Source organism: Pygocentrus nattereri, chromosome 25 (assembly GCF_015220715.1).
Source record: "Pygocentrus nattereri isolate fPygNat1 chromosome 25, fPygNat1.pri, whole genome shotgun sequence".
Lineage (NCBI taxonomy): Eukaryota > Metazoa > Chordata > Actinopteri > Characiformes > Serrasalmidae > Pygocentrus > Pygocentrus nattereri.
In genome coordinates this window covers 3088559-3152500 of record NC_051235.1, presented here as the reverse complement: position 1 = coordinate 3152500, position 63942 = coordinate 3088559, and the positions used below count along the sequence as shown (strand labels likewise).

Genomic DNA, 63942 nt, shown 5'->3' with positions numbered 1-63942 from the left:
GGAATTTCTGCCCGTTCTTCCAGAAGCTCATTTGTGAGGTCAGACACTAATGTTGGACGAGAAGGCCTGGCTCACAGTCTCCACTCTAATTCATCCCAAAGGTGTTCTATGGGGTTGAGGTCAGGACTCTGTGCAGGCCAGTCAAGTTCTTCCACACCAAACTGGCTCATCCACGTCTTTATGGACCTGCTTTGTGCACTGGTGTGCAGTCATGTTGGAACAGGAAGGGGCCGTCCCCAAACTGTTCCCACAAAGTTGGGAGCGTGAAATTGTCCAAAGTCTCTTGGTGCTGAAGTTTCCTTTCACTGGAACTAAGGGGCCGAGCCCAACTCCTGAAAAACAACCCCACACCATGATCCCCCCTCCACCAAACTTTACACTCGGCACAATGCAGTCAGACAAGTACCGTCTCCTGGCAACCACCAAACCCAGACTCGTCCATCGGATTTCCAGATGGAGCAGCGTGATCGGTCACTCCAGAGAACACGTCTCCACTGCTCTAGAGTCCAGTGGTGGCACTTTACTTTCCAGTGGTGTTTCCACATTGCTAACTTAGCATAGCTGAACAGGTCCAATCACCACAGTATGGGTTCAATTTGACTCTCTGATGCTCTGCTATCACAACTATTTTTGGTAAAAACAGCAGCGAGAGTGAAGACGACTGATTGATAATGGGGGGACAGAAATCAAACAGGTTCTGTAGCGGTTTAAGCTGTACCCTGCTAGGCTAAGCTAACGCGAGTGTGCGGTGACTACAGCCTCAGTTCTAGCATACCAATGCTTAAAAACACCCGTTTAGAGGATAAAGACTCATTTCTGAGACCACGAATCCGAATGTCTGGCGTTGAAGTGACACAATGGTAAAACAGAACGGTTCTGTGACGCTTTGAGCTGAACCCTGCCAGGCGACGCTAATGCTAATGTGGCTAGTTTTGCACATACAGGGGAACCCACCGCAGTAAAGGCTGTTTCAGAAACAGATGCTGAAACATCGTCCGTTTAGAGGACAAAGAAGACGAGGGCAGCTGAGAGACTGGAGTTGGAGTGACTGAGACAATGCATGCGTTTATATCTATGGCTAGTGTGTTAGTAGCGATTAGCCTGTTAGCAGTTAGCCACTCGTTTGTGTAGTTTTCCTCAACATTTCCTGGTTCTGATTTAGCAGCACAACATGAACAAAAAAATGTGTCCAGACCAGCGTGGAACGGCCCAGTACGGCCCAGTACAGCCCAGTACGGCCCAGTACGGCCAGGTACGGCCCTGAGAACCGTTGTGCTCATGTAAACAGCTCATGTTAAAATGAGCTATAACTGTTTTTTTGGTATACAAAAGCATGCAAATGTCATGAATGGGCCAAAAATAATTAAATAAATATAAGAATAATGTAGTATATGGGGCGGCACGGTGGCGCAGTGGGTAGCGCTGTCGCCTCAAAGCAAGAAGGGTCTGGGATTGATTCCCCGGCCGGGTGACCAGGGTCCTCTCTGGGGAGTTTGCATGTTCTCCCCATGTCTGTGTGGGTTTCCCCCGGGTTCTCCGGTTTCCTCCCTCAGTCCAAAGACATGCAGTCAGGCCAACTGGACGTGCTAAATTGCCCCTGGGTGTGAGTGACTGTCTGTGTCTGTCTGTCTGCCCTGCAATGGACTGGCGACCTGTCCAGGGTGTATCCTGCCTTCTGCCTGATGACCACTGGGATAAGGCCCCGCGACCCAGAAGGAGAAGCGGCTTAGAAGATGTGTGTAGCCCTTTAGCTAATCAGACGTCTGGAGACCTGTAGATGAGCTCAGTCGGTGGACAGACGCTAAAGAAATGCAGACACTGCATTTGCGTAAACTCTCACAGTAATTTCCTGAAACGGTCTCAGCAGGTGAGATGACTGTGGTTTAATAGGAAGGCATGAGGGTTATTACAGGAAAACGTAGCACATCCAGAGACGCTCGACCACAAAAACAGCGGTTAGGATCGCTAACTGACAGCGGCCGACGGCTGCACGTACTAACCTACATCAGTGGGAGTAGCTTTCAGACGTATGTGACGCTCTGGTCATGTTTTTGTGGTCACATGCTGAACCGCATGAACTACCAACACGACCGAAAGTCCCTGCCTGAACACGCGGCCACAGCGTTTACAAGCTACGAGCTGGCCCTGCACGTCACGACCTCGTTTCCTTAAAGGGCCCACAGCCTATATTTTTACTGGTCATTATGTTTTTCCTGCGGTCCACTGATGACGCGGTTTTATATCCCAAAATCAGTCATGATTCATTTTCTGCTGTTCATATGAATATTTTTCTCTTCACCCGTTAGACCAAAACAAACTGTGCCTTTAAGACTGATGTATGCAAATGAGCTCTGTTCTGATTGGCTCAGCTGGATTGTGCCTCGATCAAAAAGCAGTCCGGGCTGAAAGAGTCTTATCCCGAATGGGCGGGGGTAGGCTCAGTAGGTCGATGCATGCTTTTTGTGACATCACAAAAACAATGAAAATTTTTATTTTAAAGGAAAAAAAATGTAAAGAAAAAGACAAATTAAGTAAAACAGCGAACATATTATGTATAATAAAGGTTAGTAAATGTAAATTTAACAAAATCATATTAATACAAAAATATAAATTCTAAGAATAGCAGGTTAATTTTACGGAAAATATGTCAACGTTAAAGAGGAGCTCAAAACTTCTGCATCATTCAACTTATTCAGTTTAAACGTTGACCATCATCATCATTCCATATGAACTCAGAAGACTCGTGTAGGTTCTCTGGTGGTTCTGGATGGTAAGTAAAAGGTCTATATCTGTGTTGTAGTCATGGCGACGCCTGGTTCCCATCACCACCACTGTAAAGCGGTCTGCCCACATCTCACACCAAATCACTCTGTTTACATCTCAAACACCAAACTGTGCAGGAATTTTGGAAAAGTTGGTGGAATTCCCCTTTAACTCTAAGCAATAGGAAGCTTAGAGGATCAGGTTGGGGCAATAAAGAAAGCCACGCCTCCTTTGCCTCATTGCAATGTGACATTCGGATTATTAAAAACATACCCTCCACACCCAGGAGGATAAGCGGTTTATAAGTGTGAGAGAGTGAGGGACAGAGACAGGATGAGATAGAGAGAGAAAGATAGAGACAGAGAGAGAGACAGAGAGAGAGGGGGGTAGAGAGACAGAGAGAGAGAGACAGAGAGAGAGAGAGAGAGAGAGGGGGGTAGAGAGACAGAGAGAGAGAGAGACAGAGAGAGAGAGAGGGGTAGAGAGAGAGACAGAGAGAGAGAGAGAGAGAGACAGAGAGAGAGAGAGAGAGAGAGAGAGAGAGAGAGAGACAGAGAGAGACAGAGAGAGAGAGAGGGGTAGAGAGAGAGACAGAGAGAGAAAGAGACAGAGAGAGAGAGAGAGAGAGAGAGAGAGAGAGAGGGGTAGAGAGAGAGAGAGACAGAGAGAGAGACAGAGAGAGAGAGAGACAGAGAGAGAGAGAGAGAGAGAGAGAGAGAGAGAGGGCCTCTAAGATGCTTCTAATACCCTGAGCCTATCAGGGTGAGTCAGGCATCCCATCCCACGCAAACCGCCTACACCCTGTCACCTACACAGATGTGTGCTCTCTCTTTCTCTCTCGCTCTCTCTCTCTCTCTCTCTCTCGCTCTCTCTCGTCCATGTGCGTGAGCCCTGGGTGTGCTGTGTGCATATGTTTATGATGCTGTGTATGTTTCTCCATCCCTGCTGTGAGACAACCAGCGTTAAATTCTCACCGCTGGAGTTAATCTGCATTCGCAACACTGCTAATGTCACTCTGTCTGCATGCGCTGCAGAAAGACGCTGCATGCCAGGAGCCGTTTTGCAGCATGTGCTTTTTTCTCGAGCGTGTGCACGAGGGCCACTCACACAGAGTGACTCAACCGACACTACACGTCTTTAAACTCACCTCAGGACAAAGACACAGCGTCTTCAAAGGGCAGGAAATGTGATGGGCGTCAGCTATCTACTCATCTGGCTTCCTTATCTGGGCCCCGTGTGGGGGAGGTGGAGGCCAGCTCTGTTCATAAAAAATCAGAATACGCACATAGAGGAGTAGAATTTCCAGGAGTGAGCTGGAGCTAAACTCTGTTTAGGAGTAGCTGATCTCCAGAAACGAGGTCGAGCTAAATTGCACTAAAGGTTAATGAATCTCCTATAAGTCTACTGAACGCTAGAACTCTAGAAATGGCCTGGAGCTAAACTCTACTCAAGACTAGTAGATCTCTAGAAATGGGATGGAGCTAAACTCTACTCAAGGCTAGTAGATCTCTAGAAATGGGTTGGAGCTAAACTCTACTCAAGACTAGTAGATCTCTAGAAATGGGCTGGAGCTAAACTACTCAAGGTGAGTAGAACCCTAGAAATGGGTTGGAGCTAACCTTAACTCAAGACTAGTAGATCTCTAGAAATGGGATGGAGCTAAACTTTACTCAAGACTAGTATATCTCTAGAAATGGGTTGTAGCCAAGCTCTACTGGAAGCTAGTTGTTCTCCAGAAATTAGTTGGAGATAAACTCTATTGGAGTCCAGTTGATTCCCAGCAATTGGTTACAGCTTAAGCCCACTGAAGGGTAGGACATCTAGAAATAAGAAATAAGTTGGTGTTAAACACTTCAGAAGAGAAGAAGATCCCCAAAACCGGTTTTAAGCTGAAGTCCATCGAAGGGAAGTAGATCTCCAGAAATTGGTTGAAGCTAAAGTTGATTGAAGGGTAGGAGACTTCAAGGAATATGTTGGAACTGAACTCTGCTAAAGTCGACTGGCAGGAAGTAGATCCCCAGAAACAGTTTGAAACTTAAGTCCACTAAAGAGTAGTAGATCTAAAGAAATAAGCTGGAACTACATGCTATAGAAGGGAAGTAGATCCACAGAAATTGGTTAATGCTGAAGTCATTAAAGGGTACTAGATCTAGAGAAATAAGCTGGAGCTAAACAGTACAGAACGGAATAGATCTCCAGAAACTGACTGAGACCAAAGTGCATTGAAGGGTAGTAGATTTAAGGAAACAAGTTGGAGCTGACTTCTACTGAAGTTGCTGGAGTTGAACATTACTAAAGGTAGCAGATTGAAAATATACTCGCCTCAGGGGTTCTCAATATTATGTGCAAAGGGCAGGTGTGGCTACCAAGGTTAGTTGGAATAGAAACCTGCAGCACACTTGCCCTTGGTGGATAAGATTTGGCATCTTTGCTCTACTAAGTTTCAGTAGACCTTCTGAAGGGTACCAAATGTCTGCTAAAGGCTACTAGGGCTGGAAGGAACTTTAGAAAATAGTTGCCACTAAACTTCACTTGAGAGGAGCATATCTTCTGAATTCCATTAAAATGTAGTACTGCAAAAGTGGGTTAGAACTAAACTCTACTGAAGGTTGGAATATCTCCAGAAGTGGGCTGGAGCTAAACTTTACCGAAGGCTTGTAAATCTCCAAAAAATGTCTGGCGGTAAACTGTACTAAATATCCATATAAGGGTTGAAAGTAGACTCTTCTGAAGTGTGGTAGATCTTCACAAGTGAGTTGAAGCGAACCTTTACTAAAGGGTAATACATTCTTCAAAATAAGAAAGAGTTCAATTTTGGTTCCCTAAAGAACCTTTCAATGGACAGTTTTTCTTTAGAGAAGCACTTTTTAAAATGGAAGGCGTGAGCATGAAGAACCTTTTTAAAGTTTAAAGAACTTCTACATAATGTATAAGCTCTATGAAGAACCCTTAAATTGGTAAATAACCTTAATGTCAATGTACTTTCTGCCTTTAAAATGTTCTTCAAACTTATATCTCTTTTTCAACCATAGTTCTTCAGGGAACCACAGTGATTCTTCTACAGCAACCCTTTGTGGCACCAATTCTTTAAGTGTGTAGATGTTCAGAAATGGGTTGGAGGTGAATCCTCCTAAAAGGCGGTAGATCTCCAGGAGGTGGTTGCTCTACTGAAGGATGGTGGCTCTCCAAAAACAGGTTGAAGGCAAACACCACTGAAGGGAAGTAGGTTTTTGGGAGTGAGTTGGAGCTAAACTCTACTGAAGGCTAGTAGATCTCCAGAATTGGGTTGGATTTAAAGTCCACTTAAGGATATTATACTTCAAGAAATTGGTTGTCGCTGAACTCAACTCAAGGACGGTAGATCTCCAGGAATGAGTTGGAGCCAAACTCTTCAGATCAGCAGTAGATCTCCAGGTGTGGGAAGTCTGCGTTTGGATTAGTGAACTGGTTAATGTTGTTGAGAACATTCACACAGGATCTGGATTTGTGCTTTGATGTTCCACATCAGGAGGAAGCAACCTTCTTGTAGGCTTGATATGAAAGCTGTGATGGTGACTTGACTGCATCTTAGGAGATCATGCATTCATTACTGATAACTAGATCAGTAGGCAACTCGTGTGGCTCAGTGCAAGAACACAGCTGCTGACCTTCTCTGCCCCATGTGTGTGTAGGCGAGGAAACAGTGAGATAGAGAGAGAGAGGGAGAGAGAGAGAGAGAAAGAGAGAGAGAGAGAGAGAGAGAGAGAGAGAGCTTCCCACCCTTGACAATAGTCCTTCTCATATTAGCTTACACACGTTTCCACTCCCTGTTTATCTTGTAAGATACTTTTAACTGTTGCACATTTGAAAGATTCTGTAATAATAAACCTGTTAATGACCACTGTGTTTATTTAAAGCATCACAGTCCACCAGATACAGAGCTACCCGAGAGATGAAGCATGACTTTCACAAATAAAACTGTAATAACTTGCTTTGGGAGACCTTCAGTATAGTTTAGCTCCAACTGATTTCAGGACATCTGTTAGCCTGCAGTAGAGTTTAGCTCTATCCCATCTCTGGAGATCCACTAGTCTCCAGTAGAGTTTAGCTCTAACCCATATCTGGAGATCCACTAGTCTCCAGTAGAATTTAGCAACAACCCATTTCAGTAGATCTACTAGGCTCAAGTAGAGTTGATCTCCAACCAATTTCAGGATATCTATTAGCCTGCAGTAGAGTTTAGCTCTAACCCATCTCTGGAGATCCACTAGTCACCAGTAAAGTTTAGCTCCCACCTATTCCTAGATACCTAATTACCTTGAGTAGGGTTTCTCACATTCTGGAGATCTACTAGCCTCAAACAGAGTTCAGTGTCAACCCATTTCTGAAGATCTACTAGCCTTCAGTAGAGTTTAGCTCCAACCCATCTCTGGAGATCTACTAATCTCCAGTAGCATTTAGCTCCAACCCAATTCTGGAGATCTACTAATCTCCAGTAGAGTTTAGCTCCAAACCATTTGAGTAGATCTACTAATCTCCAGTAGAGTTTAGCTCCAACCCATTCCTAGATACCTAATTACCTTGAGTAGAGTTTCTTACATTCTGGAGATCTACTAGCCTCCAGAAAAAAAGAAGTTCAGTGTCAACCCATTTCTGAAGATCTACTAGCTTCCAGTAGAGTTCAGCTCCAATCCATTTATGAAGATATTGTAGCCTCAAGTAAAGTTTAGCTCCAAGTAATTTCTGGAGATCTGCTAACCTCCAGAAGAATTTGGCTCCAGTCCATTTCTGGAGATGTACTAGTCCTACTAAAGGTTTGGCTTCAATTACACTGCAACACTTCAAATTGTTGGAAAGCACTCTATGAAGAGTTATGAAGCCTGAGATTCACAAAAGACAGCCAAATTTACAGTAAGATAAAAAAAGTAATCTGGAGGTTGACGAAGCGATCAAGCAATCATAAGTTGTTTGGAGGTGGCATACGTGACCACCTTGTTTTAAAAGCTGCAATCATTTTCATACGGTAATTATTGTGCAGAGTTTTTGATGTTTTAGCTCTTCAAGACTCTGGAGAATAGGCTCCACCCACTGCCCCGCCCACTCGTCCCCACAAAACTCTGAGTCAGCAAGTCCCAGAAAAACTCTGCATCATTTACTGCCGACAAAAGCCAAATGTGCCTTTAGCTTAGAAAACTTTTCAGCAACGTCCTTCAGCATAAAAATGACTTTTATATTTGTGCACTATTTACAGCATAAACATCTGGAAGGCAGAACCAAAACGGAACCTGCTTGGGCGCCTCTGGCCCTGCTCTTCAGCCACAGCCTCCTTACTCGCTGCCTCCTGCTGTGCCCCTTCTCTTGTGAATCGACACAGCCTTCGCAGCTTGAATGTCCACTGCAGTATTCATATTCTACGCTGACTATGTGCTCTACTTTCAGAAAGAATTTGTTAACCAAGGAGAGATGAACATTAAAAGCCAGCAGTAAAAGCTGTAGGAGGTGGACCACACTATAGTTTAGGTCAGTCACGTAGCCTGTAAAACGGTTCGGGACAGGAAAATTGTGAAACTGGACTGGATACACACACAACTGAACTTGCTCATGTGGTTTCATTGAGGCAAGCGGTCAACACCACAAGCCCACCAACCCTCCAGCACCAGTGAAACCTCTCCATGACCTGGATGATGATGCTAGTTCCAACACTGTTTAGGCTGAAAACCGAAGGCCTCTGTCTGGGGAAAAAGAAAACAACACATTCTTGTACTCTTGCATTCCTTTTGAAGTTATTTTTACCCTTTAGTTTTACACAAAACAAGCACACATGGTGCTCATTCCAGGCCCAAAGTTTGTCTGAGAGCTTGACCTTCAACTGCATCAGCTACATTCTGTTAAAGGCACTGAGCAAGCTACACTGAGAAATCTACAACAACAAAAATCTTTGGAAAAAATGATTCCCAAAACATTTAGCATACGCTTCCTACTAATAGTGAGTACAGGAGCATATAGCAACACAGATAACAGTCTCGCCCAGCTAGTAGCTAAAGAAAACAGCAAATAGAGAGATTTAAGATGAACATTAATCATTTGGAGATGAATGGATTTAAACTGTCAAACACTTGTTCGATTGTCCTGTTCCACCTTAAATGGTGCCCTAGTTATAATTTGGTGCCTCAGGCACTATTTAAGGTGGAATGGAAAAATTTGTATAAAACTTTGGCGAATGAAAAACTGACTTTGGTCTTGTAAAACGTTGAAAGACATTTTACAAGAAACTCTTCTAGTTTTGAGGAAAGGTTTCCTGCCAGAGATGTGTGAAAAGCAGCTACACCTGAGCTAAAGCTTAAAGCAGAGCAAATTAAGTCTGCATTTTCATTTATATGATATTTTTTAGTTTATACTAGCACACAATAAGACATATTTATAGTCCAGATGATAAAATGGACATACAATGTTGTGGCTCCCAAGGTGGTTTGGTTTTTGTTGACAGGACAAAGTGGCCATTCTTAACATTTGGGTTGCGCCCCCCTTTTTTATCTTAAACGGGTCTTCTAGCCTACAACCACAACTTCACATTGTCATGTTATGCCGGATTCTGGAGTGCAGCATTGATTCCCTCAGTATTCCCTCATCAGTTTGACAGAATTCACATATGAAAACATATGACTGTAGTCGGAAAAACCTTGTAATTCCATTTTTGTCATTTTCCAGTTTTTGACACAATTTGAAAAAGTCTGTTGTTCTTTACTTTGTGTGTAAATTCCATGAAGATTGGACCAAAGGCAACGGCCCAAAATGACTTGGAAAGATGTCTGGTTCCATTGACTTACATTAACCGTAAAGTTTTTTCCTTCTCCTGTAGCGTTACCCTTTTGGAGATACGAGGTTTTCTTCCAACAACAGCGATATCATGTTTTTTCATTTATCAGTGATCTTTCACTATAAATACCCAGTAATCTTTACACAAATACATCAGACAACCATTAAAAATCTAGCAGAGCTCCCGAGCCACAGGCTAATAAACACAGCCAAGCTAGTATTAGTGCAAATCCTACATTGGTCGTCAAATGCAACTAAAGAGTGATTGTCTCATAATTCAGCACAAAGTGGACACCAGAGGCGCGTTTTTACCCTTAGAAAAGAGAGGCAAACTGAGGTAATGTGTCTAGATAACATGCTAACTGCCTACGTTAGCATTACTGCGTGAGCTTGAGGCTACATATCATCATGCTTTCTTTTTGGACGTAATGATGGTGAAAATGACAGAAACCCTCTTGCAATTAACTCCACCATGCTACAGCAGCCAGCAGTGCAGACTAAAATGCTAACCTACTTACAGCCCATCAACCAGTTAGAACTGGATCCCAAAGAACACGTCACAAAGATCTATATGAGGACTAAACTGAGGTATGGGGGCTAAAAAGGTAACTGTGCTGAATTTAGCACTCTTTATTTAGCCCGAGGCTACGTGTTGCGCTTCCTTATTTCCCAAAACTGCTGAAAATCTCACGTAACGGCCTCAGCCATGCTACAGCTGCTAGCAGTGTAGGCTACGATGCTAACTTTCTGCTTGTGGCCTATCAATCGGAATTGTATCCCAGAAATGCTACACACGATCCATTTGAAAAAGCGATTCTATCGTTATTCCACAATTCCGTTATTCCAAAGACACTTTTCCTTTTCAGCCAGAGAAAAGAAGTAAAACAGAGGTATGGTGTTTAGATAAGTGCTAATTAGCATTTAGCTCGTGGCTTTCCTCATCTGATGAGTCGTTTTTATAATCTGAGGAATCTAATCTCTCTATTTTAATGATTCGAAGACACTACATTGCTCAGTTTCCTAGCTGTAACGTTAGCGTTTGGCTAAAAAAATGAAAACAAAGTTTTTCAAGATTTCCTCTCACCTTCGAGATACAGTCTTTAAACTGGAAAATCGCACTCTGGAGGCTGCTTTGGCACCAATGAGGAGTGTGAACAGGTAAAACGATGGTAGATGTAGTGTTGGTTACATTTTTGATTTTGGTGAAAGTGCTATTTTAATTTTTCAGGCAAAGAAGGAATAAGCCCCACATCTGTGTGTAGACTAGAGTCTTCCGACTTCAGACTAGAGTCTTCCGACTTCAGACTAGAGTCTTCCACCTTCAGACTAGAGTCTTCCACCTTCAGACTAGAGTCTTACGACTTCAGACTAGAGTCTTCCACCTTCAGACTAGAGTCTTACGACTTCAGACTAGAGTCTTCCGACTTCAGACTCGAGTCTTACGACTTCAGACTAGAGTCTTCCGACTTCAGACTAGTCTTCCACCTTCAGACTAGAGTCTTCCACATTCAGACTAGAGTCTTCTGACTTCAGACTAGTTTTCCGTCTTCAGACTACAGTCTTCCGACTTCAGACTACAGTCTTCCGACTTCAGACTAGAGTCTTTCTGGTTTTTATACATTATAGTAAACACACTCATGCAGACATAAACACAAACCTGTATGCTTTACTTCCAGGAAGTGTAATTCACCTACTGTGGGTTTTATAACACTTTACTTTCATCAACATCAGATTTTACACATGATCCTTAGTGCTGGGCGAGAATCTGACATTTCCTATTACAATACCGCCCCCTGCTGTCTGAAACACGTCAACACAACAAGACTGTATGTGACAAGCAAGGCAACACAAAGGCCCAATCTCATTTCTTCTTTTCCCCCCTACTCCTTGTTTTCGAGTGTCAACCTAGCAATGGTTGAGATCTTCCCTCTGAAATGAGACCCTCTAATAAAGAGCTTCACTTCATTAACAGCTACTAGCGCCGCTCTGTAGGCGACCCTGCCCGTCTGCAGGGACAGCAGAGGAGGGGAAAGTTCAGCTCCTCACTGCTGGGCTTTAGTTACATTTAGGGATCATACGCCTTCAAAGAGGGGGGCAATTATTTATTATCACCCCCCCTAATTCTTCAGTGATATGAAGCTGAAGTCAGAGATTCTCCAGATTCTTGTTTGAATTTTCCCGTTCCACCTTAAATGGTGCAGCAGTGACATTCTGGCGCTTCAGTCGTCAGAACTGCTGGACTATTTAAGGTGGAACGGGAAAGTTAGATAACTAGCTACTGAAACGTTAGCATGGTATTAGTGATGTTTTATGCTTGTTATGAAGAAAAACGACCAAAATCCACTGAAACAGCATTAAACTGTAGATAAAAGATAAAATGGTGTTTATCGTAATTTTTAACAACGTTTCTTTAATCACCGTCTCATTGGTTTGGAAACTCTCTGTTTGGAGTCTCTAAAAAACCCCTGTTTGGAGGGTCATGCAGCTCTAACACTTCACCCCTCTACCTCAATCTCAACAAGAATCGGGACACCCCACCCCTAGACGTGAACGCACAAAACAGAGGGCTAAGGGCTCAGCGGTAGGGGCGAGGGGTGAAATGGGACTGGGCCGGAATCAGAGCAGCTCTCTTTAATCCTGGAGGGTCCTGGCAATTTACACTTTACTATTCCCAGATAGTCAGAGGAAAGCAGGCCACTGCTGACCCACCGGCTTGTTGGTCAGCGTTTTCCGGGCAGCCCCGTGGTGGTTAAGCCGAATATTAGACAAAATGCCACTTTTCAGCGTGGTTTTCCACTCCAGTCCAGTTCTAATTATTTTTTATTATTTTCTTTTCTTCTCTTATACTTTGTAAATTAGTTTGGGTCCTAGTTTAGGACAAAATCAGAGTACAGTTCTGTGTAAAAGTATTTGCCCCTCACCTAATTTCTTCTATTTTTGCTGATGTGTCACATTTAAATGTTTCAGGTCATCCAACAAATTTTAATTAGTCACGAAGACAACAAATAAACAGGAAATGCAGATTTTAAGTGACCATAAAAATGTATTTAAGACCTATGCCACTCATGTGAAAAAGTAATTGACCTCATAAACCTAATAACTGCAGTCCGACATGTGGGATACCTTGTGACGAATCTTTTACATCACTGTGGAGGGATTCTGGGACACTCTTGTAGTTTCAGTTAGCGGGTTTCCCAGCAAGAACTGCATATTTAAGGTTTTTGCTACAGCATATCAATGGGGTTTAAGTCAGGACTTTGACTTGGTCACTCCAAAACCTTCGTTTTGTTCCTTTGGAGATGTTTGGAGGTGGGCCTGCGTGTGTGCTTTGGATCATCGTCCTCCTGCTTAACCCAGCCCTGCTTGAGCTTTATGCTGGGCACTGATGGGTGGACATTCTCCTTCAGGGTTTTCTGACAGAGACAGAGTTCATGGTTCCATCAGTTATGACAAGTCGTCCAGGCCCTGCAGAAGAAAAGCAGCCCCGGACCATCACACTACCACCACCATGTGTCGCTGAGGGTATGATGTTTTCATGGTGGAATGTGGTGTCAGCTTTACGCCAGATGTAACGTGACGTGTAACGTGTGTGAAATTGAACCCAATCGACAACTGAATTTGGCTAACTGGTTGATTTAGTAGCTATTACTTACTATTACTGTAGGGCTGAACAGCGTTTATCCCACAATTAATACAGCCATCATTTAAAAACAGCATTTTGTGTTTATTTGGGTTACCTGTGTCCAATGTTAAATGTAGTTTGATTATCTGAAATAACAAAGTGTGACAAATAGAAGAAACTGGGAAAGGGGCAAATACTTTTTCACAGCACTGTAAGTAATTTTTTTCTCATTTGTTTGTAACATCTGTCTTAGTTAATTCTTCAAAATATGTGCATTTAAAATCTGTTTGAGGGGAGTAAAAACTGTGTAGGACAATAACCTGGGTGGTCCGAGGGTGGGCCAGCAGCGGCGGACAGTCAGCAGGGTGCGACCCAATCAAGCCAGCGGACTGATCTATGCTGGCGATCTGGGTAAGTAAGAGAAAACACTTCAACACGGAAATCATACTGTCCAGATCTGAACTGTGTAGTAGCTTATTATGTGGAATCAGCACAAATAATTCCAGTTTAAATATCCTGAGGATGTCATTCCAGTGTTTACAAAAGGTCAGTTCTGAGTGGGATTTGGTCACTGGTAGACCACCCCATCAAATGGAATTCAAATAATTATCCATGTTCTGCTCACAAACGCATTTGTTGTAGTTATTGTTGTGAGTAAACAGCTTTACAGCTTACAAAAGCCACATTCAGTCTAATGAGAAATACACACATTCATAGTGTTATTCATTTCAAATCTTTTCTCATCGCATGTGTGTGTTTCAAATATGAGGGAATAACCGACTCTAAATGTAGGTATTGTGATATAAACCGAGTCCGTTCTACAGTTTCTCATTAGACTGAATGAATAACCGGCTCTAAATGTAGGTATTGTGATATAAACCGAGTCCGTTCTACAGTTTCTCATTAGACTGAATGAATAACCGACTCTAAATGTAGGTATTGTGATATAAACCGAGTCCGTTCTACAGTTTCTCATTAGGCTGAATGAATAACCGGCTCTAAATGTAGGTATTGTGATATAAACCGAGTCCGTTCTACAGTTTCTCATTAGACTGAATGAATAACCGACTCTAAATGTAGGTATTGTGATATAAACCGAGTCCGTTCTACAGTTTCTCATTAGACTGAATGAATAACCGGCTCTAAATGTAGGTATTGTGATATAAACCGAGTCCGTTCTACAGTTTCTCATTAGACTGAATGAATAACCGGCTCTAAATGTAGGTATTGTGATATAAACCGAGTCCGTTCTACAGTTTCTCATTAGGCTGAATGAATAACCGACTCTAAATGTAGGTATTGTGATATAAACCGAGTCCGTTCTACAGTTTCTCATTAGACTGAATGAATAACCGACTCTAAATGTAGGTATTGTGATATAAACCGAGTCCGTTCTACAGTTTCTCATTAGACTGAATGAATAACCGACTCTAAATGTAGGTATTGTGATATAAACCGAGTCTGTTCTACAGTTTCTCATTAGACTGAATGAATAACCGGCTCTAAATGTAGGTATTGTGATATAAACCGAGTCTGTTCTACAGTTTCTCATTAGACTGAATGAATAACCCGCTCTAAATGTAGGTATTGTGATATAAACTGAGTCCGTTCTACAGTTTCTCATTAGACTGAATGAATAACCGGCTCTAAATGTAGGTATTGTGATATAAACCGAGTCTGTTCTACAGTTTCTCATTAGGCTGAATGAATAACCGACTCTAAATGTAGGTATTGTGATATAAACTGAGTCTGTTCTACAGTTTCTCATTAGGCTGAATGAATAACCGGCTCTAAATGTAGGTATTGTGATATAAACCAAGTCCGTTCTACAGTTTCTCATTAGGCTGAATGAATAACCGACTCTAAATGTAGGTATTGTGATATAAACTGAGTCCGTTCTACAGTTTCTCATTAGACTGAATGAATAACCGACTCTAAATGTAGGTATTGTGATATAAACCGAGTCCGTTCTACAGTTTCTCATTAGACTGAATGAATAACCGACTCTAAATGTAGGTATTGTGATATAAACAGAGTCTGTTCTACAGTTTCTCATTAGGCTGAATGGTTTTTTTGTCAGTGTTCTCTAAAGGTTGTTAACCCTCATAAAATGAACTACGATAGATGAATGCATTTGTGGGTGGAGCATGGATAGTTCAGTACACTTCAACCCAAAACTACAGAAAATAATTTAATCACACTAAAAATCAGAAAATGTCGCAAGGTGCTGTTCTACACCATGTGCTATGTTTATGATACACTAAATAGTCGATATTTTAAAATATACAATTATTAAAAAGTTCGTCTTCAACCAAACGAGTTTCAGAGTTGGATTCAAGCTCAGGTGGAAGGACAAGGTCGACTGCGGCCTGTTTGGGCTCTGACGGGGCGGCCAGCTGTGCTGCTCAGTTCTCCAGGGACCCCCTGTCCGGCAGGGAGTGCAGACTGCTGGGAGAGCCTTCCGGCTGGGCAGCACTAACGGGACTCCTGGGGGTTAAGTCCTCATCCTGGGAGTCTGGAGAAGGCTCATTTACGTCCTAGACAGAGCGATAAATAACACACATATTAAATTTGTGAGGGGATTAATGGGGCAGTGATAAATAAAAAGTACATAGTAATCTACATTGAGGGTTGGCAATAAACAGAATATGTCTAAATTCATAAATATAGCACAACAAATGTGATTTTACACTATGCTCACTCTTACCTCGTCCCTTCTGAGGAAAGCATGCAACATAAACAAATAGCACAAGATTTATCCCATTCAAATAACTGCACAGTAAACCTCTATTACACACAACTGTTTGTCCCGTATAGACTTGATTACCTGTAGGGGCTGGACTTCAGTGAGTGGCTGTGTCCTCATCATGAGGACCACCTCTTTGATCTGGACTAAGGCGAAGGCGATGGTAACCCACGGCGACACGCTGAGGGCCCACGCTGGTTTATTCACATCTTCCTGGTCCTCCTGGTGTCGCGTTTTCCGCGCTGGAAGTTTGGGCTCCTGCCAGACAGGAGGAGTCTCAGCCTCCTGGTTCTGGACAAGGTCTATGGTTGCTATTGGAACTGGACTGGATGGGACTGGGATGTTCTCTGCAAGCATCTTGTCTTCTGCATGGTAGAAGAAGTGTAGACAAAACTCTAAAATCCTAATTGTTTCTTTACAGAGATCAGACAAACACCAAAACCCATGCATATTCTTTATCGAGATTAGACCAAAACTAAAACCCTCTCCACTTCTTTACAAAGATCAGACCAAAACTAAAACCCATGCAACTTCATTACAGAGATTAGACTAAAACTAAAACCCATGCAACTTCTTTACAGAGATCAGACCAAAACTAAAACCCTTGCTACTGGATCAGGATTAGCTCTGTACACAGTGGTCCAAAAGGGTCCCATGACAGAGAGAGCTGAGACTGTTCTGAACATTTTGATACATAATATGTGGGAATTGTCTTGTATGGATTTGCCTTTAAAGGCACATTTAAGAATATATGCAAAAATCAAGGAAATGCCCTCACACTGTGTGAAAATTCTCACACTCGATGTGAAAGACACAATGGTTCTCACTCGTTTAAGTAAGTGACTGAAATCGGTCATTAATGCGATGAACTGGCCTGAACTGACCCTCATGAGCTCCTCCTACTCAGTGACATCACGTGACTGAATCACTGCATCATCAGCACAAACTAACGAGCAAAACGAGCTTCGCTGAGAAGATCATTAACTCTGATCAGCTCTCAGCTTCATTATTAGAGCCAGACGGAGGAGGAAAAGGTGAGATGAGCTGCTTTTGCACCGTTTACAGGCTTTAACGTCTGTGCGGCGCTGCTGCCAGAGTAACTCTGAATGATGACGTATGCTCAGTGGAAAAAAAACACATTAAGGTCACATGACCATGAACTGGATACGTATCCGATCTAGGAACACATCTGAAAGTGGCCAAGTCAGATTTGAAGGGATTTGTGTTCACACAGCCCTGAAAACATCAGATCAGAGTCACGTTAGGGCTAAAAATCAGATTTTTGCCACTAATGTGAACGTCTTAACCCTTAATATGGCATCAGTAGCAATCACAAAGTGTTGTTCGAGCCCTAATTTAGAGTCAGTTTTTGCCTCCTTCTGATGAACTCAGCACAAGAAAAGAACAAATTACTGACGCTGAAGAACAAGATGAGGTACAACAGCTGAAAGTACCAGCATAAAGGCCCTAAAACACCAAACAAAGTGGCCTGCAGCATCGAAGGTTCTCTGTCTTACCCGTGTCGCTCTTCTCAGTGACGTGCTGGATGAAGGCGAAGAGTAGCAGAATGACCAGAGAGGCCATTCCGATCCCTCTGAACGTCTCCGCAGGGCCTACAAACACAAAACACGTTTAACTTCTTTATTTACACAAACACTCGTATACAAAACCGTTCAATCTTTGACACAGAACTCAGACAGGAAATGATGACAAATGCGCTACAAGTGCACTGAGCTGATGTGTCACCACTATGGCAAGGAAACCCACATCCACTTCTGCGAGTTTTGTTCATTTTTCTTTCCTGTACAGTGCATTAAAAGCTGATTTGCTATTTCTTGAGTTACAAAAATCCCATTTTCCTAAGCAAAAACTGAGAACTGATTAGTGAACAATGCAGCCCAAACAGTGCAACACACGGCTGAATGAATAACCGGCTCTAAATGTAGGTATTGTGATATAAACCGAGTCTGTTCTACAGTTTCTCATTAGACTGAATGAATAACCGGCTCTAAATGTAGGTATTGTGATATAAACCGAGTCTGTTCTACAGTTTCTCATTAGGCTGAATGAATAACCGGCTCTAAATGTAGGTATTGTGATATAAACCGAGTCCGTTCTACAGTTTCTCATTAGACTGAATGAATAACCGGCTCTAAATGTAGGTATTGTGATATAAACCGAGTCTGTTCTACAGTTTCTCATTAGGCTGAATGAATAACCGAGTCTAAATGTAGGTATTGTGATATAAACCGAGTCCGTTCTACAGTTTCTCATTAGGCTGAATGAATAACCGGCTCTAAATGTAGGTATTGTGATATAAACCGAGTCCGTTCTACAGTTTCTCATTAGGCTGAATGAATAACCGAGTCTAAATGTAGGTATTGTGATATAAACCGAGTCCGTTCTACAGTTTCTCATTAGGCTGAATGAATAACCGGCTCTAAATGTAGGTATTGTGATATAAACCGAGTCCGTTCTACAGTTTCTCATTAGGCTGAATGAATAACCGACTCTAAATGTAGGTATTGTGATATAAACCGAGTCCGTTCTACAGTTTCTCATTAGACTGAATGAATAACCGGCTCTAAATGTAGGTATTGTGATATAAACCGAGTCCGTTCTACAGTTTCTCATTAGGCTGAATGAATAACCGACTCTAAATGTAGGTATTGTGATATAAACCGAGTCTGTTCTACAGTTTCTCATTAGGCTGAATGAATAACCGACTCTAAATGTAGGTATTGTGATATAAACCGAGTCCGTTCTACAGTTTCTCATTAGACTGAATGAATAACCGGCTCTAAATGTAGGTATTGTGATATAAACCGAGTCCGTTCTACAGTTTCTCATTAGGCTGAATGAATAACCGGCTCTAAATGTAGGTATTGTGATATAAACCGAGTCCGTTCTACAGTTTCTCATTAGACTGAATGAATAACCGACTCTAAATGTAGGTATTGTGATATAAACCGAGTCTGTTCTACAGTTTCTCATTAGACTGAATGAATAACCGACTCTAAATGTAGGTATTGTGATATAAACCGAGTCTGTTCTACAGTTTCTCATTAGACTGAATGAATAACCGACTCTAAATGTAGGTATTGTGATATAAACCGAGTCTGTTCTACAGTTTCTCATTAGGCTGAATGAATAACCGACTCTAAATGTAGGTATTGTGATATAAACCGAGTCCGTTCTACAGTTTCTCATTAGGCTGAATGAATAACCGACTCTAAATGTAGGTATTGTGATATAAACCGAGTCTGTTCTACAGTTTCTCATTAGGCTGAATGAATAACCGACTCTAAATGTAGGTATTGTGATATAAACCGAGTCCGTTCTACAGTTTCTCATTAGACTGAATGAATAACCGACTCTAAATGTAGGTATTGTGATATAAACCGAGTCTGTTCTACAGTTTCTCATTAGGCTGAATGAATAATCGACTCTAAATGTAGGTATTGTGATATAAACCGAGTCCGTTCTACAGTTTCTCATTAGGCTGAATGAATAACCGACTCTAAATGTAGGTATTGTGATATAAACCGAGTCCGTTCTACAGTTTCTCATTAGACTGAATGAATAACCGACTCTAAATGTAGGTATTGTGATATAAATCGAGTCTGTTCTACAGTTTCTCATTAGACTGAATGAATAACCGACTCTAAATGTAGGTATTGTGATATAAATCGAGTCTGTTCTACAGTTTCTCATTAGACTGAATGAATAACCGACTCTAAATGTAGGTATTGTGATATAAACCGAGTCCGTTCTACAGTTTCTCATTAGACTGAATGAATAACCGACTCTAAATGTAGGTATTGTGATATAAACCGAGTCCGTTCTACAGTTTCTCATTAGACTGAATGAATAACTGACTCTAAATGTAGGTATTGTGATATAAACCGAGTCTGTTCTACAGTTTCTCATTAGACTGAATGAATAACCGACTCTAAATGTAGGTATTGTGATATAAACCGAGTCTGTTCTACAGTTTCTCATTAGGCTGAATGAATAACCGACTCTAAATGTAGGTATTGTGATATAAACCGAGTCTGTTCTACAGTTTCTCATTAGGCTGAATGAATAATCGACTCTAAATGTAGGTATTGTGATATAAACCGAGTCTGTTCTACAGTTTCTCATTAGACTGAATGAATAACCGACTCTAAATGTAGGTATTGTGATATAAACCGAGTCCGTTCTACAGTTTCTCATTAGGCTGAATGAATAACCGACTCTAAATGTAGGTATTGTGATATAAACCGAGTCCGTTCTACAGTTTCTCATTAGACTGAATGAATAACCGACTCTAAATGTAGGTATTGTGATATAAACCGAGTCTGTTCTACAGTTTCTCATTAGGCTGAATGAATAACCGACTCTAAATGTAGGTATTGTGATATAAACCGAGTCCGTTCTACAGTTACTCATTAGACTGAATGAATAACCGACTCTAAATGTAGGTATTGTGATATAAACCGAGTCTGTTCTACAGTTTCTCATTAGGCTGAATGAATAACCGACTCTAAATGTAGGTATTGTGATATAAACCGAGTCCGTTCTACAGTCTTGGGATTTTTGTTAGTCGTACCGAAGTAGTTGACAAAGACTCCGCCCACCATGGCGCCGCAGCCTCTGCCCAGGCCAAGGTGGAGACCCTGTAGGATGCCCTGGGCGGAGGTGCGAAGAGCGGGAGGGACGGCAGCGCTCAGGTAGGAGATACATGCTGCCCACACAGCTGCATGGGTCACACCTGCAACACACAGATTGTCGTTGCGTGAGAACAGATACCTGCGTATTGCGCGAAGCGATGGTTCCAGAGTAAACAGACAGTGAAACGATGATCATAAATCTTTGAGCGCTGTAAGATGCCGTACAGGTCACAGAGCCAGATGTACTGAGAGACGGTGAAGTGAAAGCAGAGCTGATCTGCGCTGAATGTTATCCAACCTGATCTAAATCAACATTCCTGCCTTTCATGAAGGCACACAAAGACGGACACACCCGCACTGACAGACTCAGGGACAGGCACTCAGACTTTGGGGAGGGGAGATATTATTATTAACGTCATCATTCTTAATCAATCATTTTTGTGTTGAGATTAGGGCAGTACGAGATTACAGATGTCACAGTAATTGAGCAATAGACCCCGGGAGGGAGTGTGATATCATGAAATATCATCAGGGCTGGGATTTGGTGGTCATAGCTGTGACTGGCGATTACTCACTCCTCGAGTGCTCTACTGCTTTAATACCACAGTTAAATAAATAAAGTACAACCCCAAATCCAATGAAGTTGCGACGTTGTGTAAAACATAAATAAAAACAGAATACGATGATTTGCAAATCCTTTTCAACCTAAGCTTCTTACCAAAAAAACAAGCTTCTTACAGCCCGTTTAGTTTGGCGAATGGTGTTGGGTTCATTTCTGGCTGATTCCAGGTTGTTCAGCTGTTCTTCTGTCACAGCTGCCAACTGAAAAGCTGCTCAGTGGTGACGACAGTTTGGGAATTTAGTGTCGTCTCGTCTTCAGAGTCGGACCAAATCGGCTGTCGGTCAGATGTGATCTTAACAGCGTCCGTTTTCTGTTTGTGGCAGAGTAAGAAGTAAAAACGTTCAAATGGCTCGAGTGTCTCCTACAGCTGTCAGAGTCGTTGCTTAGCAACAGTGTCTCAGCAGTGTGATAGTGTTTGTGAAAAACCTGCTGTTATGGTGAAATAACAGCACCGTTAGAACGCCTCTCAACCAATCAGCTCGCGTGGCCGGAACTGACTGTTGTATAAAATACAGTATCGCAGCTGTCGGAGCAAAACCTTGTAGTTCTTCGGTTTTTGACATTATTTTAAAATGCCTGTTACCCTTTAGATTGTGTGTAAATTTCACGATAAATAAACCAAAAGAAACGACTCAAAATAGAAAACGACTCAAAAAACTCGGAAAAACGTCACAGATACAAGATTCAACACACAGGGTTTAATTCCGGCAACAGCGATATGCCCATTTCCTAGTGGTGACCGGTAGTCATCCAGTTCTAGGCAGCACACCAGGGAACGTTTCCTCAGTCATGCGCCTTTCAGTATATCCATGCGGGACTTACGCAAGGAAGTTGGGGTCAAACTTGGTAGTGTGATTAATTTTTTGTAAAACTAAAATTTATATTAACATGCGCCGAGGTTTCCAGAGAATGAATCGCAAACATTAACGTGTTAAAGGGCCTTGGTTTTAACACGAAATCTTAATGATGCTACAGGTGTTGTTTAGGAAAACTGATAAACCTTCGGCCTCAGTAGAGCTCCTGTTCAACCAGGAACAGAGGGAGAGATATTTATAGAGACGAAGCTCAATTTTAAGGCCGCTGACATGTCAAACGCAGCTGCACTCTGCAGATTCATACAGGTGGGTCTGAAACCGGATCATAAATCAACAAATCGAACACACATAAAGATCCTGAACGTGCTACGCAGAACCAGAGAAGGCAGTGCTGCTGAACTCCTATTAGAACAGCACAACTCTAAAGAACAGTAACATGATCTGACAGTTTATCTTTTAATTATATTTATCTTTTAATTTGGTCTCTGTCTTTTTCTCATATGATTCTAAATTATAACTTATCATTTCTTGTATTGCAGTTAGGCTTTATAAAGCACTTTGAGCTGCCACCGGCATGAAAAGTGCTGTATATATGAAAATTATTATTCAATCATTATTAATTTTTAACTATAGGGCAAATGACCATCAGCTTCTGGCAATTAGTCATCACCTTACACATTAGAACTGGCTAAAATGATTACATGTTAACATTGTTATGATGAACCATGTCATATGAAGCTTTTCTTAGTATATGATGGGTATGGTCAGTACATCTGGAGCCCTCAAGGTTCCCAACTTTTAAAGAACGCAAGCTGCAACACTGGTGTCAGAGTGGGGTGTGGGAGGCGGAGTTGGGGGGGGGGGGGGGGGGGGGGGGGTGTAGGTATTGGTGTTGATGGGAACCAGGCGTCGCCATGACTACAACACAGATATAGACACTTTATTTACCATCCACAACCACCAGAGAACCTACACAAGTCTTCTGAGCTTATATGGAATGCTGATGATGGTAAATAGTGGAAAATCTGGAATAATGAGTTTTCTTTGGGGACTATTTTGCTGCTGTATCTCTCGTTACTAGATATAATAACTGGTAATTCAAAGGCTCCAATAATTGAGCGCTATTTTACCTTGTAGCACCTCCATGGGCAGCACAGTCCAGGCATTCTGCAGGTAGGAGATGTAAAGGTAGCGGGCAGTGTTACAAGCCAGCCCAATGTACAGAACCCTGTGGAAACACACACACACACACACACACACACACACACACACACACACACACACACATACATTAGTACAGCGAACAGCAAACAACAGCACCTGAACACCATAATAAAAAAAGCACAATGCAGTGCTTGACTGGCTTCACCGTATATAAAGAAAGGCTGCACAATTTGTTTTATATATGAACACATATATAAGGATGCAAATTCATAGCATCTGGACACCTGACCATCACATCTATATGAGCATGTTGGACGTCACATTCCAAAGCCTTGTGCATTAATATGGAGTTGCCCCTCTTCGCAGCTCTTCTGGGAAACGTTCCACAAGATTTTGGACTATGTCTGAGGAAATTTCTGCCCATTCAGTTTAAAGAGAATTTGTGAGGTCAGACACTGATGTTCTGGCTCACAGTCGACATCACAGTTCATCCTAAAGGTGTCCAGCATGCTTTACACCCCTCCAGCTGAAGCTTGCCATTGCACATATATGTAGTGACCACTTTGGGCTGACATCCTTAATTCACAATAATAGCACTTACTGCTGACTGGGGCAGATCTAGCAGGGCAGATATTTCATGAACTGGTGAGAGAGAGAGAGACAGAGGGAGGGAGAGAGGGAGAGAGAAGAGAGACAGAGGGAGAGAGAATAGAGAGAGAGAGGGAGAGAGAAGAGAGAGATAATAGAGAGAGAGGGAGAGAGAAGAGAGAGAGAAGGATGGAGAGAGAAGAGAGAGAGGGAGAGAGAAGAGAGAGAGAGAGAGAGAGAGGGAGAGAGAAGATAGAGAGAAGAGAGAGAATAGAGAGAGAGAGGGAGAGAGAAGTGAGAGAGAGAGATAATAGAGAGAGAGGGAGAGAGAAGAGAGAGAGAGAGAGAGAAGAGAGAGAGAGAGGGAGAGAGAGAAAAAGAGAGAGAGAGAAAGAGAAAGAGAGAGAGAGTGCCTGCAGTACAGTGGTACACAGTAGCTGAAGTGGGGTCAGACTGAGTGACCGTAAAGAGAAAAGGCCCTTGTGCTCCTGAACAACGAGACATTTTTATCCAGCAAACAGCAGCAGCCTCACCACAACCACGCCAGTGGTCCTGTGTACTCACTACACTGGAAATACTTGTTTTTCTTTGGACAGCGACGACAGGTACTCTAACCACTGAGGTGGACTGGGAGTGATGCAGAAGGGCGGTCAAACAAATGGCTGAGACCTGATTGGATGTAAGGCGAGATTAGGCCCATTCCAATTTCAGCTGCATTACTAACATAGCTTTATTCGTTTTAGACAAATCTGACCAAATCTGACCAAATCTGACCAAAATCCAACCAGTTTTTCATGAGCCTGCCCGATCTGGCAACAGTGCCACCTTTAGACAGAGCTGGCCCTTGTTTATGGATTCAATTCAGGCCCTGCAAGACTAGCTAGCCAAATAACATTAGCCATGAACTGAATGATACGTTCCCTCCAAAATGATTTCACGTCAGAATGAGCTGCTTTGCGCTCGACCCTGTCAGGAAAGCAGCGTCGAGGAAGCCCGGCACCACCACGGCCAACGGTCAGTTCAACCACAGCATGATATCGAACTCTAACTGATCTTACCTGATGTGCCCCACCAGTTCGATGAGTTTGTGGCTGGTGAAGTAGGCGGCCAGCTCCGACACGTGGCTCAGGACGGAACACACCCCGAACAGCGTGGGGGTCCCTTTCAGGTCCTCGAGGTGCCAGTAGAGGAACGTGAAGACGAATCCGTAGCCAAAGCCCATGAACCAGGCCACGAACAGAACCGTGCTGTAGCGAACGCCACAAAGGAGCCGCAGCAGCTCCAGGTAGCGGAACTCCTGACCACCAGGGGGCTCGGTGCCCTCGGTCCTGTCTGAAGATGGCACACTGCTCTGGGATTCCTGGTTGCCGCTCCCATCGCACTCCTCCAGCCTTCGGAGGTCAAACTGGAACTGTGTGGCCACGATCAGGGCCATCGCCATCAGCACCCCGAAAACGATAAAGGCGATCTGGTAGTTTTTATAGTCGGGCAGAACGCAGCCAACTATACCATCGATGATGTACACCATGTGTGTGTGGTCGATCCAGATGCCCACGAAGAGCATGGCCAAACCCCAGCCCAGCGAACCCCACATCCTCTGCAGGCCGTAGCGGTCACGGTGCGGACCCAGATACTGCAGAGTGACCTGGGAAAACATTCAGAGATTCATCATCGCTGTACGTCCTCACACAAGCAGAGGGACTGAACGGACTTCGGACGTCAGTCGTGACCTGAATTACAAGGTCAGTATTATTATTGCTATATCCATGTTACAGCCAAGCTAACTCAGCTGCACATTCAAACGCCGTCACACGTACATGCGGTTAATAAGATTATCTGATTAAAAATGGTCGTAAAATGTTACAGAGCAAAAATATTTGAAAAAGCAACTGTCGACACGCAGCTATCCAAGACTGACAACCTACGAACCAATCAACTGAGAACCGAACAACTACCCTCCTCGTATGTAGGTCAACAAAACATCCTCAAACAGTGGAAAGCACTTACTGAATCATTTAAAGTAGGTACTGACAAATTCATCATGGTTACTAAATAATTTGTAGTGCATGTTCTAATAGATACTTAATAATTCATAATAGTTATTGACTAATTTCTAACATGTACTTAATAATTTCTAGTAAATACTGAATAATTAGTGCTAGATACTGAATATTTTCTAGTATGTACTGAATAATTCATAGTAGATACTGAATATTTTCTAGCATATACTGAATAATTCATAGTAGTTATTGAATAATTTCTAACAGGTACTTAATAATTTCTAGTAAATACTGAATAATTAGTGGTAGATACTGAATATTTTCTAGTATGTACTGAAAAATTCATAGTAGATACTGAATATTTTCTAGCATATACTGAATAATTCATAGTAGTTATTGACTAATTTCTAACAGGTACTTAATAATTTCTAGTAAATACTGAATAATTAGTGGTAGATACTGAATATTTTCTAGTATGTACTGAATAATTTATTGTAGATACTGAATATTTTCTAGCATATACCGAATAATTCATAGTAGATATGGGATATTTTCTAGTATATACTGAATAATTCATAGAAGATACTGAGTATTTTCTAGTATATAATTAATAGTAGATACTGAGTATTTTCTAGTATATAATTAATAGTAGATACTGAGTATTTTCTAGTATATACTGAATAATTCATTGCAGCTACTGAATAATTTCTAGTTACTGAATATTTCTTGTATATATTGAATAATTTGTAGCAGTTACTGAACAATTTCTAGTAAATACTGAAAAATTCATAGTAGATACTGAACATACGCTGTTACGCATCTTAGCCATTTTGGGTGGAGCATGTCCACAGAGAAGATCTACGCACCGTGTCCACGATCGTGACTGCAGGTGCACTGAAGAACTCCCCGATGATGATGACCAACAGAATGAGGAGGAAGATGGCCTCAACCTGGTCAGGGTTGAAGTCAATGACATATTCCGGCGGTTTGGTGGTGTGATGTGATGGAGCTGTGGTGGTGTTCAGGGGTGGTCGAGGTGTGGTGCTGGACTGAGGACGTGTGGTAGAGCTCAGGTTCTGGTCAGAAACCATGCTAAGGCTAACATTAATATCTCGTTTGAACCAGCGCTGAGAGCTGTAGCCCAGTTTCTGATTGGAAGACAACAGAGACAATCTGGCAGGATGTCCAATCAGATCTCGTCGCTGCCTAGTGTGATTGGATGAGGTGTTAAGTGGCTGGACTGTTCCTGTCCCAATGGTGGAAGCCACAATTGGGCCTAAAGTGCTGCTGGTGGAAGCTACAGTTGAGGCTGAAGTCCCATTGGTGGAAGCTACAGTTGAGGCTGAAGTCCCATTGGTGGAAGCTACAGTTGAGGCTGAAGTCCCATTGGTGGAAGCTATAGTTGAGGCTGAAGTCCCATTGGTGGAAGCTATAGTTGAGGCTGAAGTCCCATTGGTGGAAGCTACAGTTGAGGCTAAAGTCTCATTTCTGGTAGCTATAGCTGGAGCTAAAGTCCCATTAGTGGAAGCTAAAGTTGGGCTTAAAGTGGTGGTCATCATGGGTTTCTCCAGCCTACAGCTCATGGCCGCTGGTTTCACAAAGCCAATCCCGCAGTTAAACATCAACCAGCAGAAAACAGAAAACAACAACACAACTTTTCCCTTCCTGTAGCGGTCGGCCACCACGCCCCAAAAGGGGGCGCTGCAGAACTCGATGAAGTACCTGATCCCCACCAGCAAGCCACTGTGGCTGGGGGTCATCCCCAACTGCTTATAGTAAACAGCCAGCAGGGGGTGCAGCGAGCCGTAGGCAGCGTAGAAGAAGAAGTAGAACACTTTGGAGACGAGGAGGTGCCGGTTGATCCGGAGACACAGTCGCTCACAGCAGTTCAGCTCATGCTGTGAATCTGGGGTCAGTATTGCTGGGTCAGGGTCAGTAGGTTTGGTTTGGTCCTGGACCTCCAGCGAGAGCCGATTAAAACGCTGAGAAAGAGCATCGCTCCTTTTCTGCTCCTCATCTTCTTCGTCCGCCAGAATGGCCATGCGGTCGTCGTGCGCCATGACTACGGCGCCAGGGAATCCTACAGCACGGAGGAAAAATATGTGAATTTTCTTTTAAATTATTTTTGTTTAAAACAGCATTCACTCTCCACTCGTTATTACGAATTTATGGAAAAAAACGGAATACTTCGTTATAGATACTTAATTGCTCATAGCAGATATTGAGTCATTCATAGTGATGAACAGTAGATTCTGATTCGTTCACAGTAGTCACGGAATCATTTGTATTGCATAATGAATCATTTATAGTAGATACTGCATTATTCATAGTAGATACGGAGTAATTGATACTAGTTACAGAATCATTTCTACTAGTTACTGAATTTTTCAAAGTAGTTAGATAATAACTACATATCTCAAAGTAGGTACTGAATCATTCTTAGTAAATACTGAATGATTCATAGTAGATACTGGCTCATACATAGTAGATCATGAAAAATGTTTAGAAGTTACTGAACCAATCATAGTAGTTACTGGATAATTTGCAGTAATAACTGAATAATTAATAGCAGATGCTGAATCAATTACAGCAGTACTTCAGTATTTGTAGTAGATACTGAATCATTCATAGTAGTTACTGATTAATAAATAGTTGATACTAAATCAATTACAACAGTTACCGAATAACTCCTAATAGATACTGAATCATTCATAGTAAATAGCGAATCACTTGTAGTAAATAATGAATAATTCATAGTAGACACTGAATCACTTTTAGTAGATATTGAATCATTACGGTTGTTACTGAATAATTCACAGTAGATACTAAATAATTCATAGTAGATGCTGAATCATTCATAGTAGATGCCTGATCATTTATAGTAGATACTGAATCATTTATAGTAGATACTGAATCATTCATAGTATATGCTGAATCATTTATAGTAGATACTGAATCATTTATAGTAGATACTGAATCATTTATAGTAGATACTGAATCAATGGTTCACGGGGGTAAACGAGTGAATCAGTTGAAGGTATACAGAGAGAATTAGAAGCTGCGTGTAGAAAATGAGGAAAGCACGAGAAGAGTGAGCCGCGTGAGTGGCGCGAGCAGAGTGCCCGCAGCTCTCAGCTGATGAATGGCGGCGTCTCTCAAACCCTCCAACATTTGCGGAAGCGCAGACGCGTTTAACCGGTCAGGTACGTCCTTAAACCAGCCTGATACGTCCTTAAACCAGCGTCGGCGGCTCTTCGCCTGAGACCGGCGCCTCACTGTTCGAACGTTCCGTTCCACCTTAAATGCCTCAGACGCCAGAATGGAACTGCTGCACCATTTAAGGTGGAACGGAAAATCCGAATAAGAAGCCACCGCCGGGCTGTTAGGGAGGGGCTTCGCAATGTCATGGCAGGTAGGCAGGAAAGGGAAGAGCTGAAGCGGTTCAGGTCTGGAAGACGAGGAGAAACCCGGGCGTTTAGGCGGCAGTAATCCCTTTCTACCCACCTCTCTCCTCCTCTTTCTGCTTCTGGAGCGGGCAGGTGTGAGCTTAACCCCTCCGAGCTCCCATGTCTGATCTTCTCTGCTCGCTGTTTTCTCGCTCTTCCTCGTCTGGTTGCCAGAGATGCGCGGAGGGGGTTTACCGGAGAACCTGCTCCGTTTCTCTAACACTAAGCCCTGTTTTCTGGGCTGATCTCGGGGAATTCCTGTCCGCGGTTCGGTGGCGAAGCTCCGGCTCTGAGTTCACCTGCGCTCTCTCTGCGGAAGCGCTGACCTGCCAGCACGGTTGCCAGATTGGACAGCGGAGAAGCGCAAAGAAAAAACCCAAACACCCATTCAGCCTACAGCAGTTTAGCCACACCCATTCTAATAGTGCCTACTGAATAATTCATATTATATTTAGAATAATTCATAAGAGACAGTTCAGTTACTGAATGGCCAGTATTGATCAACACATCATTTAGAGTGAAGACTGGATAATTTAGAGTATATACTGAATGATGTATAGCAGATACTGGATAATTTAAAGTATATACTGAATGATGTATAGCAGACACTGGATCATTTAAAGTATATACTGAATGATGTATAGCAGATACTGGATAATTTAGAGTATATACTGAATGATGTATAGCAGATACTGGATAATTTAAAGAATATACTGAATGATGTATAGCAGACACTGGATCATTTAAAGTATATACTGAATGATGTATAGCAGATACTGGATAATTTAAAGTATATACTGAATGATGTGTAGCAGACACTGGATAATTTAAAGTATATACCGAATGATGTATAGCAGATACTGGATAATTTAAAGTATATACTGAATGATGTATAGCAGATACTGGATAATTTAAAGTATATACTGAATGATGTGTAGCAGATACTGGATAATTTAAAGTATATACTGAATGATGTGTAGCAGATACTGGATAATTTAAAGTATATACCGAATGATGTATAGCAGATACTGGATAATTTAAAGTATATACTGAATGATGTATAGCAGATACTGGATAATTTAAAGTATATACTGAATGATGTATAGCAGATACTGGATAATTTAAAGTATATACCGAATGATGTATAGCAGATACTGGATAATTTAAAGTATATACTGAATGATGTATAGCAGATACTGAATAATTTAAAGTATATACTGAATGATGTATAGCAGATACTGGATAATTTAAAGTATATACTGAATGATGTATAGCAGATACTGAATAATTTAAAGTATATACTGAACGATGTATAGCAGATACTGGATAATTTAAAGTATATACTGAATGATGTATAGCAGATACTGAATAATTTAAAGTATATACTGAACGATGTATAGCAGATACTGGATAATTTAAAGTATATACTGAACGATGTATAGCAGATACTGAATAATTTAAAGTATATACTGAATGATGTATAGCAGATACTGGATAATTTAAAGTATATACTGAATGATGTATAGCAGATACTGAATAATTTAAAGAATATACTGAATGATGTATAGCAGATACTGGATAATTTAAAGTATATACTGAATGATGTATGGCAGACACTGGATAATTTAAAGTATATACTGAATGATGTATAGCAGATACTGAATAATTTAAAGTATATATTGAATGATGTATAGCAGACACTGGATCATTTAAAGTATATACCGAATGATGTATGGCCTATACTGAATAATTTAAAGTATATACCGAATGATGTATAGCAGATACTGAATAATTTAAAGTATATACCGAATGATGTATAGCAGACACTGGATAATTTAAAGTATATACTGAATGATGTATAGCAGATACTGGATAATTTAAAGTATATACTGAATGATGTATAGCAGATACTGGATAATTTAAAGTATATACTGAATGATGTATAGCAGATACTGGATAATTTAAAGTATATACTGAATGATGTATAGCAGACACTGGATAATTTAAAGTATATACTGAATGATGTATAGCAGATACTGAATAATTTAAAGTATATACTGAATGGTGTATAGCAGACACTGGATAACTTAAAGTATATACTGAATAATGTATAGCAGACACTGAATACTTTCAAGTAGATAATGAATAATTTACATTACACACACACACACACATACATATATATATATATATATATATATATATATATATATATATATAATGAGTCATTTTAAAGTATATACTGAATAGTTTTATATATATATATATATATATATATATATATATATATATATATATATATATATATAATGAATAAATTAAAGTATATTCTGAATAATTCATAGTAGATATTGAATAATAGTAAAAGCATATACTTTATAAAAGTAAAAATTTATGTAGTTAAGGGGCTTTGATAGAAATCTGACAGATGCACAGATAGATTTAACCTGGATCTGTCTCATATTAGCTGGAGTCGGGTGAGTGCACACTGCTGTACACAAACACAGCTGACAACTCAGGGTTGCCAGATTGGGCATGGGGAAGCAACTTCAAATGCAAAGCAGTTAGAGAAGCAGTGGACAGATTTCACGGCGAGTGCCGTTATTTCTGACCTGTGAATGGTGTTCATGTTTCTACAAATAATAATTCACTTGTTTATGTAAGAGCTTAACTTGTTTATTTCTCTGTTTATTCATCAGCTTGAGCCTATACTGCTATATCGAAAGCTGGAAGACTTCTAACAGCAACACATATTAACAGACACGATTGCTTTTTCCATATAAGTTGGATGATACATGCTGCATCACATCAGAGCTGAGGAAATGATACGACAGGCCTGCCTTATAAATATTGTCTGAGATACTCACCTCGCACTGCAAGATGAGACGAGGAGGCCTAGACTGGTGAAATGTGCTCTTCAGCTGGACCCCTCGAGTCCAACAGACTTGGATGGTTGGCTGTGTAATGGCATAAAATTATCATACCACGAGAAGACTAACTGTAACACCATGAGACAAAGTGTAACACTATAAAACTTAAAGACCACCATTAGATAAACTGTATTGCCATATAATAAAACAGAGCACTATTACATTTTAAGACCTCTATAAGATAAAACATACTACTATAAAACAAAAGTAATATAGAGTAACACTATACAACTTTAAGACCGCTGTAAGATTAACTGTAACGCTGTAGGACCAAATATAACTATAGGAATAAATGCAACACCATGAAAACTATTAGACCACCAGGGAACCAACTGTTGTGTTATAAAACTTAAAGACCACTATAAGACTAACTGTAACACCACAAGACAAAATGTAAGTCTACAAAGCTTTAAGACCACTATAAGACTAATCGTGAAACCACAAGACAAAATGTAAGACTATAAAGCTTTAAGACCACTATAAGAATAACTGTAACACCACAAGACAAAATGTAAGTCTATAAAGCTTTAAGACCACTATAAGACTAACTGTAACACCACAAGACAAAATGTAAGTCTACAAAGCTTTAAGACCACTATAAGACTAACTGTGAGTCCACCACACAAAAAAATCTCACACTACAGAACTTAAAGACTGCTATAAATCTAACTGGAACACCATAAGAGAAAATGTAAGTCTACATGAAGCTTTAAGACCGCTATAAGACAAGTGGTAACACCACAGGACAACATGTAACACTGTAAAACTAACCTTGAGACCACAAGACAAAATGTAACGTTTATAAAACTTTAAGACCGCTATAAGACTAACTGTAAGACCATAAGATAAAATGTTACACTTCCAAGCTTTAAGACCACTCTAAGACAAGCTGTAACACCATATTCAGGCCTGCATCCAGTCCAGCTTTAGAAGAGAAGATTTCTTTCTAGTGTTCTCTCTCCTCCCTGCTGTTAGCCTATACTGCCCTCTAGTGACCAAAAGATTGGTCTGCAATGCCTGGTATCATGCAAAGGCACTCAGTGGTTCAGAGCGGTTTGGTGTGAAACGCTGTTCTAGATAAACTGCTCACAGTGGTGGTGATAGGAACCAGACATCCCCCTCTAAAAGCTCCTCACAGAAAGTTCCTACATGAACTGGTTCTGAATTCACTGCCTGACAACTGAGATGCTGTTTTATGAGAGTTTAGAGAACTTCAACTCCATTCATGGTGGAGGGAGACATGCAGGGCGCTGTGCGGCAAAATAGTCCCCAAAGAAAACTCATTATTCCAGATTTTCCACTGTTTTCCATCATCAACATTCCATATAAGCTCAGAAGACTCGTGTAGGTTCTCTGGTGGTTCTGGGTGGTAAATAAAGTGTCTATATCTGTGTTGTAGTCATGACGACGTCTGGTTCCCATCACCACCACTGTAAAGACGTCTGAACCATTTCACACCAAACCGCTCTGAATCTCTCTGTTTACATTTCAAACTGAATTGGGAAGAAGTTTAGAGACTTCTGTCCAAAAATGTCCCTCTTTAAGCAGTAAAAACCAATCCTGTTCCAACAACATCATCAGCATCCCTGCTCCAACACACCCACTGCAACTCCTTAAGGATTTGCTAATTAGCTGATTAGTTGGATGAGGTGTGCACTAAAATATGCCGAGCAGGATTATGGCATCAAAGCAATGGATTGGAGTGTTTTTCACATCATTTATTTACAATTTATTGTACGTCATACAATAGTTTATACTTTTTCATATAAATGAAAGAAATCAAAGTGATGCACTGATTGAAGGAATATGAAAACTATCCTTACACAATTTTCCATTTACCCCAAATGTAGCTGATCAGCAAAGACATTTTGCTGATTTGGTGTCCAAATTTTGCTTCTTCAGTTTAAGGCTGGAGCTACCTGGCTAACATTGCTAAGAATTAAAAAAAAAAAAACACTACGAGTCAATAGTGTCACGACTGGCCCCTCCCAGTCGTCCATGTGCTTCCTAGTTTTGTTTCTTCCCTGTTCTGCCCCCTTGTTTCTAGACTCCGCCCTTGATTATTTTCACCTGTGTCTTTAACCTGTTCCTGTATTTAAGCCCTGTGTTTCCCCCTGTTAGGTTGCTGGTCTTTATATTGTATTATATTGTTTGGTCTTGTTTCCTCTGACGTCCGTCATGTCTATTCCCCGATTTCTCCGTGTTGGCTCTCTGACTGTCTCCCTGGACTGTTTAGACCCAGACTCTGGATTTGCCCCTAGTAAATCTCGCTTCTCTCAGCGTATGCGTCCTCCTCATCATCGCTCCCACACAGTGCAAATAGTCACCCAAATCTTTTCTGTAAACACGTCCGTAAAATCTCAACCCACTCCAACCGAAGTCAGGTCGTCATTCAGGTGGTGCAGAATTATCTGTGAGGTTTAGGACACAGTATGAAGGTGGATTTTGAACTGCTTGATACCTCAGTTGCTTCTCAGGGTGAAAGGGTAAAAGAATTGTCTCTTATATCCATTTAGTGTTGAATAAACATAGAAATGCTGTGTGCTTCTTCTTTTTTCTGCCACCACCAGGGTCCACGTTACAGTAATGCTATCCATGTTGCGTCTATGAGCTTATAGATTAGTGGCTAGGCTAGCGGAGACAACTGGTTGACACCACAGGGATTCCCGTTGAATATATGATGCATCTGCTCAATGCACACTGGCTATTACAGCGAAAGAGCTTTCCTGAACATGGAAATTATAAAATTGTGAACTTTCTATCCAACCGACAAGACAATGAAATGCAGTGATAGCTACAGAATGCTGCAATAACACGACCAATAACATGTTAAACACTAATTTTAGGTCATGAAGCCAACTTAACGACCGGTTCACTGGTTATGCGAAAGGCTCAGCTGGCTGGCTAGCTTTATTTGGGGATAAACACTTACATATAGCTTGCTAACTACTATTATGGGACATTGGTGATTGACTACGTATTACACTTCTGCTTAACTAGTTTCCCTTTAACTAAAAAAAATGCTTGATCATGGTCGAAGGGCCTTTTAAGCTAGCTAAGCATCAAGGCTAGAAATAACTAGTCAGTCGTCGGCTGGAGGTTATGGAACTGGCCCTGTGACCGGAAGGTGATCCCCAGGGCCGACAGTCCATGACTGAGGTGCCCTTGAGCAAGACCCCTAACCCCCAACTGCTCCCCGGGCGCCGTGGATAGGGCTGCCCACCACTCTGGGCAAGTGTGCTCACTGCCCCCTAGTGTGTGTGCAGTAACGGTTTCAGACAAAGATTGGGGAGTTTTGGGACATAGGCTAATATGCTTACATTCGTTAACCAAACTCTAGGGTGAAGATGGAAAATAAATGAAGATGACGATTTAAGGAAGATTAAGTGGAGACTCTGGATTTCTTCTTCCCCTCCTGAAGAACAATCAGTTCTGTGAGTCGCATGACATCTCGCTCACCTCCGTCCAGTGCTTCCCCTTACTTGTTTTCTTTTGTTTCTTCTCCGCCATAACGATGGCCGCCACCACAGTGATCACCACGGTAACAGTGATGATTAGCACGGTGACCGTTTCTGCGATGCACAGCTGGGAATCCACATCCCTGAGGGCATTGCCCCGAAGCTGCTCGGGTTCGGCACAGGTCAGGTTGGCGTAGTCGTCCAGCAGCAGCCTCTGGACACTGTGCAGTTTACGGAAGACTCTCTGCAGGTCGCAGTCGCACGTCCAGGGATTCCCACCCAGCCAGATGTGGGTGCTGTGGGTGTGAAGGCTGAGGAACGCTTTGAAATCCACCGCATTCAGCTTGTTTTCAGCTAGGTCCAGCACAGTCAGGCTGGTAAGGGGAGCAAAGACCCCAACCTCTAGGTGGTCTATAGAGTTCCCTTTGAGTCTAAGCTCCTCCAAGTTTCTCAGCATGGAGAAAACCCCATTTGAGAGGTTGTAGATCTTGTTGCCATCCAGGTTGATGCGCCGCAAGGTGCTCAAGGAGCCGAAAGCCCTGATCTTGATGGAGTGGATGGCATTGTGGCTCAGGTTGAGCTTTTGCAGGGCGTCCATGTGGTAAAAGCAGCAGCCGTCCATCCTGGTCAACTGGTTCTCTGCCAGGGACAGCTCCAGGAGAGATCCCAGGCCTAGTGAGAAGCCTTCGGTCAAGGAGGAGATGCGGTTCCGGCTCAGGTCCAGCTTGATCAGAGCCTCCAGTGGAGAGAAAGCACCATCAGATATGGCACTAATCTGGTTGTCGTTTAAGAGAAGTGTACGAAGACGCCTCGTAGATCGGAAGGCCTGGTGCTGGACGAAGGCCAGATGGTTGAGGGACAGGTTCAGGTGTTCTATACTTGGAGGGATGGTGGTGGGCACATTGGTGAGGTTGTTGCTGGCACAGGTGGCAAATTTGAGCTCCAGGTGGCAGGTGCAGTGGGAGGGGCAAGGAAAGCTGGTGTTAGAGGATATGGACCACATCCCCAGCACCAGGGACACCAACAACAGCAGGAAATGCATCCTGCAGACAGACACACAGAAGTCACAGTTACTGCTGGTGATACCAAACGTATGTTGCTTTATAATATACGCAAGTTTTGGCGCCCCTGGTCAACTTGCATGTTTTTGTCGATTTTTAAAGTGAAAATAAGTTAACACAACAGGGAGCACACTTCTGCACATTTTAAGGCACAATTATTATTTATTTGCTTAATTTAATGCATGGGGGGGGGGGGGGGGGTACAACTGTGTGGCCTGTGCAAAAGTAATGGCACAGTTTCTATTCCATATTATTTTTTCTCCAATATGTTAAACTCAGCAAATAAACAGAACTGCCATATCCAAGCCTGTTCTCTGTGGAGAATGTGTTGACTTATTTTCAACAAAACATAATTTGACCCGGGGTGTTCAGATCTTTGCATATGATTGTATAAGTGTGTTTGTACTGTATGTGTGTGTACAGAGCCTTAGGGGAAGTGAGGAGAGACATTATAGTCCACAAGGCAGCTGCTGGCAGGACAGAGAAAAGACCTGAGCTCAACGTCATAAATATTTGAGAGAGGCTGGGAGGGTGATGATAGAAAGAGCGCTCCATTGGAAACAACTCCAGGCCTGATGTACTGAGCCTTTTGCACCAGTTTCAGGTGCAAACTGGATGCATTTTGCCTGCATATAGGATGATTATGTAGGGCGAAGGCCAGCACACGCTTCCTCCTATCCTCCTGCCAGTCCCACAGTGGCCATGTGCCCAAGTGTTAGCTTAATGCTAGCATAGAATTGGAAATCCTGTAGAGGAGCTAGCCAGTTGGCATCTTTGCAAAGGTGTTTTCTTCCAAGTTTCAAATTTATGGCCCAAACTGAAGGTTCACCACTGCAACTAAGACAGAGGTGTCCACTCTTATCCTAAAAGCTCATCAGCCGGTGTGACTGCAGGTTTTTGTTGTAATAAAGCAGGAGACACTTAATCAGTTGTTTAAACGAGTGGAATCAGGTGTGCATTTCTTTTTTGGCAAACAAAACCTGCGCCTACACTGGCCCTTTGTGGATAAGATTGGACACCCCTGAGCTAAGACATTCTCGTGTTGGTTAGCGTAACGCTGGGTGATGCTTACGGGTGGCTGTGGCATCACCAGGGACTGAACTCACAACCTAAAAGGGCCAAGATTTAGACGAAATTGACTAAAATGAGTAAACTCGTAGATCATAGAAAGTTGTAAGACTCTTTCATCAATCTCAAAATTTCACCAATCTATTAAAATCTCATAGTTCAATATAATAAAAGTATGTATAAGTTAAAAATTTGTTGTAATGTAACTGTACTATACATGGAGCACTAAGCTTTACATCAACCATTATGGGAAACAAAGAGACTATTATGTAAATGTAATAAATTTAGTTTGCAATCTCTTGCAAATCCTGTCAACTTTACCCATAATTGGAATGTCTCACGTTATCCTTTGTGGGTCTATTCTAATCCCACTCTACATGCAGGCAGCTCTTTCCGCTAATGCACCTCAGTGGATAATACTCCACAGAGCAGAATTCCTCTATATTCAGTGAACTGAATCCTCGATAAAGTGCTGACCCTACTGACCTCTGTCCATCTGAGAGAGAGATGGAGGGAGATTAGGCTCAAAACTGGCCAAAGCCCACCCCGCAAAACTGCTGCCAGCTGACTGGGCAAGGTTGCTGCTTTCCACCCACAGAGAATGATGACTTCAATTCAACTGTTAAGGTGCATCTACATTGGTCGATGTGTATATAGATTACCTGCATAACCTACTGTAGGTCCTCTAGCTCCACCAAAGGCATGGACTCTACAAGATCTCTGAAGATGCCATGTGGCACAAATTATCAGCAGATCCTTTTTAAAGTTCTGTACGATTCTTCGAGCAGCCGCAGATTGGACTCGTTGTTCCAGCACATCTCACAGAATGAGATCTGGAGAATTTGGAAGCCAGAACGGCACTGGCTTCTTGATCATGTTCTTTAAACTATTCCCAAACCATGTGTGTAATGTTACAAGTGCTGAAAAAGGGTATCTGCGAATGCCATTGCCATGAAGAGGTGTACCTGGTCTGCCACGATATTTAGGTAAGTGGTACATGGCGAATTAACAGCCACATGAATGCCGGACCCAGGGATTCCCAGCAGAACATCTACCCAGAGCATCACACTCCCTTCACCAGCATGTCTTCAGGACTCATTCGGGATGAGGCAACCTTCTTCCAGTGCTCCCAAGTCCAATTCCAACACTTGCATGTCTTTTACACACACTTTTGATGGGTGGCAGGGATCAGCATGGTTTGTCTGCGGCTTCACGGCTCCATACACTGCAGGGTCTCATAACCATTCTCAAAAACTTGATTAGAAAAGTAGTTTAAAAATTACTGCCACAGCAGCTCTTCTGTTGGTTCGGAAAGAAGGGAGAGCCATAGTTGCCCTAAAATAACTCCTCAGACCACTGCTTGTAGGTCCTCACCACTGCTGACCAAGAGACAAAGACAGTCATCTGGCAATAACGATTTGGCCCTTGTCAGGTTGTCACGCTGTCCTATTTCTCCAACATCCAGCATGTGAACTGCAAGAGCCGACTTCCCGTGGAGCTAAGCCTTCCCTAAAGATGCTTGTTTTGCTAAACTCCTACTGAAATGACATTTTTACAGGGGTGTCCAGGCTCTGGGATTCAAAACCCCTGCAGTAATGTGAGGAAGTCAGCGTGCTCATCATGAACGTGTCCATGGCTGGTGGGCTGGTGTCGTCTGACCCATATAGATCAGATATCTCTGGACCTTGGCACTCTGCTCTTCGACAGAAGCCACTACAGATAGGGATTCTTGGCTGAAGATGCTAACTGATTATTAGCATGTAGCTGCGGCTGATAATGATTGGTTTTTGCAAGTTTGCAAGTTTCCATGTATGAAGTGCAGTGAGAGTAAAACGGAAAAAAGGAATGGCCTCCTTCCCTACCATCACACTTTTCTTGCATGTAATGGACCTAAAATCAAAAACGATTAAGAAATAGTACACAAAATAGTGTGTGCATGGATCCTTTTGGGATATGTTGCCCACAGGCAACAGTGAGAAATAAATAGCATCAAGAAATACAATTTATAATATGGAAATATTTGGAATAAAATGAGAAACTATACTTTTTAAACACCTAAAATGCTCAAAAAAACCTGACCAATTCTATGATATTTAATAACAAAAAACACTGTTGCCTTGAAGAAACATTGTGGAAAAGTTTAGAATTTTTACACACTATAATTAAACATAACATTAAAAATGACTTTTCTTTTCTAAAAAGTACAAAACTGATGACACTAGTAAAACATACTGCATGCTGATGTCTGCATGGCAGAACTGATTAGTGTTTAAAGAGAAACAATCTGGGAAAAAAAAATCTAGATGGAAAATTAGATGCAATAAAATACATTCCACTGTGTTGCTTCTAGGCAACAAACATATTTCTCCAAATTCTTTATGTGATAGTGGATATTAAAAAATAACTTTACACTCTAACAGGGGATTCAACAAACTTATTAACATATATAAAATCACTGCTTACTGTATTAATGACATTTGTAATTATTCTACTGTTAATGGGTTTTGTTGCCCTGAGGCAACATTGCACAAAAGTGGGTTAACTTAAGAAGTACTGATTAGCCTAATGAGGTGTTGGATGACTACAGATAACTTGGGGCTTCCTCAAGGGGTCGTTTGGAAATAGTTAAGTAATCACTACTTGCTGTATTAATGATATTTGTAAGTATTCTACTCTTACTGCCCTTTTTAAAAAAAAAATGTTCTTGGGTGCCAATATTTTGCACAGCGCTGTAAGCGGACATGCATAATGAGTTTGTTTGGTGTTTGGTCAGAACATCCTACACTGGCACATCCTTACTGACACTTTGATAAAAATACTGCCTGAATATCTACATAAATAAAGTTTAGTTAAAAAATAATTAAAATATTTTGCTCCGTTTTATGAAAACACCGGTCATAACCAACAATTTAGCATTTAGAGAAGGACTTTGAGTATAAAGGTGCTCCACCTACCTGCCACTCTGGTATAATGTCTGCTATCCTTGCACAGATGGCTTGTTTTTTTAATCCCACCCACATTCCGCTGGGATTGGCTGGTGGTTCAAGCTCACATTCAGTGGAACAGCCACTCCCAGCTCAGGAGACGGGAAACAAAAGGCCAATCCTTGCGCGGGAGGGTGGGATTATGAGCCCCCTGGTGATGTAAACATCAGCCTCTGCTGGAAGCAGCAGGAGATGCAGAGATAAGAGAAGTAAACAGCAGTAACCCAACACCTGAATTAGGCAGCACTAATATAACACCTGTATTACACAGCGCTAGTGAAGTTGTTACATCGCGTGGTGTAACGTGGTTCCCAGAAACCACAGCACACCTGCTGAGTGTTTACACTGACAACGAGCGTCTTTTGGCCATTTTGCATTTGCATATATAGTTGTATATGCAAGTTGTATAGGCGCCCCTAGCCAAATGCACCATTGTGTTGATTTTCTAAGTGAGAGAAGTGAAACACATCCTCCACACTTGTGCACATTTATAATACACAATTACAGTTATGGTCTAAATTTAACATGCTGGGAAAAGAACAAACCATAAAATGTTCCCAGTGGTGCAAAAGTTAGGACACACTTTATATTTTATTGCTTTCCAATAGCAAAAACATTTTAAATTTTAAATTTTGCAGAAAACGTTATGGGTGTTCTCTGTAAAGGATGGGTTAACACATTTTTACTTAGAAAATCAACAAAACGTATAACCAGAGGTGCATACAGTTTATTTCATGCTAACTTGTTTAGATATTGTCCGGTCACCATCAAAGGATCCAAGCAAAAACTCCAATTTGTTCAGTACAACCTTGCAAAATTTCAATACTCTGCACCAATTCGTTTTTTAGTTATGAATTTTTAAAGTTTAGAGTTCACCAATATTGCGTCTTAAATATCGAGTTAAAGCTGAAGTGAGTATAAATACAGCAATAAGAATAATATTTCACTTTATATAGCTGCTTCATGGTGTCACGCATGGGAGTCTGCATTCGGACTCCAACTCCCAGAATACATCGGGGACATCGACAAATGCTCCTATCAGCACTCACAATCACCTGACTTAACTGTTTACACCTGTGTGTCATTTTAGCCTAGAGTACAAAAGCCAAAGACAACAAATCAAATGTTGAAACTGAGAAATTTTACTGTTTATTGACCCTCAAGGCTCCATCTCAGTGCCTTCACTCAGGGAACATAACTGAACAATAATCCACTGAGATGATCTGTTCTAAGCTGGACTGACTCCACACACCCCGCCTCGTCTCCAGGCTTTTACTCTACTGCTCTGTTTTAAAACATTCGGTTATGAAAAGGAACAAATACCAACTTTTCACCTGGAGGAACTGATTTAAGCTCCACAATCAGACCTTAGAACCACTGTAGAACCTTTGAGGGAACATTTACAATGTCTGTAACTTGATAAGCGAGAAATGTACCTGAACAGAACCTTCATTTCTAACAGTGTAGGCCCCATGTTCACTCTCCTTGGCTTCATGCAGTTCTTCCTTTGGCCAGCAGATAGCGACAAGACCAAATCTTTCACCCAGCATATTAGCAGTGCTGTAGGAAGCTGCCAGACCATGTTTTTCTGCTTAAAGGCCGTGTGGGAGAGTAGAGCAGCACTGTGCCAGGCACTACATGAGAGCTCGTGATTGATCAGGAAGGTATTTTGTTTATGAGGTCTGCGTACATTGAAGGACAAGCGTGTTTTTGTTTGAGAGCTTCTTGAGGTCTGATCAATGTGATTGATTGCTGATTATGCTGACTCATCGCCAGCGGATTTGTGTGTGGGTTGTTTGATTTGGACATCAAAATCTTCAACTGGAGAAGCTCTAAAAGCAAGAGAGAAATCCAATATTGAGTATGACTGACTTCTAAACCACCATCACTTGCTTCCCCATTATCCCTCACAGCTGTCGTCCAAGTAGCGCACCCTGTCCAAGAGCCTATTTTGCTCTCCAACTCTTTTAACCACAAGTAATTCAGAAACTAGCTGCGTTCCCATGCGAGCTGCACGCAAGGCAGCGCAGCCCAAGCCAGACCCCGGCTTCTATAACCAAAATACATTCTTTATCTGATAACTGTGGAGCCTCGTTTCCTTCCATTTTAAAACCCTGTGAGTTGTTTTTTTCGAGGCTTACTGCTTTCAGTGGTGTATTTTCCAGTGAAGGCGCCAACGGCTCCTACTTTAGCTGTGAATGCCATGCTCTCTGTTTTTAAACAGCATTTAAAATGGCATGGCGAGGTGCGGAGATGCTGTAACAATGGTGCAGATGGGATCCAGCTGGGTTTGGCCTTGGCTTTTATATTGGTGGTGTTACTGCGCTACTGTTGAGCTTAAACTGTGAGTAACAGCTAAATAAAACCGCTCATTGTCTTTTAATCAGATGTGCGGCCCAAGTGCGAATGAGGGTGGGAAACCAGAAATAGCAGCAGAGATCCACCCCAGTGGTCTCCAGCCCCTGCTACTGGAGAGCTTAGCGAATTCATCACACTTCAGATGTGCTTGATTGGCTGGATTAGCTGGAGAGAACGTATAAATCAAACCGTTTGTTTTAGAGTCTAACATACACTCACCGGCCACTTTATTAGGTTCAATTGCTTGTTAACACAAATAGCTAATCAGCCAATCACACGGCTGCAACTCACTGCATTTAGGCATGTAAAGGTGGTCAAGACGACTTGCTGAAGTGCAGGCCGAGCATCAGAACGGGGAAGAAAGGGGATTTAAGGGACTTTGAACGTGGCGTGGTTGTTGGTGCCAGACGGGCTGGTCTGAGTATTTCAGAAACTGCTGATCTACTGGGATTTTCACACGCAACCATCTCTAGGGTTTACAGAGAACGGTCCGAAAAAGAGGAAATATCCAGTGAGCGGTCAGTTGTGTGGACGAAAATGCCTTGTTGATGTGAGAGGTCAGAGGAGAATGGGCAGACTGGTTCCAGATGATAGAAAGACAGCAGGAACTCAAATAACCAACTAGAATCTCTGAGGAACGTTTCCAACACCTTGTTGAAAGTGTGGCATGAAGAATTAAGACAGTTCTGAAGACAAAAGGGGGTCCAACCTTTTACTAGCAAGGTGTACCTAATAAAGTGGCTGGTGAGTGTACTGTGAAAGCGTGTAATGAATGTTTATTGAAGAGCGCTGATCTCTACAGCTTCATCCTAGCTAGTTAGTTGGCTATCTAACCTAGCCAGCATTAGGCAGATTAGCTTGCTAGCCTTACATTTACCCACTAAACATGTTGTATTTAAAAGGGGAACCTAAACACAGTAGAGAGTTTATGAAGACCATTCTTCATTAAAATTCCAATATTGTCAAATCTTAATGTCTGTGTTTGGGCAGTGCCATCCCGATAATGCTGTTTTCCTGTGTTCTGCCTGCCAGGGTCACTGACCGCTGTTCTACTCAACTGGCTGCTGAACGTGTGTGACGGATCAGGACGGGTCAGTGGAGGCTATGGGAAAGTGTGAGAAGGGGAGGATAGACCCACGGCTTCGTCGCCAAACCCACATCCAGAAAAGGCTGGAGATAGAAATGAGACGAGATGGCCAAGAACTGACGGGAAGGGAGTTAGAGGGTGTGTGAATGACTGAGAAGAGACAGAGGAACGCTGCGTCCTAATTCAGGTACTCTTCACTACATTCTTACACTGCTTATGATATTAATATACTATACACTGTGCCCTGTATTTTTCCACTATGCACTACACTCACCGGCCACTTTATTAGGTACCCCTTGCTAGTAAAAGGCTGGACCCCCTTTTGCCTTCAGAACTGTCTTAATTCTTCAACACTTTCAACAAGGTTCCTCAGAGATTCTGGTTGGTTATTTGAGTTCCTGCTGCCTTTCTATCATCTGGAACCAGTCTGCCCGTTCTCCTCTGACCTCTCACATCAACAAGGCATTTTCGTCCACACAACTGACCGCTCACTGGATATTTCCTCTTTTTCGGACCGTTCTCTGTAAACCCTAGAGATGGTTCTGTGTGAAAATCCCAGTAGATCAGCAGTTTCTGAAATACTCAGACCAGCCCGTCTGGCACCAACAACCACGCCACGTTCAAAGCCCCTTAACCCCTTCCCGTTCCCGTTCTGATGCTCGGTCTGCACTTCAGCAAGTTGTCTTGACCACCTCTACACGCCTAAATGCTTTGAGTTGCGGCCGTGGGATTGGCTGATTAGCTATTTGTGTTAAGAAGCAACTGAACACAATAAAAATTGTGTTATAAAGTGGCCAGTGAGTGTATATTTCTTTGCCACATGGCCACTACAGGCTAGCTGCGAAATGGGTTCTTCTATCGTTGCAAGCTTGACATTGTATCAGTAGAAGAACCCTTTTTAAAAAAGGTTCTGCATAGGTCCATATACAGCGCATTCTCCAACAACTTTACCAAAGAACCTTTTAAAGAACCCTTTTTTAAGAGGGTTGTGCTATAGCTCTGTTTCTGATGTCATGTTCTCTCAATCACTGAACTTAAATTCACCAGAGGTTAATTTTAAGGTGAAAAAGTACAAAGTGGTCTGGTGTCCGATGCACATGTTCTCTTGCCTCCTCTTCTGTCTCTGAGCCTGGGAAAATCAGAATTAGAAAGAGAATATCTCCATTATTCCATGACTACATCTTGATCTTGATCTATAGCTTGATCTCTGGATAAACAAGTACGTTTGTGGAGAATTTTGTGGTTTATGAATGATGTATCTGGCCATGTTCATGATCAAATTTTTGCTTCGTCAAACCCCTTTTTGCAGTCGTGTTGCTTATGTTAATATGCACAGCTCACTGCATGCTAAGATTTGGAGTTTTGGGGCTGTGACAAAAGAAAGGCATGAGTTATTTTAATGTTTTGAGAGGTTACGCTAAAGGAAATGAGGTGAAGGAAAGGAGCCCATGCGTGTAATCTTTTAAGGGGGCCCAGGATTCCTACCGCTGCTTCTGTATGTGTGTATGCATGTGTAGGATCCTGTATTTATGTGTTGCCTTTCATATTTCAGCTCACTTATACACATACACACCTGCTTCTCCTCTGTTGGGTCTCTGTTATTATGACTGGGGTCAACAAATTAATCTTATCCACATTTCATCTGGCACTTGCAGCAAGTAGCTTCTATAAACACGCACATGCACACTCACATGCTTTGACATGTTATATATGCAGTAACCTGAGCAAACACACAACTACTGTAAACATGGCTCTGAAGTTACTGGTTGGTTGTGGTCTTCCTTGCTTTTCCCTTGTGCGGCTCCATCCCCCAGCGTAGGAAGAGTTGGCACTTAGACTGACCACAGAACATAACACTGTCTTTCACCCAGGTGTGTCAAACTGGGGACCTTCCAGGCCAAAGTGCTGTGATCAGCATTTACCCTCATCTAACGCTCTGAAATCAGTTCACGAAGGCCTTTCTGATTAGCCGACGAGCTGAATCATTAATTAGATTAGATTAAATGACCCTTATTAGTCACACAATCGGGACATTTCACGTCCACATTTAACCCGTCTGTGCAGTGAAACACCACATACATGCACACACACACACACACACTAGGGGGCAGTGAGCACACTTGCCTAGAGCGGTGGGCAGCCTTGTCTGCAGTGCCCGGGGTTGGGTGCCTATCTGCAGTGCCCGGGGAGCAGTTGGGGGTTGGGTGTCTTGCTAAAGGGCACTTCAGTCACGGTCGGCTCAGGGGATCAAACCGGCGACCTTCCAGTCACAGGGCTGGTTCCCTAACCTTCAGCCCTGACTGCCCCTGGTGTGTTTAACAAAGCAGTGAACTGAAGTCTGCAGTGTTTTGGTCTGAGAGGACTGGAGCCTGAGGCATGTGCTCTAACTGGTATAGCTGCTTTTACCGAAACAGAATTTGAGACTTTATTTCCCTACATTCCACTTCGGGTTTTGCCCTGGTGCAGGGGTATTCCAGCATGACCTGGTGCATGGCATCCAGAGAATTCCACCCTTTCTCTCTAGGACCACAAAAGTCCATGTTTAGTCCCTTATCATCTCAAGACCTGACTGCTGCAACTCTCTCCTAGTCAGGCTTCCTATGTGAGCCATCAGGCACTTGCAACTGATCCAGAATGCGGGCAACACGATTTGTCTTCAATCTTCCTAAGGTTACCCATCATCCCGCCACTGTGTACCATTCACTGCCTCCCTGTAGGTATTAAAACCTTATGCTGGCCTACAAACCAGCCCATCTGTAGCTGATGGCTATTGCCAAAACCTGTTCACACCAAACCACTCTGAGCGACTCTGTTTATAACAACAAGATTTTGAAAAATCGGTGGAATAAATAGGGTTGGGTGACAGACTCCCTTGATTGCAATCTTCTCTCTGTCTCTCCTGTCTGTCCACGTCCTATGTTATAGCTTCATCCTTTCAGCAGTGGGAGGGTCCACCCAGGATCTGTGTTGATGTGTAAGCAGGACACATTTCAAGGGCAGGCATAGAGAGAATGACCACTCAGTCTAGGCCTGGTGTAAAGTGGGGCTGGTGTAAAGACATGACCCAGAAAAGCACATTAAAAAACACAAAACAGCAGATGAAAGTCAGGGCAGCAGAAAAAGACTTCAGAAAGCCTCTCTGCAGCATCCAGTGATGAACACTGTCCATGTGGTTCAGTATTCCACAACAGCCTCATCAGAACACACACTTTCGGTTCACATCAGACCTGTGCAGTGAGCAAAGAAGTCTTAATCATTAACTGATAAACTCCGTGTAAACACAAAGCAGGAATAAAACTATGGAGCGGTTATTTTGGTGTTTTGCTGGCTGTCTTTGTGAGTTATGAGAATTTGTGCATTATTTATGTGATTGGCTGCTTTACCACTCTCTAGAATGACTGCATTCATTTTACTTTTAACATGCGTGTCCCACTCTCGCCTACAGTGGGCTGGTTTCCCGCACACTTCCACACACGACACTGAAAATTAGTGCTGTGCCACGATATACTGCGGCAGGTCCTATGAGAATCCCCAGGAGTGCGGACTTCTAGTACTGTGCCGTAATCCTACCGAATGAGGGCCTTTCTCACTTTTTTCTGTAAATGCAAATGTCTGCACATCCCCCTGCTTAACCCTGTTATGGCAAGTCAATCTTACAAAAATGTAATTAAGAAAATATATTAATAATATTCCAGGGCATATTCTGTTTTCCACCCAATATCCGCTGGAATTGGCTCCAGCACCTCCTGTAACCCAGAAGGATAAGTGACTTAGAAAATGTGTGTGTGTATTAATAAATATTTATTTTGATCAGATTCCATGTGCACATAAAGCATTAATGGAAATAAGCTTTGCTTTACCCCACTGCACCAAGTAAGCTCCCGCATTCTAAGCAGGCCATTAATTTCGGTTTGTACGGATTGAAGATCATGTCCTGAGGCATTGTGAATGCACGGGTTGACCTCTGACCACTTGTGGCAATGTGTTTTGGTGGCTACAAAGTCATGTAGTGGCCATTAGCTTGTCCTGTGTGACCGCACGCCACTGTAATTTGGAGCAGAAAAAGCAGCCAGTTACGACACACAGGGATGGTCAGGAAAGGTCAGCATTGGTTGACAAAGCGGCTCTGGGCTGGAATTTTTTTTGGGTGGTGGTCCACTCTTAACCTGGCGGTGACACTGTGTTGAGAATGGACCACCACCCAAATAATATCTGGGAAAGCGTTCAGGGTTTTGGGGCAGTATTCAGACATCTGAAGAACTACTGAAGCAGGATGGATGGTAAAAACTACATGCGCTGCAGCTTCATACCAGATTAAAAATTGCTCCACAGTTATCACCGTCGGACCGTAAAACTCCACGCGGTGCAGATTCGTACTGGATTAAAATCACTCCAATGACTGATCTTGTTACTAATCAGTTAAATTACAGCAAGTATTGGTAAAGCTAATCCAGTAGCACAGATGAGCTGCTGCTGATGAAGATGATGACACAGAGGATGAAGAGTGGTCATTGTTTGTTTGCATGTTTGATTCTGGTAATGTAGGCCACTGAAAACAGAAGAAACAAGGACAGCCATGTGTTTCTGTGATCTCTCTCTCTCTCTCTCTCTCTCTCTCTCTCTCTCTCTCTCTCTCTCTCTCTCTCTCTCTCTTTCTCTCTCTCTCTCTCTCTCTCTCTCTCTCTCTTTCTCTCTCTCTCTCTCTCTCTCTTTTTCTCTCTCTCTCTCTCTCTCTCTCTTTCTCTCTCTCTCTCTTTCCTTCCTAATGGAGCTGTGGAGGATGACCACACATGGCCTGGGGTAACGCTCAGCGATTGGTCCATCGCTGGAAGGAGACATAAACATGATGAACGATGGAGGGAAAGCCACTCATAATATTTTGATAGAGCTTCTGGACGTTCACACTCCACTGAACACGTTTCTCCGCTGTGTCTCGAGGACCCCGAGCGGCAAGGCTGTGTGTGCATGTAAATCTGACGTACCACACTTTGATCTTTTATACACATAAGCAGTGCAGTATCCTCTCCAAAGTCACACCAGATTAGCACAAGCTAATGTTACCACTGCTACTGGATCCTATGGGAGAATGGAAATATCTGGAGATGTTGAATAATGTTGTGGGGCTTTCAAACATTACACATCACACATTAAATTATGGGGTTATTTCAGTAAAAATGGGATGTTTTTTGATGTGTCCTCACTGTGTCCTCACAAAAGCTGCATTCACATCTTTTTTGTGTTTCTGCATTGAAAAACAGCTTTTCCGTTCATTTCTTAACAGATTACAGTGGCTTTAAAAAGGTGTCCTACTTTGTCTAATGTGTAGCTGTAATATTCTGTCCATGTCCACATGTCCATATTCTGTCCACTGCAATTTCCCTCTGGGATCAATAAAGGATTCTGATTGTGATTCTGATGTCAATACATGGAATAGGACAGAGGAACCATCGAGTAGGATTAAGCACCGACAGCAGGAACTCTAAAAGGATGAGGAAGAACCATTAAGAGGAGCCAAGGCTCAAAAGAAGTGCAACTGAGAGGAACTAAGATTCAGTAAACTCCCTAAGAGCATGAAGAAGAACCACTGAGTAGAACCAGCACTGAAAAGAAGAAACCCCCTAACAGCATGAGTAGGAACCACTGAGAGAAACCATCAAAAGGAAACTCTCTAAGAGCATGAGGAAGATCCACGGAGAGGACCTGAGAGGTCCCCCACCAGACCTCTGAACAGGAGCCGAACCAGAGCTGCCAAGGCGCTGGACTGCCGGTGTCCTCTCACGTGGTCTCCGCAAATGAGCCGGAAGGGATGCGGGTAACCACCTACGCGGGCAACCCCTAGAACATGGAGCAGGCTTCTCATGGTGCTGGCTGCGAAAATCCGCCATGAGACCAGGGTCCAGAATGTCCTTGGCTGGCACCCAACACTGCTCCTCCGGTCTGTAACCCTCCCAATCCACAAAATACTGCAAGAGACCACCTTGTCTTCTGGAGTCCAGCAATCTGTGGGCAGCATAGACTGGGGCCCTATCTATCATCTCTGGCAGGGTTGGTGCAGCATCCAGCGACAACTTGTCCAAAGGCCCTGCGATAACCGGTTTTAAAAGAAATACATGATATGAGGGTGAAACTTTATATCTCAGGGATAAATCCAATCTTTAAGTTACATTATTTATTCTTTTAACTATTTTGAATGGTCCAATATAGTTAGATAGTAGCTTTTTACTCTCCTCGGTTTGACAGAAGTCTCGTGTAGCCAGCCAGACTCGATCCCCTGGCTGATATTCGGGAGTGGGTCCTCTGTGTCGATCTGCCTGTTCCTTGTGCCTTTGTAGGACTGTTTCTGTGTGCTGGTGCATCTCCTCCCAGACCTGCTCACTCTGATTCATCCAGTCGTCAACCCACCTGAACCTCTGTGTCCACAGAGCCAAGGGAGGCTGATAGCCCAAAACACACTGAAAAGGAGTCAAACCTGTCAAGGAACTAGTCAATGAGTTTTGTGCCATTTCGGCCCAGATCAAACCTATACCAGTCCACTGGGTTTTTATGATAACATATCCTCAAAAACTTTACAAGCTCCTGATTCATCCAGAAGTCATACTAACAGACACTCCTATATGCTCAAGAAAGGCAGCCCACACCCTTCATGTGAATTGAGGCCCTCGGTCAGATACAATGTCCTCTGGGAACCGAAAGAACCTGAAAACATGGTTAAATAGAGCTTCAGCTGTTTGGAATGCAGTAGGTAAGTGCTGGAATGGGATGAAACAAACCCTCCTATGGAATCTATCCATCACAGTCAGAATGGTGGTGTAACCTAGTGAATTGGGTAGGTCAGTGAGGAAATCTATAGCCAAATGCATCCAAGGTCTATCTGGAACTGGAAGGGGCATTAACTTGACAACTGATAAAGACTTTGGTGTCTTACATTGTGAACAGGTCGAGCATGACTGCCCAAACAAAAGAATGTCCTTACTCATAGACTCCCACCAATATCTATTAGAGAGTAACTGATTGGTACATGTCTCTCCAGGGTGACCGGTCGTAATGGAAGAGTGAGCCCACGTAATTAAACGGTCCCTACATTCTGCAGGTACATATCTCTTCTCAGGTGGACACTGACTCGGTACAGAAACATTAGCTAATTCCGCTTCTATGGCCTCATCTATTTCCCAGCGTATAGATGAGATAATAAGTTCAGGGGGCAAAACGGGTTTTTGGCTCTCAAGAATAGGTTTTCTGGAATTCAATATTCTGGCATTCCTAAGATATTCTAAATTCTTGTGGTCCATGAAAACTGTAAAAGGATGATTTGATCCCTCTAGCCAATGTCTCCACTCTTCCAAGGCTAACATGACAGCTAGTAATTCTCTGTCTCTAATCCCATAGTTTCTTTCTGCTGCAGACAGCTTGTGGGAAAAAAATGCTAATTTAAAGGTGAGCCTGTTCTCTTAGACAAAACTGCCCCCACTCCAGTCTCGGAAGAATCCACTTCAACCACAGATGGTTTGGAAGGATTGGGATGAGTGAGAATAGGAGCTGAAGTGAAGGCTTCTTTGAGTCCTTGAAATGCCAGCTCTGCTTGCTCGGTCCATCTGACCCTCTTAGGGGCACCTTTGAGCAGTGATGTGAGCGGTGCAGCTTTAGTGCTGAAATTTCTGATAAATCTTCTGTAAAAGTTTGTAAATCCTAAGAACCGTTATAGTTCTTTAACTGAATGAGGAGTGGGCCAAATTACAACGGCATTGACCTTGTGATCATAATCCCTTGACTACTGACTTCATACCCCAGGAAATTGACAGATACAATATTAAATTCACACTTTTCTCCTTTAACGTACAGGGTTTTTTTCCAGTCTCTTTAGTACTGCCTGAACATGATGCACAAGGTATGACACTTGTAGTGCCCTCTAGTGGTCACAAAAGCTGTCTTCTACTTGTTTAGCCAAAGCAACATTAACCTGCAACAACTTCCAGCAGTAAAATGAGCAAATGTGAAAAGAGCCTATTATGACCACGATGATGATGCCAGGCCGATGATGCCAGGCCTCTGAAACTGCAGTTTGCCAGTGCTTATTGGTGGAGTACCAGCTTCCATTACTAACAACATTGGCTTTATAACTCCAGCGCAAAGCTAAAAAAGCAAACTTCACACAACTACTATGTCTTGACTGGTTGACCACATCTGTTGACCAGCCAGTCATTTAAAAAGCTGTGTAATCTTATACTGAGCCTTTAGGATTTCCTGCCACTTCTATAAATCAATCTCATTGCTGTTCTGAACAACTGGTGATGTTTTATTTCCTGCCATGCTTCTGCCTCTGCGGACGCTTCTGCCAGCATGCATAAGCATCATGAGTGTGTGGTTAGTCCACGGAGACAAAGGTGAACCTTGGAGCACAGGAAGAACCTTCCAATGTCATACAGTGACACAAAGGATCAATGAGGGGCATCAATGAAAGAGCGAGAGATCAAAAGAGAGACAAACTACTACACTGAGCTCCTGAAACCTGGCCCTGCTTGTCAGAGTTTATTCCTAGAAATTCCAGATATTCAGTTCAGTTTATTTGTACATTTTCTGCAACACATTGTCCCAAAGCAGCTTTCCCAGAAATGCCCCAATGAGCATCACCAAGAGAGATTTAAAAGGAACAACTCTCTAAGAGCCTGAGGAAGAACAAGCAAGAGAAACCAAGGCTTAAAAGGAGAAGCTCTCTAAGAGGATCAGGAAGAACCAATGAAAGGAGCCAAAACACAAAAGAAGATACTCAGTACTACTGAGGGGAACCAGAGTTTACAAGTTACAACTCCCTGAAATCATAAGCTAGAACCAATTGTAAGAACCAAGTCTCAAACTGAGAATCTCTCTAAGAGCATGAGGAAGAACCAGAGAGAGGAACCAAGACTCTAAAGGATAATCTCTCTAGGAGCATGAGGAGGAACCACTGAGAGGAAGCATAAGGAAGGACCACTTTCAGGCACCAAGTCTCAAAAGCAGAAACTTCCTAAGAGTTTGAGAAACAGGTGAAACTGTCTAAGAGCATGTGAAAGAACTACAGAGAAGAACCAAGACTCAAAAGGAGAATCTCTCTAAGAATATCAGGAAGATCCATAGTAAATAGCCAAGTATCAAAAGGAGAAACTCCATAAGAGGATCAGGAAGAACCAATTAGAGAAACCAAGACTCAAAAGCAGAAACCTCCTAAGAGAATGAGGAACAGGTTAAACTCTTGAAGAGCATGAAGAGGAACCACATAGAAGACTCAAAAAGAAAAACACCCTAAAAGAACGAAGAGCTACTAAGAGGAACGAAGACTCAAAAAGAGAAACTCTCTAGGACCATGAGGAAGAACCACAGAGAAGAACCAAGAGTTAAAAGGAGAAACGTACTAAGGCCATGAGGAAGAACCACTAAGAGGAACCAAGGCTCAAAGGGAGAAGCTCCCTAAGAGGATGGCGGTCATCTCTGACACTTGTGCTGTGTTCCAGCTGGAGGATCTGAGTCTTAGCAGAAGCTGCTGCCCTTCAAACTTCATACATTTTATGGACCTTTTCTGGACTGAAAGGTTTACGTTCATTCACCTAGTTTCAGAAATAGAAAAGGTTCGGGAGCTGCAGTGTCCTCCACAGAGCTGTTAGGGTTAGCAGGACGAGGAGACAGAGAGAACATGAAGAGGAGAAGTGATGAGGGGGGTACAGAGAGAGAGAGAGAGAGAGAGAGAGAGAGAGAGAGAGAGACTCTCCACTGAGTTGAGAAGATTCAGAGTGACAGCTAAGTGTTTTTAAGACTGGCACAGAGAGCCAATTATAGGCAAAACATCCAGTCAGCCCACACACACACACACACACACACACACACACACACACACACACACACACACACACACTCAAGCACAATGCACTTGAGCTTCTTCTTTTCACTCCCCAGGGTGTCATCTCTAGTGCACCTAATGTGGGGCTTTCTCTCTCTCTCTCTCTCTCTCTCTCTCTCTCTCTCTCTCTCTCTCACACACACATTCTTAGTAGCAGTGCCACAAATACATGCAATTTGCTCTTCCTAAATTTAGAACGGCTTGTCGCTGGTCCTGCATTGATTTTGACTGGCTGTAAATAATTTCCTACTACCTCAAAATTAGATCCAGGGATGCAGCATCCGTCCAGGCCTGCAGCTGATCAAGTTGTGATTGTATGAGTGTATCCACATGTGTAAGTTCAAGTTCTTCACTTTTCAGAGACATTTGTATGGAGATTAGATAATCCACTTGTATAAAGTTGAGGGAAAATAAAAAGTTTCCAAAACAAGAGTTTAAAAATGATTAAAATCTACACAGAAAATGTGGCTCCTGACAACCACCTGGAAGACCTGGTAGACCCCAAAATTGACCCATCAGATAAACAGTGCTTAAAGCTTTCATCTCTGAGAGAGAAGAGAAAATTAAGCTGCTTCAGATCCAAAAGCATCCACAGGTGTTTCTGTCCATCCTTCCATTGGGAGAAGACCACTCAGCGCTGTGGGTCTGAAAGGACGTGTAGCTGATCAAGAAGAACCTCACTGAGAAAAGGAGACGGACACACCAAACAAAGAAGCTGAACGATGGACTGACCGCCCCAGAGTCCAGACCTCAGCACCAATGAATGGGTTTGATTACTTCAGAAAATCATCAACCAGCTTCTAAGACTGAGCTGAGGAGGTGTGTCTGCAGGTTCTTTGAGGAGCTGAAAGTGAGGTTCCTGAGAAGAACGGAAGCTGGAATGAAGGTAAACAGTGACTCACTGACCCTCAAATAGCTGAGATTAGATTTAATCATTAAGGCTTCTGTGTTATTATCTATTAACTATGTTTCCTGCTTCTGAAAAATGAATAACTTGCACTTGCTGGCTGTTTATGCATGAAGAACATTACACATCCATACAGGCATCCATACAGTTTGAAGAAACATGCACAGAAAAACTGCTTCTGTCTTTGGGGCAGTGAGTCACTGATGTTTCCAAACAATTTTACTAGAAACCTCAAACGGAGGGAAGGATTCTGGGAAAATGGAGGAAGCATGTCACAATGAATCTTGTTAAAATGTCAAACGCTCACTCCAGTGCCCACTGTTTGAACACACACAGGGTTTGCAGTGAGGCCAGTTAAGTGTGCATATAGAAGCCTTTCATTATAAATCTATGACACTTTTTCGGGCCTGAGTGATTCCTTGGGTTTCACTGGCCCAAACACATTAAGTGACCTTGGATTTGTGGCCAGTGTTAGTGTCTTTATTGTCAACACAAACCACAGGCACTCTTGCTGCATGTCCTGCTTAGGTTGCATTAGTATGATGGGAAGCTTCTATGATATTTTCAGGGTGCAAGTGCCAGTCGAAACTTTTTTCAGAGAAAATCAAGTGAATCAGAGGGAGGAAGAGGGCTGGAGTGGGAATAGATGATGGGATGATGAGAGTGCAGTAGAATGAGAAGATAAAGGGGAAAGGAGACAAGGAGATGACGAGAATGACAGCATGAGACAGCAACTAAGCAAGAGGATGGCAGGATGAGGAAATAATGGGATGAAAGGAAGAGACTGAAGGGAAGAGAGGAAAATGGGACAAGAAGACAAGGAATAAGGGGACAAAGAGAAGAGTGGACAATGGAACAAGAGGACAAGGCGATGGGGGAATGATGGCAGAAGAGGACAAGAAGACAATAGGATCAAGGAGTTAAGATGATAAGATTAGCAGACGATGAGATGACAGACAAGAGGATGGCACAAGAAAATAATGGGATAAGAAGACAAATTGACCAAAGAAGAGTGGATGGCATGAGAGGACAAAGGGGGTGATGGGATAAGAGGATGGGGGATAAAAGACTGAGTAGAAGAGAAGACAATGGGAAAATGGGACAAGGAATGAGAGGATAAGCAAAAGAGTGGACAATGGAACAAGATGACAAGTTGATGGGGAAAGATGGCAGAAAAGGACAAGGACAATAGGATAAAGAAGTTAAGGTGACAAGAAGAGCATAAGATAAGATGATGGACAAGAGGATGAAGGGACAAGGAAAAGATGGGATGAGAAGACAAATTGACAAAGGGAAGAGTGGATTGGATGAGAAGACAAAGGAGCAATAGGATGAGGGAATGAGACTTGAGGTGGTGATAAGACAATGGGACAAGATGGCAATGGAACAAGAGAACAAGAGGATGTTGGAGCGAAAGGATGATGGGAAACAATGGAAAGAATGATGGTACAACATGACCAGAGAATGTGATGCCAGACTAGACGATGAAGGGACAAGGAAAAGATGGGATGAGAAGACAAATTGACAAAAAGAAGAGTCAATGGGCTGACAGGACAAAAGGTATGAGGGGGTGAGACGAGAGGTAGTGATAAGACAATGGGATGAGACGACGGCAGGAAAAGCGGATGTGGAAACCAAAAGACAAGAAGGTGATATGAAAAGATGGCAGAGAATGAGAAGAGCGAAAGGACAATGGGAAGAGTGGATGATGGTACAAGTGGACAAGGGGAATGGTGGACAACAGATCCAGTGGACAATGGAACAAGGAGACAAGAGGAGACTGCAAGACCAACAACAGTTTGGGTAAGAGAATGAGAAGAAGGGACGATGGGATGAGACGATGACGAGATGATGAGATAAGAATTTAGCTTGATGAGAAAACAAGAAGAGAAGACAAAGCAATGATGGGACGGGAAGAGAAAACAAGGGGATGATGGGACAAAGGACTATTTGAAATGAGTTTCTCTGTGGCTCAAAAGAACAACAAAATCACAAACTAAAATGACACAACCATAAAAAGAGGTTCAAAAAAATTATGACATCAAAAATGGGGTTCGTTAAAAGCAGGTATGATGTCCCGAAACCTGACAGAAACAAACAAATCGGATGGACTGAAGACTGGGGCCAGCGAGGACGATGAAATAAGTGGACTGAGAGTCTTTTCTCCTGTCGCTCCTCTTAGGTCTGAGACAAACATCCTCCGCTACAATCATGCTTTCTCATTTCCTATTCCCTCGCTCCTCTCCGAGCAAACAGGCTGAGTCAGGACCTTCCCCTGGCATCACCCTGATGAAGGCTGACGTGAGGATGAGAAGAGGATCTAAATATTTGTCTGTGATTCACTCCATCTTCATCTTGACCTTTTCCTGATGTTGCCTGATGTTGCCTGATGTTGTTTTCCTGATGTAAAGGTTTTCTTTCTCTCCTCTATGTTTGGTGCAATGATTTGGCCCAAAATCAAATGCATATACCCCCCACTTACTTCAAATGTAGTTGATTAAATGGCATGGTTAAATAGTTCTTCAGATTGCTGGAGAATGTGCTGTTGGTGGTTCTCTATAAAAGTCATCTTAAAATGGTTCTATACAGCTCCAAAAATGGTTCTTCTATTGGTACAAGCTTGACATCATAACAATAGTGGAATGCTTTGTGGTTCAATGTGGAACTCTTGTCAAGAACCATCTACCACACATTCTCCATCAATCTGAAGAACCATTTCACCATGCAAAGACACCTTTAAACATACAAAGGGTTTTTTGAATGTTCATGGTTCAATATCAAACCATTTTGTTTACAGAAGAACCCTTGAAGAACCATCTTTTTTAAGTGTGTAGTTTATAGAGTTTCATTTACAAAACATGTTCGGTAAACATGTTTAGAAATTAGAAAGAAGCCGTCACAAGTCGCTTCCTGCGAGTCTGAGTCGAGTCTCGGGTCTTTAATAGAGAATTTTAGTTTTGTCGCATAGTTTATTCATTGCATTGTACAAAAAAATTAACAAGTAAAACCTGTCAGGATCGATGTCTTCAAAAAGCAAGGCCTTCATTTTAGTCTGTCACTCAGTCTGAAGGACAGAACTGCAGTGCTGCACTCAGTAAATTGAGGCAGAATTGCTTAAATTGCAAATTTGTAGGTTGTATAACAAGTATGCTAGCTAGCTAGTTGTTGTAATGGTTAATCCAGATGAAGTTTGTAGTGAAGTAAGGAACCTGTTTTAAGGAATCTTTAGGTCGATAAGATGGGGCAGTCATGGGCTGGAGGTTAGGGGACCAGCCTTGTGACTGGAAGGTCCCCGGCTCGATCACCTGAGCCAACAGTACGTGACTGAGGTGTCCTTGAGCAAGACACCTAACCCCTAACTGCTCCCTGGGTGCTGCAGATAGGACTGCCCACTGCTCCGGGCAAGTGTGCTCACTGCCCACTAGTGTGTGTGTGCTCACTAGTGTGTATATGGTGTTTCACTGCACAGATGGATCAGATTGCTGGGTGAAATTTCCCTGTTGTGGGACTAATAAGGGTCACTTAACAAAACTAATTCCCTCTCCCTGCCTTTTTCCAAGTAAACGACCGCCCACCTGTCCAGCTGGACACTGAAGGATGACTGATTGTTGAGCTCTCCTGCTACCCTCTTCAGACCAGCTGCCCTCACCCCTACTACTACTAATACTACTGCTATTAATATTAGTAGTATAATAACTCTGTAGGTAGTCTGATTAGAGGAGGATGGGTCCCCCCTGGTGAGCCTGGTTCCTCCCAATGTTTCTTCCTCAGCTCTTAGAGAGGTTCTCCTTGCCACCATCGCCCCTGACTTGCTCACCTGGAGGTTTTACATTCATGTTAAAACTTTGTCTTTACTGGAGTTCTGTGAAGCTGCTTTGTGACAACATCAGTTGCCTCAACTTGACTTGACTTGATAATAATATCTTTAGCTATATTAGTTATTATGTTAGCTGCCACGCTTGCTACCCAAGCCAATTCCACTGTTTTTCCTCTTTCCTACATTTAGCGCTTTGCTCTGTCCACCAAATGGAAGGTTTTTCTTAATGAAAGGCTCATTATTTTTATATTTTATTCGCCCATTCAAAATATTGTACAGTACTCTGGCCAACATTCACCACTGGTTTAAAAAACGCTTTACAGATCAATTTGCTTCGCCTTCTCATTCGTCCATCTCCCCCTCTCTCTCTTTCTGAAGACCACCTTCCCCCTCTCTTGCCCCCTCCATCTCTCCACCTCTCTTTCCTTTCCTCTCCTGTGTCTCACTCCTTCCTTCTTCCTCTGTCTCGCCACCCTCGATCTCTCTCTCTCTTCTTTGTGTCTCATATGCTCTGAATTGTTGGGGTCACTGCCCAATTGGGCTACAGCAGTCAGTCTTTCTCTCTCTTTCGCTCTCTTTCTCTTCCCCCACTCTCTCTCCGGCTTTGCCTCTGTGCTTCGGTTCACATTTAGCCAACTTGCAGTCAATGAAGCTTCATTAGATCAGCCCACGCTAGATGTTTACAGCCCGTGCAGTGTCAGGAACCACATTAAGCAAGTCTGTTTGAGGTTTCTTATCGACTCAACATTGTTTGAGGCAAGTGATGATTCAGGCATGCAGTTAGCACCATGCTAATTCGGTGGGGTATAAGCTTCCATTGCTCGTGAGCGACATGAGCCTCAGAGCTCCAGTGCAAAACCAAAGCAAACTTGGCTCACCAAACCTGTCTCGACTGATCAACTACCGAGGGGGTGGGGTCAGCAGTGAAAGTGAAGACAAGGTCAGGAACTTTGATTTTTCGGCTATTAACCATGTCTTCACCCCCCCCCAACCCCCAACCCATACAGAGGTACAGTAGAAATCACTAAGCCGTCAGGGGAACTTCATGTTCACTCTTGTTGGGCCAATCACAGCCCTCCTCCCCCTCCTCCAAGGAGTCGTCACGACAACTGCTGAGGAGTTTCTTAGAAAGCCACTGGAGATTCCTCGACCCTGTACTGGAAACCAGGTCAACCCACCCATCTCCATCCAAACACAGCTTCACGCAGGAGGTTCATTCCCCGCTACAAAAATGAGATATATTTTTGTAACTATTGTCTAAATTTCCCAAAATATCAATATGTTTTATATAAATTGTTGTGATAGATTTTGCTCCTAAAAAAGAGGGTTCTTCAAGGGTTCTTTAGTAAAGAAAATGGTTCTATATAGAACCATGAACACTCACAAAACCCTTTGCATGGTTAAATATTTATTTCGATTGCTGGAGAATGTGCTGTAGATGGTTCTATATAGAACCTTTTTGAAAATGGTTCTATGTAGCACCCGAAAGGGTTCTGCTATTGTTACAAGCTTGACAATGTAACAATAGAAGCACCGTTTGCTATACAGAAATCATCTGTAGCACATTCATGCACATTCTCCATCAATCTGAAGAACCCTTTAATCATGCAAAGGGTTCTGTGAGTGTTCATGGTTCTATATAGAATTGGTTTCCTTTACTAAAGCACAGTTGAAGCACCACCTTTTTTTAAAAGTGTGTGTTCAGACTTCTCAAAAAAGGTTAACAATGCAAAGTCTGCCTGGCTAGCGAGTTAGCTCGCTGAGGCTAACCTAGCTGAGCAAGAGTGTTTTCCAATTGAAAAATCTGCAGCTCATTTTCCTCCTGTCCTTGCAAAAGTTGTTATCTTGGGATCACAAGAAAATTTGGTTGTGATCTCAAGATGACAAAATTGTTATCCTGAGATCACTAGATAATTAGGTCATGATCTCAAGATAACTTTGTGATCTTAGGATTACAAGACAATTATGCCATGATCTCAAGATGACAAAGTTGTTATCTTGAGATCACATGATAATTAAGTTGTGACCTCAAAATAACAATCCAGGTAATTATAACTACCTCATGGCCTCTCTGGACGTCTGTAATTGAATGATGTTATATAAGCTTGAATTACTTGTTAGCAACATTAGCCTCCAGAGAAAAATGAAAGAAGCAAATTTCCTGAATCTCTAATGTTTAGGATCGTATTAACACTGGAGCTCCTTTGGAACACTGGGACCTCCAGCTGAACTGGAGGTGCCAAAACAAACCTTCACACCAGGAGGAAGAGGAGGGGATGAGTAAGATGGGAGGTCTGTGGTGCCACCACTGGGAGTGGGCCGAGGATAAACTAGGTCATAACCAAGAGTGTCTGGTGGGTGTGGAGGTTTTTCTCAGTCTCCCCGTCTCCATCTTACCGAAATTGGTATCAGCGTCGTATGTGGATGATCTTGTTTTGAGCGACCCCTAAACCTCAATTACGTTTATTTTATTGCAACAAATGATTTAATTTTCCTAAACGGGCATCATGCTACCCAAACCTTACCAAGTGTTTCAGTAGGGACTCTTTCGGTGACCATTTAAGCTCATTTTGAGTAGAACTCAGTAGATTTAGCTCATACATGGCTAATAAACAAAGCTTTGAACAGCTGTACATACATAAATTATCATGTTTTCCCTTAAGATTCACCAAAAAATACTTAATTGGAGAAAATATTAAAATCTTAATGTTCCACACTGACTTTCAGACTTTGGGGCACATTTACTTCATGCAGCCTCTAAAATGGAGGGGTGTGGCTAAAATAAGGCCCCTACAGACTAAAACTAGGTTTCGGTAGTGATACGAAAACATTGGGCAACATTTTTTTTAATAGTTTTATTTTCGTTCAAGAATTAAACTGTTGATAAACCAAAATCATTGAACTAAAAAAATTTTTAAGAGAAAAATTTAAAGATTAAAAAAAGCCAAAAAATACTAATTATTATTTTTACAAGTTGAATTGCATCCCTGTCCCTTATGGCCACATGGTGAGCAGTTAGATCCCATTGTTTTGAAGTAAATGTGTCTCAAAGTCTGAACATCAGTGCGGAACATTAAGAATCACCTTATTTCCTGCAATTTGGTATTTTTTATTTTTAATGAAATATATAATGATTTTATGTGTGCAAATCTGTTCAAAGCTGTGTTTGCTACGTTTTTGAGCTCAAAATGAGCTAAAATTGTCAATGAAAACAGTCACGACTGAAACATTCGGTAAAGTTTGGGTAGAGTTATGATTGCTTGGCTAGGAACAAAAATAAAATAAACATAATTAGGATTACATCAGATAAAAGGCTCACATGTGTTTCGGCTCTGGCTCTGAACCAGTTCAGTGGAATGGTCTGTATAGTAAAGGCTTCATAGTGAACAGTGAGTGAATTGACAGGTGAACCGTTCCGAACGCAGCATGGAAAAACATGCCTTTCTTTATCGGAACGCGGGCCGAGCCTTCAGTCTCTGTCTGAGTTTGAATGAGGCATTAGACTAATGAGGGTGGAATTTGGGGGATTCTCTGAAGCTGCCACACAGGCACAGCGGGGCGGTGGTGGGGTGATGTCAGAGCCGCAGGACACAATAACATTTCAGTGCATAACCTCATACGGAGGAAAGAGAGAACCTCGATCCATTCACTCTGCACCTCGGCTGCCCGGTTACGCCAGCAGAAACGGTTATGTTTGGATTCTCTTTCATAAGTGGACGCTCTATGTGTACAGACACCGAAAAATCCCAGTTCCAGAAAAGAGAGAGAGAGAGAGAGAGAGAGAGAGAGGGGGAGAAATGCAGCAGAAGTAATGTGCATTGACAGATTGTGGAACCAGCTGAGGGACTGTGGGAGGCCGTCGGAGAGAGAGATTGTGAAAGAGAAAGAAAAGAGAGAAAGCAAAAAAAGAGAGTGGGGCAAAAAAGAGAGAGAGCAGAAGAGAGCAAGAATGAGTGAGAGACCAAAAAAGACTGTGTGTCTGTGTGTGTGAGAGAGAGAGAGACAGAGAGAGACAGAGACAGTAACAGAGACAGAGACAGTAACAGAGAGAGAGAGAGAGAGAGAGAGAGACAGAGAGAGACAGCCCACCACCCGCAAAGTCCAGCATGGGGGAGCGGTGCAGTGCTGCACAGGCAGTGGGAGATTGCAGGGGGGCCCTTGGTGGCCTAGGCCCCTGCGGCAGAAACTGGCTCTTGGTATGTGGAATGTAACCTCACTGGGGGGGGAGCCGGAGCTTGTGCGGGAGGTTGAGAGGTACCAACTAGATATAGTTGGGCTCACCTCCACCCACAGTGGCGGCTCTGGAACCAAACTACTTGATAGGGGTTGGTCCCTCTTCTACTCAGGGGTTGCACAGGGTGAGAGGCGCCGGGCATGATTGGGGATACTCACAAGTCCCCGGCTGGTGGCTGTGCAGTTGGAGTTTGTCCCGGTGGATGAGAGGGTCGCCTCATTGCGAATTAAAATTGCAGAGAGGAAAACTCTGACTGTTGTGTGTGCTTATGTACCTAACAACAGGTCAGAGTATTCGGCCTTCTTGGAGCGAGTGGGCGGGGTTCTGGAAAGGGTCCCGCCTACAGATTCCATAGTCATACTGGGGGACTTCAATGCTCACGTTGGCAATGACAGGGAGACCTGGAGAGGCGTGATTGGGAAGAACGGCCTGCCCGATCTAAACCCGAATGGCGAATTGTTATTGGACTTCTGTGCCAGGCATGGATTGTCCATAACAAACACCAAGTTCGAAAACAAGGATGTTCATAAGTGTACATGGTACCAGAGCTCCTTGGGTCAGAGGTCAATGATTGACTTTATTGTTGTTTCATCTGACTTGGGACCATATGTTCTGGACACTCAGGTGAAGAGAGGTGCTGAGTTGTCAACTGATCACCATCTGGTGGTGATTTGGATCAGATGGCAGGGAAGACTGATGGTCAGACCCAGTAGGCCCAAGCGAATAGTGAGTGTGTGCTGGGAATGACTGTCTGAGCTTTTTTCATGTCCCGGGGGAGGTAGGGGACATGGAGTCTGAATAGACCCTTTTTGAAACCTCCATTGTGGAAGCTACCAGGCATAGCTCTGGCCAAAAGCTTGTCGGTGCCTGTCGGGGCGGTAAACCAAAAACCTTCGGTGGACACCAGTGGTGAAGGAGGCCGTCAAGCTGAAGAAAGAGGCCTTTAGGGACTGG

At 42.6% G+C, this 63942-nt stretch overlaps 2 protein-coding genes across 5 annotated transcripts; both read right to left on the bottom strand.

The window, feature by feature from the left end:
- Positions 1 to 15358: 15358 nt before the first annotated feature.
- Positions 15359 to 32296, bottom strand: mfsd6a (major facilitator superfamily domain containing 6a). 4 transcript variants are annotated; one of them, XM_017681720.2, is made up of 9 exons: positions 29275 to 29662; positions 26637 to 27850; positions 24829 to 25415; positions 23149 to 23246; positions 20521 to 20682; positions 17444 to 17539; positions 16008 to 16291; positions 15888 to 15897; positions 15575 to 15717 (listed from the first exon to the last, which is right to left on the bottom strand). In XM_017681720.2, the coding sequence occupies exons 2-9, from the start codon at positions 27828 to 27830 to the stop codon at positions 15707 to 15709; spliced, it is 2442 nt and encodes an 813-aa protein (XP_017537209.1). In that variant the 5' UTR covers positions 27831 to 27850; positions 29275 to 29662; the 3' UTR covers positions 15575 to 15706. The 4 variants fall into 4 exon arrangements, with proteins under 4 accessions (XP_017537208.1, XP_017537207.1, XP_017537209.1 ...); XM_017681721.2 differs by having other exon boundaries at positions 15888 to 15894; XM_017681719.2 differs by lacking the exons at positions 15888 to 15897; positions 29275 to 29662 and adding an exon at positions 32084 to 32296 and having other exon boundaries at positions 15359 to 15717.
- A 3276-nt stretch (positions 32297 to 35572) lies between these two features.
- LOC108410573 (carboxypeptidase N subunit 2) lies at positions 35573 to 36646 on the bottom strand. The gene has a single exon (XM_017681716.1). It carries the CDS (start codon positions 36644 to 36646, stop codon positions 35573 to 35575), a length of 1074 nt encoding a protein of 357 aa, XP_017537205.1.
- Positions 36647 to 63942: the final 27296 nt, after the last annotated feature.

Bases quoted from the DNA above. Each gene is read 5' to 3' on its own strand.
- mfsd6a (XM_017681719.2), bottom strand. From the start codon at position 27,830: ATGGCGCACGACGACCGCATGGCCATTCTGGCGGACGAAGAAGATGAG. The intron at 17,540-20,520 runs GTACGACTAACA...TTGTGTTTGTAG, and splicing joins AGTCTTTGTCAACTACTTCG to GCCCTGCGGAGACGTTCAGA. The intron at 15,718-16,007 runs GTAATCAAGTCT...CGCTCTGTCTAG, and splicing joins CTGAAGTCCAGCCCCTACAG to GACGTAAATGAGCCTTCTCC.
- LOC108410573 (XM_017681716.1), bottom strand. From the start codon at position 36,646: ATGCATTTCCTGCTGTTGTTGGTGTCCCTGGTGCTGGGGATGTGGTCC.